Source organism: Merops nubicus, unplaced genomic scaffold (assembly GCF_000691845.1).
Source record: "Merops nubicus isolate BGI_N331 unplaced genomic scaffold, ASM69184v1 scaffold9532, whole genome shotgun sequence".
Lineage (NCBI taxonomy): Eukaryota > Metazoa > Chordata > Aves > Coraciiformes > Meropidae > Merops > Merops nubicus.
Genome location: NW_008595603.1, coordinates 1 through 53,842, shown reverse-complemented (window position 1 = coordinate 53,842; position 53,842 = coordinate 1). Strand labels below are relative to the sequence as shown.

General features: G+C 44.4%; 1 protein-coding gene across 1 annotated transcript; it reads left to right on the top strand.

Annotated features, from left to right (window-relative positions):
• Positions 1-3,673: 3,673 nt before the first annotated feature.
• On the top strand, positions 3,674-49,596 carry LOC103768941 (tolloid-like protein 2; the record flags this gene model as incomplete). The annotated part of the gene is made up of 13 exons (XM_008936107.1): positions 3,674-3,725; positions 4,144-4,254; positions 21,809-21,883; positions 25,784-25,954; positions 27,983-28,100; positions 28,526-28,704; positions 29,001-29,106; positions 34,223-34,347; positions 39,384-39,499; positions 41,394-41,496; positions 44,574-44,690; positions 48,326-48,471; positions 49,401-49,596. Coding segments are annotated over exons 1-13 (1,615 nt in total), but the record flags the coding sequence as incomplete, so codon positions are not given.
• Positions 49,597-53,842: the final 4,246 nt, after the last annotated feature.

Below are 53,842 nucleotides of genomic sequence, written 5' to 3'. Positions count from 1 at the left end.
TGTTGTGGATGCTTTTGTATTGGGTTGTCATAAGAAACAGCAAAATTATTTTTCTCCCTTGAAATCAGATTGTGCTACTCAGATCTAGGGAAAGGAGAAAATGCAAGCAGGGAATGGGAGAAGGGAATCACTTAGAGGTATTGGGAGGAAAAAAAAAACAGAGGTCAGACATGATTTGCAGGGAAAAGCAGTGAAGATTTTAGAAATAAGACACTTCTGGCTGTCACACTGCTTTGGAGTGGGAGCCTGCCAGAAGCCCCCCCAAAAGTTAGTGTGGAAAATGAGGACTACGAAGGCATTGGTGGATTTGGACTCTATAGTTGTGTGAAGCAACCTGCAGAAACTGTTCAGCCTGTCCTTTGCCTAGAAGGAGGTGTTGTCCTTCCCAGTGCCATCTGCCATACTTTCCAGGTGTCACACCACCTCTGTGCTCAGCACAAAATGCAGACAACAGCATGTGGCTCTTTGCCTTGGGGAGAAGTGTGCTGAAAATGAAAACAGCTTGCCAGGTACTGAATTCATTTGGGTGCTGAATTTGTTAAACACAGTTGTCTTCCCCTTTGTCCCAACAGACAAATGCTGTCCAGTTGCATATGCCTGGGGGTGTTGAGGTTGAACGTTTGTTTGGGGTGGTTGGTGGAAGTTACTAGCCCAGTGTAGGAGCAAACTCTCCCAAGCTGGCTTCATCAAGCTCAGTAAGAGGCACTCCGTTGACAGGGCGATTAATGCATCTTCTTAAAGAAAAGCTGGCATGCTGTTGCACCAAGTGCTAAGAGTTTGCACCTGGGCTGTGCACTGCAAAGCTCTGCCAAGAGAAATACTGGTTTCCAAGTTTGTTAGCCTGCTGTTTGAAGGTTTTAATGTATTTGGTTTTGTTTTTTTTTTTTTTTTTTTTTGGAAATCCTCCCACGTTAAATTAAAAAGGAGAACTCGGTAAAGGAAATCAGAATGGATGCTTTGAGATGCTTCATTTGCCAGCAATCTCTGAACTTGTGACCCTTTAAAATAAAGTACTTGAGCTTTCCTGTGGGACAGCTCCCTTGGGGTGGAAGCAAGCATCTTTCAGGCTTTCGTGCCCTTAGGAAGGAGCCTTTGACAGCACAGGAGAAGTTGCAGTGCAGCATTCTTAGCCAGGACTTCCAGTGAGGAAAGTTGTTCAGCTGGTTCAGGGCTGTGATAAATCATGGTTCCCCTGGAGCATGCTGGGACTGCGGAGAGCTGGAATTAAATGCTAGGGAAATGCAGCTTTTGTAGTGGGCTATCTTTCAGGATGATGTATGGCTTTGTAACAAAGAGATTCCTTTGCTAGGGCTGAGAGAAAACCGCTGCATTCCATTGGGGAGGAACATGTAACAATTCTGTTGATGTAAATCCATGTGTCAGGCTTGTCCTGAAAGCTGCGCTTTGGCAGGGACTACCTTAGCCTGAGAAACAAAGTGTGGTTCTAATGGAAAAGAGCCACTGAGAACCCAAGGTGGTGACAATTAGTTTGAGGCTGAAATGGGGTGATAGGTTTGGCAGGAGTGTAGGCAATGGATATCTAGCTGGCCAGCATAATAGTGACTTACCAGTAGTGGCTGGGGAGGGAATCAGATGGCAAAGGAAGCTGTTTGCATCTCTGCCCCTTGACTGCTACGTTGTCTGGAGCAAATAAGTTATCTGGAGGGATAAAATGTCTTCTCTTCAAACTGGAGTCACAGGAGCCTGTGTGTCTGCTTTCTTCCACTGGCCATTCCAAATGAGCTTGGGATGTTTGGCCATTCTGGTAGACATGTTAGCTGGTGGGGATCTGACCGTATTTTAGGTTCTTCTCTGTTCACCATGAGGGCTTGGCTTGCCAAGAAGTTGAGAAGAGCCAAGTTCTGTGTTTGTGTAGCAAACGGAGGCCCTGTCCTAGTTAAAATTTATGTCAGTCTGCATATAGGTTTGTCTGCACTGACTGTGGTTTGTTCCTGAGCTGTTGCTATATTTCTGTACTCTGGGGCTTGGTAGCTCTATTAAGAGACCCAACCAAAAAGCCCGAGCCAGCCTCCCTTGAGGCTGTATCCTATTCCTCTGCTGTAGCCAGGTAACCAGAGGGAGACAGCTTTGTTCCAGGGAGAAGGAGAAGCATCAGAGACCCCCTCCACTTATGCCAGGGCTTTGCTGCTCATAGCAGCTCTTGGCTGGGGTGGTTTGCAGCAGCTGGGGTATGCCCAGTAGCAGGCAAAGGCTTCTTGCTGTTCCTGTGTGCCAGAGCAGGGCCACTGGCAAATGCTGTGGTACTGACTGAGGTGCTGAGATGCAGAACAGAGGAGAAAAGAGCTGCCTCAGAAGCAGTGCCATGTTGTTTCAGGAAACACTCTCCAAATTAATCTTTCATAATTCTCTTGCCACAGATCTGATTGCGGGTTTCTGATATTCAGGCAGAGGGCTGTATTTTGTTTGGTCTTGGCAGTAAAAGTGAGATGATCAGTAAAGCCCATTGGCTTCTCATGCCTAGCATACTTTGATCAGTGATGATGCTAGTGTACCAATGGGATGCAAGCAGCAGCTCAACCTTTGCTTCTTGTCTGACTTAACAGCTTCTGAACTGAACCAGGAATTAATTGGCTCTGGTTTTTGTGTGTTTGGTTTTGGTTTTTAAATTTTTCATCAACCTACACAAGCTTCTTATATAAGTTTTAACAACTCTGTTTGCAACCTGTTTGTTGTCTCTGGAAGACCTGTTCTGCTTGGTCAACTGCTTCATTGTCTGGGTTTATTTTGTTCAAATATCCAAAATGTTAGCTATATGCTGTGAAGCATCAACTTGGTTGGAATACTCCTGGGGTATTTTTTCACTCAAATAAATTCCAGTCTGTTTCTCTGAGCTGTGAATGTCAAGGTATCAGTTTGTTTACCTTAGAAACTCAAAGATTTTTTATGAAATTAAAAACTCTGCAAACTTACATCTGGATAACTGATCCACAAGGGGAAAAATAAACTGGTATTTCTCCACAGAAGTGGCAATGGTAGGCTGGCTCTCAGCTTGAGTTTAGAGCAATGCTTTGTGTATGAGTGCTAACCATGTGTGTGAGGTCCTGCAGGCTGACAACTGTAGCCTTTAAGTTTATACTTTTGAGCTTCAGTCCTTCAGCACTGTCCATCTTATGCAAATTATTGGCTTGGGGACAGTGTAGATGCAGCATCTCAGGATCTGAGCTGCAACTTAGCAAATTCTGTTATGCTAACTAAGGCAGTGCCAGTGATTGTCCTCCTTGTGGGTTTTAATGAAGAGTGAACCCTACTACCTCATAGCCTGGTGAAGTGCTGGGGTTAAACCCCCAGCCCTGAATGAGGGTTGGCATATGGATGATGGCCACAACCAGGCAAGAAAGACCCTTCTGATTGGTTTTCACCCAGGGTCTGGCCAGCCTTGGGTGGGAACTGATTAGGAGATCACCACCATGTGCCCCCACCTTCCACATTGACTTGTGGAAGTAAGCCATCTCTATAAGAGCTGACACTGCTTGCAGTGCAGTTGGGAGCCTTGTCTATATGATGCACGTGCTGTGTGGGGATTCTGGTTGTTGGAAAGGCTCCCTGACTGCATGGCAAGTGGAGCTCCCAGGGTGGCGGGGAGAAAGATGAGTCTCTGTCTTTGGGAAAATTCTACATAATTGGGCTCCTTGTCTGGCTGGTTCCATCTCCCATGGCGTGGTTCCTTGGCGAGCTCATTCCCTTCTTCACCTCCTTCACATTGGGTGAGTGCATCTCCCTCCAGTTGTCTGGCACTTTGGATCTCTAGTGTGTGACACGGTAGCAGAGGGAGGACTTTGGCTGCTGGTTTGCCCATTAATGATAATATCCTTCCTAATATCCTTCCTAGTTGGGCAAGTGGTCAGCAGAAGACCCCGTCAGGAGCCGGATCAGTAACAATGAGCAGTGTGAGGAATCCCAGCTAATCAGCTCATTTTGGGGGATCTTCACAGTGGCTTAATTTAAGTGCTGTCATCTAGCCTCCACTGATATCTATTTGTCTGTACTTTTGAAACTACTGCTGAGTATTACCTTTTTCTGGTCCATGCAGTAATCACCTTTTAGGTGTGATGCAGACCATATTGGAACTGTGTTTTCCTTCCAAAATAAAAACTGAACTAATTGCAGTTTGTTTCTCTCCAGCTGCCTTTTGGGGAGATATCGCTTTAGATGAAGATGATCTGAAGCTGTTTCAAATAGACAGAACTGTTGACTTAACAAAGCACTCAGATGGAAATGCAAGACACACTTCAGGTAAGGGCAGCTCTGGGGTCATGATGCCTTCTTTTCTCTGCTTTTATCCTTAGGGAGGAAGGAGTTGCCTCTGACTTGTGATGCTTTTTTCCCACAGGGAGGGAGGTGCATGCAGAGCTTAGTTGTATGACTGAGGTTGGAATCCAGCTCTGAATTTTGTTAAACAAACACTAAATGGCATTTTGATGTAGCCAGTCCTATCTTGTCCAAGGGCAGAGATTCTCAAATTTACATCACTGGTCTCTTTCTACAAGGAACTGCTTTTCTGCATTTGTGGAAGAGAATACGTTTGAAATGGGGACATTCAGTTTGGTGTTAGTTTTGACTCTTATTATCCTCCCCTCTTTTTCATGTAATGTATGATCTTCTTAGAATAATGCATTTTTTTCAGTTGTCTACCTAGGTAAAATCCACTGCACCCTTGCATACAGACTACCCTTGAAGTGATGTTATAATTGAAATTAAGTTAACAATTGTGTTGATTTTGTGTGAAGCAAATGGATGGGGTGACATCTGCTTATGCTGCCCTGCTACACAGCTCTTGTGTGTGCTCAGTCTTGTGCCAGACCAGAGTTGTTTCTTGGCTCAGGAGCTCTGACTGGACTCCAGCTCTAACAGTTTCTGAAACACTCTGCAACTGGGCTGTGGGGTTTGGAAGGCTCCCTGCAGTGTGTTGTCTCTGCTTTCTGCTGGAAGAGAAAAACTGTTGGAAGTCTGAGCTCTGAGAGATACCAGAGGGACTGGAAGTGGATCAGGTCAGGACAAACTCCTTTTCTTTCTCTGATGTTACACTCTTAGCAAGTACAGCAAGAAGTTAGGTAGAGACAGAAATCACTGGAAGCATATGCTCACCTGACTCTTGTGTGTCTCAGCTCGTATTGTATTATTTGTAAGGACTAGTGGCTGGTTCTGTATCCTTGTGACTGCTTAGTTTTGATTTCAGAGCATCAAAGCACTGTGTAGATCCTGTTCTGGGCATCAGTGCTCCAGCTTCCTCTTGTGATGAGTATGAAAGATGACACATCTGACTTGGAGGCATGCTTTTGATGCCAATGGAACTGATGAAATTCATGCAGATGCTGATTTTCTTATTATTAATTGCTCCCTGGAAATACAGTTGTCCTGCATTGTGTCACTTTGCCCATTCATACAATGTTTTGGGTTGTGGCTCGTTTTCAGGTGAGAGGTGATGAGGAGTAGGTTGCCTTCAGAGCAGAAGGTAAATCAGAAAAGGAGGACTAAGTGGGACAGGCAGCATTCATCTCTTCCAAATACCTTTGTCAGTTCTTGAAGTTAGATGAGGAGACTACTGGGGAAGCAACGCCAGATGATATTTTACTGCATTAGTTTCCTCTGATGTTTTTTTTCAGTTGTATCTACCACATTTCTTTAACTTGGCACTGGTGCCAGACCTGTGCCACCTGCAAATGAACTGAATTTTATAACTCACATTGCTGTAGGCAGTGGTCTTCTATAACCATGGCTCATGTTGTGTGGTTGGACTGGTCTCTTCCTGGTGCCTTTTATTGCCTGAGGCAAAGCTGCTGCATCCTACTATGCTTTGCATTAGGAGAATGGTGATGTCATGTCCCTCATTTGGCCTTGTCCTCATCTCTGGCAAGCTTCATTCATCCCCTTGGCCTTCATCACCTTAGGAGGTGCAAGCTGAGAAATGGCAGCTCCTGTGACTGTTGTGCTTTCTGTGGAGCATGTGTCTGTGCTGTTAGGGGCTCTCTGCAGGGGCAGGAAGGGTCAATTCTTCTCTTGCAGGGCGTGCTTGACACTCATGTGAACTGTAAGAGGGTGGTCTACTTCAGCATGGTGGGGATTGGGACCCATTCTTCTGTGGGAGAAAGTCCTGCTTTCTGTGGTTTTATTTCCAGTGGGAAGAATGCAACCTCTGTACAGAAGCAGCCTAAGACCTTTTATGAATAGGACCCCTTGAATTATAACATTTCAGGGTTTCCTAAAGCTGTTAATCGGATTAGTTGTATAGTGGAGGAAGTACTTAATACATATATACAGGCACACAGGCTCTTCGTATCTGGGAGCTGCAGTTCAGATCATGCTATTAGGCCAGGCATTCTTCTTTCCCTGTGTTGTTCCCTTGTCCCCAGAAAATGAGATTTGGCTGGGAGGAGGGGTGAAAATTGTGCTATTGGGTGCTCTTTGCCTACTTATAGGCATACAGACTATTTGCTTGTGTGGAGCATCTGCAGCTGTCAGGCTCAGGAGGAGGGATGAAGTTACCATGTACTTATGGGTGATGGGGGGACATGGTTCTTCACTGGCTCCAACTGAAGATGATCCTCTTTAGAAAGAGGTCTGCCTTGGCTGGTGAGGGCTGAGACTGTCAGACATTTCAAGCTTTCCCATTCTTCACCTTCTTCCAGTCTCTGTCTAAGAAATATAGCTATGCCCTTCTCTAGGCCTGAGAGAGAAGCAAGTAGTCTCGTCTGAGGACTGTCTGGATTCTGCCACAGATCTCTGTGCTGAGCTTAATTGCACAGCATGAATGTGCTCCAGGATTGTTTTGTGTATTCATTTCCTGCTTGCAGAAATGCCATAATTGCTATTCAGACCCTCAGAATTTGTGAGCTTACTTGAAAGTGGGATCATTTGAAGTTTCCAAGCATTTTATAAGAAAATGTCACAGCTAGTGTTTTATTCCTGGTATCTGGGACTTGAGGCAATGTACCCAATACCATTGTTTTTCTGGTGAAGTCACAGAGCAGGCTCATGGTTCTTTCCCTCTGAGGGATGTTGGCTCATAGCTCTCTGGCAATCTCCTTGAAGACTGCTCATGTGGGGTTTATAGGAGTAGCTGTCTCCTTCGTACCCACCTTGGTACCTTGCTTCAGAGCTCCAGCAGTGATGTCCCTCTTCAGCTTTGCCTGGATGTCTGTGTCCAGTATGCCTGGATTCCTTTGTGTGAGTAGGGAACTGGCATTACCTAGGAAATCGAATCACTTGCATTATATGTTTAAAGTCTTTTGGAGTGCAGCACATGACCTGATAGTCCTTATTCATGTAAGCAGTGTTCTTTGCTACAAAAGAGCTTAGTTTCCAAGAATTTGTCAGGAAGAGCACAGGTTGAGCAGCTGAAAACTGCAGAAGGCTGTACCACAGCATCTTGTGTGCAAACACGTTTCTCTGGTGCATTTACAAAAGCATGATTTTCTTCAGACCCTGAGAGGCAAGCATGGTGGTGGTCTCCAGCTAAGTGTAGTCCTTTTAATCCAAGTGGTTTTTAGGTGTCTGTGTGTTGATCTCAGTTGAGTTGGTTAAAACTCTGAGCTGTGAGTTTGTGGAGAGCATTTGTACACAGTGCAGGGTAACTCTGAGCGAATGCCAGGAGACATGCTCTTCTAAGAGAGCCAAGAACTACCAACTAGTTAGTTTTCTTGTTTGGACACTTCCAGCATTTCCCTGAAAGTTGATTCTGAAGTGCTTTTCTCTTAGCAATTTGACATTATTCCAGTTATATGACTTCTGTGTTCCTTTCCACAGGTCGCTCAACCTCCCCTCGGCTTTACCTGAAGCTTAGTTTTACTCTAATTGGTGATCTGGTAGAAGAACTGTTTAAAGTGGCGTGTTTGACCTTTCTTTTAGTTGAGAAGATTTTTTTTCCTGGCTTACAAAATTGACAAAAAGCTTAGTTCTCCCTCCCCCATTGGCTGTTTGAACTTAGGACTTAGGTCCTAAGTTCAGCGAATTGTTTGTGATCTTTGTTTGCCAGTTTTTATATTATGAGAAACTCTGCAGGCCAAACTATGCCCTCCACCTCATCTATTCATCAGGCTATTACTGTCTGTACTGACATGTGAAAAATTGCCAAACAGGAAATTTCCTCGTCCCCCTTTTTAAAATGTTTTGCAGCTAGAAGAGTGGGCAAAAAGTAAAGGATGTTGTTAAAATGGACGCGTTACTTTGCATTTTAAATGTTTAAGGTGTTTCAGTTAGCTACCTCTCTGTTTCTGTGGACTCAAGTGTAGATGCCATGTCCACTATGGAAGTCAGTTGTTCTCATACAGTGGTGTTGAAATGGATACCCTTAGGATTTGGCCTTATACAGGTAGAGTAATGGTTCAGAACATAATGAAATGAAGCTGGTTCCTGGAGACCTGCCAGTGAGCACTATCCTCAGCAAGCCCGTGCTTCACCAGCTTCTAATCACTTTGATGAAAGATTTTTCAAAGAGCTTACAGTTCTGAAAAGTTTCTCACAGATTGATTTTTTTCTTGTCTTCTCACTTTAGTGAAAATATTTGCTTTTACAATATAGTTTTAGTTTAGAAGAAACTTGAGTCAAAGCTTTGAAAATTCCTCTGCTCCTGAGAACTCCCAGGTGGCTTTGAAATAGGAAACAAGAAGATCCACGTGCAGGCCATGGAAGTACAGTGTCACCTCTTCTTTGGACCCAGATGAGTTCACTGGTGCAAGGTGATTGTCTTTGCTTTATTGCTTTATCTGCTGAAGCATTAGCCACAGAGGAAGACGACCTTTTCTTTTCTTGCCATGCCTGTGGAAGGATGTGCCTATTTAATCCTAACGGGTTTCATTTAAATCTTTACAGGCAGTTTAGGGATTAAGAGGACTTTTTTGATATATTACCTCTTTTCCTGACTTTTGTATCACAGAGGCAGTTTCTAGTCCTGAAAGGCTCCTCTGAGAGTGAGAAAAGCAAGTTTGTCTCTCCTAGGTTTGGCACCAGCAGATCAGAAGACAGTGGGAGTCTGGCTGCCCTCGCTGACGCCGTGCTGTGCTGGACTTGCTGCTGAGGCACTGAATCTGCATCCTGCTGCTGCTGAGAATGCTTTTCAAGAACAGGCAATACAGGTTTTCTTTGCCTCTCATCCCAAGAGGTTTTTAGGCTCATGGCATGATGACCTCGATGAGGCTTTCACGCTGCCACAAATGAGTGGCAGGAAGGGTTTACAGAACATCTTTGCTAGCTAGAGTGAGTAATACTTCAAATAACAGTGCAGCTGGGATAGGGATATGTTTGATCCCAGGATTTCTACTGAAATCAGAGGGGGAACAGAAGCTGCAATGAATAGCTGGAGACTCTGACAGCAAATTCATGCAAGTTATTCTCTGGCAAATGAGGCAGGCAGGAGTTCTGCGTTAAACTTTCTCTTAATAAGAGCAGGGAATTAGCTTGTTGACACATTAGCTCTGCTGTTCTTGAGCATGCTGTGAAAATGCAGGCAACTACTCTACCACTTCACCAGGTCTGCACAAGGCCCACATTTGCAGCAAGCTGCTTGCTTTTTCTTGCTTTGGGATGCCCATGGTCACCTTGTTTCAGGGGACTTACAGTCTAAGGACTGGCTTTTTTTTTTTTGGTAGCATGACAACTCAGAAATCACAGGTTTCAATGCGATGTACATAAACTACTTGGGGTATAGAGGCAAACCTTGAAGAAATCTGGAAGGGAGCAGAGGAATGTGCAATCCTGTGTGAGTGCAAACCTGTAGGTCTGTATCGTGATGACTGCAGTGCTTTTCAAGTTCCATAGCAGCTTTTCATTCACCTGTGGTGGGCCCTCAGCCCCTGAAACATGTTTCACTGCACTTGGGTTACGTTTTTGAGGCAAGATGTTGATTCCCACATGAGCTGTGATTGCTTACAGGACAGGTTGCTCAGCTCAGACAGACTGCAGATCTCCTGCTAAGAGCTGTGCTGTTCAGTTTCAGGGTGGAAAATGACTTCTTCCATGGTTAAGGTGCTGGAAGCAGTCCCAAGCAGGGCTTCTGGTGCTTTGCTTTGGGAGAGGTTGGTCAGCCTAGGGGCTGTGGCCTGTTGCAGTGCTGCATGTTACTTCCAAGCTCTCTTTGATGCCACTGATGTGTTTCTAGTGAAATTTAAGTTAGTGCAAAATGCCCTTCTAGAAAAATGCAAAATCCAGGGACCATGACTGACTGAGATTCCGGGGAAGACCTAATTTATGGATTCCAAGGAGAGACTGTTAAATTCAGCTGATTTGGCACATGTATGTCAAGCTCAGAGGTTCCGTTGTAATGCACGTTTGGTTCTCTGCTATAGTGAAATTTGGTTCAGGGAAGAAGGGGTGGACTCCAGCAGTGGTGGATTCAAGGCTACCTGGGGTCCAACCTTTAGTTCATTTAGGCTTAGAACAAATCTGTGGGTTGCGCTAACTTGATCTGAGCTGTATTAGTTCTAACTGGCCAGAAGCAATGCAAATAAACTATGTGCATACTGTAACATAACCCACATCTGTGAACTCTCTACAAGGGTCTGCTCTTCCACTGGGAAATCTGTAGTGAAGGTTGTTTCCTCTTATGTGGATGAGGGACGGCTCTATCCCCAGAGACCCGTCTGAGGGCTCTCTCCATCTGTTTGCATACCTCCTTTCAGTTTTCCACAACACGTGTCATGCACTCTAGGGATGTCTCTTTGCAGTCCATGCAGCCTCTTAAGGGGAAGAGGAGCCTCAGCCTGCTCTGCAGAAAGGTAGGTGCCAAATGCCTTATGTTTGGCCTGATTCTGAGGTTTGTTTAGCTGTGCCAAATGATTTTCTATGTCTAGCCCCAGTGTTTACCTTTCTGAGTCCATTCAGTCAAGGGTTTTACCAAAGCAGACAACCATGAAATGAATTTCCCCTAGTTCTGTAGTTTGCTACAGCAAAGCAGGAGCTCCCCTTTGGAAAAATTGGGTAAGTCCTCTCGGGCTGAGAGTGCACTTGTTCACACTGCTTTGCTGAGTTACTCTCTTCCTCAATTCCACATTTGTGCAATAAGCCAGTGACGATCTCTGCAGGAAAGCAGATCCTGTGTTTTTTTCCTTCCAGCCTGGAGTATTGCAGTCCTGTTGCAACCCTTCCCCCTGCCCAGAGGCCTGTGTTCTCCTCCCTCAGGAGGCAGTTTCACCTTGCCACTTGCCTGGAGAGGATTCGGTGTGTTCAGCTGTTCTTCCCTTCCTATATTCACTGAAAGGAGTTAGTTCTTTTCCTTACTTGCCTCCTCAGACCTCTCCCGTAGGTGATACCTGTGGAGAGCTGTCTCACATGCTGACTAATGCTGCCTTGCTGTTATCCTTGCTTCCCAATGTGTTTTTTGTTCCTGCTTTTGCTGTGCTTTATGCAGTCCCTATGCGACCATGAAGTATGATAGAGGACAGAGAGTGGCCCTTGAGTGCTAGATAATGTTTAAGTCAACATTGGATGTTAATGGAGGGCTGCCTGCTGCCTCTCTAGGCAGTGGCGTGCTGCCTGTGATGTGCCTGAGTAGCAACAGGAGATTCCAGAGTCTTTACTCCACCTGTACCACCAAAAGGTGTGCAGACTTCGATTTTCTTTGGACTAGGGTCTTTCTAGTAAGACAAGTTGCTTCATACCCAACTGGGACCAGTGGAGTTTGCAGTCTTCCATCAAACAGTGGGTTGTGGTGTTCCAAAGTTGGCCTGTGACAAGCAGAGAAGTGTCTCAGTCACTGTGAGAAGTAAAGTCTATCTTTCCTATTTGCTTGTGATAAAGGTCCTGTAGGGCAGGGTAAAGAGAGTCACAAGCAACTGGTGAAGATACCATCTAACCCTTGCCAGAGCACAACCTGGATGGCACAGCCCAACTACTTACTCTGAGTTCCCCATGGACCAAGATGTACCTTTTCCTCTCCTCTAGGTTCTCAGCTGGTCACATGCGCCACAAAGCTTGTTTTGTAAATGCACTGTTCCCTGAAATCAAGTTTTCTGGATAGTGGCCTCTTGCCTGTCAAAATAAGTGGTTTTATTTCTGCTGTGCAGTCAACATTCAGCCTTCCATAGTTTGGTTTTTTTTTTTCCTAGTGATTTTATGAGCTTTGCAGTATTGCTCAAATTAATCCACACAAGCAATAAAACTTTCTCCATTGTACTGAAAATCCCCAGCTACTTCAAATTCTGCCACTTACTCTTAGGGGATGGAAATTTTTTGGCTGTGTTTATCTTGGGAGTCAAATCCATATGCTTCTTTCAGAAATCAGACAGCAGGGCAGTAACTCACTATCACTTTTGTCAAATGCTGCACATCAGAAATGAATCAGCTTGGATTTTGTTAATGAGCAATTCACTTTTTTTTAGGCACCCAAAGACATCTGCAGAAGCTATAGACGTTGGTGTCAAGGTTGCAGTGGCTTCCAAAATGCCTGTTTCTATAGCTCCTTCCTATTCAGCATGGTGCCACCATATCAGCTTTGGGCATAGCTGCAGCAGAGTCGCTGTGGGGATGATGCTGAGTCCCTGCTACTCTCCGCTTGGCTTTGTTGGCTCCCAGCCTCACCCTATTCAGCATGGTGCCACCATATCAGCGTTGGGCATGGCTGCAGCAGAGTCGCTGTGTGGATGATGCTGAGTCCCTGCTACTCTCTGCTTGGCTTTGCTGGCTCCCAGCCTCATTGCTTTCCTCACCCCCAAAGTTCTCTTTTGCCACATCTCAAGCACCTGGAAGCTGGTGCTAGAGAGTGTTATTAACCCTTTAAGGACCTCTAGTCCCCATGTAGAACATTTATAATATCTGATTTCTGTTTGCAACTGCCTTGCTCTCGATTGCTCTTAATTAAATCTTCTGTCGCTCTTGTCTACAGCTGGTGCAAAATGCTGGGAGGCTGTTCCTTTTACTGATGCCAGAAGAGCCTGAATAGTCTTTTGTGTGAAGTGGAGGTTATTACATAGCTTTATATTAATTAACTGTGATGCAGGGAACACATGGACAAATGTACTTGAGGACATCAGTTTATCCATATGGAAATGACACTGGAAGTTAAATCCATTACCCTAATTGTAAAATTTGACAGTGCTTGGCCAATAACTGCAGAATTGCCTAGACCATGCATTTCTTTCAGAGCTGGGCAACTGCCTAATTTCCTTGAATACCTGCTCAAATGAAAAATGGAATGTGCCTCAACTGTGTAGGCTGCCTTATCATTTGGAAGAGTGCTTAAGCACATGAATTTGGAGGCAGAAATAGTCAGTGAAAGAGCAGGGTTCAGTAAGCTCTGAGAGCAGTCATTGCAGGATGGTCACTCCATAAGGCTGGCTTGGATGCCTTGACCCTCAGGCTTTCTCCTTTCAAGCAGGGATGTTGCTGTACCCACGGAATAAAAGTTGCTTACACTGTACAGTGAAATAGTTGGCAGGTCCAAGAAACAATTGGTAGCCAAAATGGCTTGACGGATAATAGCAAACAACAAATAAATTGTAGTTGTAAACTGCTCGTGGTTGATTGTGAACAGAAAGGGGTTACATTTGTGGAATAAATGTGTTCTCTTTGAGCTGCTTGTTCAGGACTAATTTGGAAAGAGGACTGGTGCTTGTAGCTGCAGTGGACAAAAAAACCCCTTCGCTGCGACTCCCCTTTTCAAATGGCAAGGACAAAGTATTTATTCAGCTGTCGAGTGGGGAAAGAAAGCAAATTAGTTTTAGGCTGAAACACTGGACTGTGTTTGCTGCTGTATTTCTGAGACCAGATGGTGACTTGTACAGCCCTAGGGAATGGGTAACAAGTTTCTCTGGGGCAAAGATCAGAGGCAAAAGGAAATATTCAGATTATCTTGCTGTTCCACTTCCTAGAGCAGAGGCACTAGGGTGAGATACATCAGGCTATGTTAGGGAGGGAATTAGCCACTCTTCTTTTTGCAGTTGGTGGTGTTGCTGAATCCTGGAGTCAGTCTGTGGCAGGGGGTGGGTTTGATGCCTGAGTCCCCCACTGCTTGACAGCTGTCCCTGGGACAGACAGGGCAGCTCTGCCAGCAGCTTGATGCAGTGAGGAAAGCTCCTCTGCCACTTACCCCCTCGCTTCCCCAGTGGCTTCTGTAATGACTGCAAATGGTTTAATGGTTTCACCTTGAGGCTGGAGTTGGCCTTAAGGCTGCCCAGCAGTGGCCACGTTTGACTTGTACTCTCCCAAAGCTTTTCAAGCCCCACCTGTCCTTCTGCCTCAGTGCTGGCTCGTGCCTTGGTTTCCCTGCTGTTGGCAGTCAGTTTGGGGTGACCTTTAAATGAGCTGTGGTGGAGCTGGCAGGTAACCAAGCAGGTGGGGTGTCTCAGCTGTATCTACTTAGGGTGCTCAACTGCCTGTTAAACATGGTGCAGGCTCCTGGAGGGTAAGAAGGCACCAAAAAACTCTCCAAGATGCTGCAGGAAGTGTGTGTCTGAATATCCAAGTAGAAAGCAAGCTGGAAGAAACGTCTCTGTGCTGGCACCATGCACTCCCCATGGAAGGAGTTTTAATTGCATTCAAACATAATTTAGTTTCCAGTGTAGCATTTTCATTTTGAGTTAATTTTTATCCAGTATAAACAAGGTAAGGGGAAAACAAAAGGATTAGGAAGGCTGAGTGGGAGGCTGCAGAGAGTGCTGGGCTCTGACAGGGAGCCCACAGCTGGAACAGGGCAGGGGGATGCTGCAGAGCTCTGCATGGCTCTGACCAAAGGGGCCCAGGGTAGGCTGAGGCTGAAGCAATTAGACCCTGCAGGTCAGAGGGAAAGAAAGGGATGTTAGCAAAGGGGGTCTGGGAGGGTTTTTGCTGCCTGTTACAACAGGAATGGGGGAACGTGAGCCAGCTCTTTAAAATTTCGTTATCACCTGCAAGTTCACTTCTGATTTTCTTTCCCTTCAAAGGAGAGGCAGGGAAGGAGGAAAATTATTGTGAAGCAAGAGGAATGTGGCAGCAGGGTACATGCCTCTTAGAAGCAGATTTCAATCCATGGGATTGATGAGAAATCAAGTGCAAACTGGCAGGGGGAGTATTAGTTGGTGCTACACTTTACTGCTTTGGTGTGCTGGGACTGGAGAGGTTGTGCACAGTGTATGAGGAGCTGGCTGTACAGCAGAGGCACATGGACAAAGTACTCCTACTTGCTTTGGCTTTTAATTTTGACTTGTCTCAGGAAAAGCACTGTAAGCTAGGGACTTGCAGGACTCTCGCTGGAAGAAACTGGTGACATGACATAGACTGTAGGTAACTTTTCTGTCTGTCTTTCTGTCTGTGTCTTTCTCGTCTGTCTTTCTGTCTGTGTCTCTCTCATTTGTCTGTGTTTTTACCCTAAGGAGCAGAGGTGGTTGTTACAGCCTGCAGGAAAAGGCCTCTTCCAGTCTTCTCAGTCCTTCCTTGTCTCCAGAGAGCGTTGCTCATCTTAAGCATTGACTCTCAATTGAAAGGTTAGTGTAGGGGTTGGGTCAGGCTGTCCTGCCTCTTGCAATGTCTTCTTTAAAAAGAAGATGCACCACAGTATAAAAGTGATGCTGCCACTTTTAGAACAGCAAGGAGTGCTGAGGGGGAAAAAACAGGCTGTTGGGCAATTGTGCTGTGCCACTCCAAACATGGGTGGCCACCAGAAGGGCTTGGTGCATTAAGAGCTTTGCAGCTCATGTTTGCTGCAGCCCTGTGTTTACTGAGCTGTGTTCACCTTCTTCTTGGCATGAGCTTCTCTGGGAGGCCGTTGTCCTTGCCCTGCACAAGCATTCACAGAGCTGATCTGGAGATGACACATCTGCTTGTCAAGCCTCTGGACCCTGGGACTCTTCCTGAGTTATTGCAGCTAGTCAGCTTACTCTGAATATGAGAAACAGATTCCTGCAGGGAATTTGGGGTTCAGAATTCTTCTCCTGTTTAATTTATTTTTCTTTCAGTAAATTGAGGGAACTTCAGCTATTCCACTGACAGGAAATGCTGAAGAAACTGTCTCAAATCATTTGCTCAAATCTCCAGGGCCTGGGAGTTTATGAAAAGTTTTTTTCTATAGACTGTCCACCAGCTCTGGGAAACATCTGTTCCACGTTCTGAATACGTTTTCCCAGCAGAGCTTGTTTTAATAAAATCATCACTTTCTCTGTGGTTAGAAAATCCAGTGCAATAAAGTGATTTTTTCTCCACCAAAAAAGTTCTTGACCACTGGCTAATGAGGAAGTTAAAAAGCAGCGTGTAACATCATTTGATTTATCCTGTTTTTCCAGAAGCTTCTCTGATGGTCATAATATGACAGAGTTCACCAGAACTGAAGCTCTGAACAGTGATGAGTGTTTCATGTTGCATGCACTTCTTGGTTTTGTTGATGCTTCATTGTAGCCTGTGTTTGAAAGCTGTGACATGCATGTGTGTGTATATTGAATGAGAGTATGAAAGTAAGATGTTTTAAGGTATTGGAAATTGTTAATTTTTTTAAAAATGTATTTGATGATGCTTTTTTCTTTTTAAGGTATTGGAAATTGTTAATTTTATGATGCTTTTTTCCCTTGGTTGTGTCCCAGCTCTGAAATGAACTTTCTTTCACAGTAAGGTGTATTAGGAAAGGTCTTGCTACAGTTTGATCCACCTGAGAGCAGGCAACTAAGTGTACAGTCAAGTTATTTTCTGCTATATCAGAAAAATACGAGAACTTAGCAAAGTCTTTGGCACTCACTGGAAACTCTTTTGTCCTCAAGGGAGGTGATGAACATGTAGTGGTGGTAGCTACCTTCCAAGTTCAGCTGCAGAGCCTTCTTCCTGTATGGACAGCAACCAGGGAAGAAAGAGCAGATTCAGTGAACATAGATATAGCCTTCATTGGTCTGGAAAGGAAAAATTATCCTCCTTGGAACTTCTCTGAAAGTGAGAAGCTTTGATTTTAATGGGAACTTTTCCACTTTGGAAAAAAAGAGAGATGTTGCAAGCTTCATCCCATCCAAATTCCTGTGCAGGAACATTTTGTGTTCTCAAACTGTAATTTTTTTTTTGGATGCCTACAATTCCTACTGGCAGTAGTTGGGTTTAAGACTAAAATTCTAGGTGGATATTGTCTGAAAATGAAGCTTGACATATCTCAGGATAGACTGATGTTTCACTTTCTTTCATTTGGGTAAATCGTCTTGCCCCGGAGTATTGTTTTCAGATAAAAGCTAGGAGACAGGTGGTGGTAAAACATTTTAGAAGTCACCTGCTTTCAAGCAGCTTGGAGGTCTTGGAGGGACTCATTAACAGCCTGGTGGGTATTTCTAGGCCCACTACATGAATCCTGATTCACCAGATAGCTGCTTAACTGCTCTCCCCAGCTTTCCTCTCAGGCAAGAAATCCCTCATGGTTTGTAGTCAAGTGGAAGAAAACACAGGAGCTTTATTTAGTAAGGGGTCTGATTGCCCCCTATTTGGTAGTTTAGGCTACTTGGGCTTAAAAAAAGAGGTGGAACATGCACAGCAATAAATACGTTCAAACCTAAGTTGCATCTTGTAGAAGACAAATTTTTTGATCCAATATATTACTACTATGCCTATCTCCACTCTCTCTTGTGGGAAGTATAGATAGTGAATGGAGTTTGTTTCATGCTCTTTCCTCAGGTTACACATCTTTTATTCTGTGCTAGTGATACAAGGGAACTGCAAACTACTGTTTTAATGGGATGGTTCATGTGCGCTCTCTCGGGGTCTCTCTCAATACGTTGTCTTTTATTTTGGTTCCAGCTGAACAACTTGGGCATCTTTTAACAAAACTGGATTTTCATTTTCCTCTTCTGGAAGAGTGGGAGAAACTGCTTTCTTCCCAACAGCATGCTGCTTTCTTCTTCATGGGATCCTTACCTACCACCTCAGGCTGCCTCTCTAGTACCTGCACACTATTTAGGCACATGTACTTCAGCCAGTGTTGCAAGATTTATCTCATATTTATGGTGCATTTAAGCTACTGGACATTTCTTTCGTTCAGCCAAGCTGCCTTGGCAGTGCTAGTCTGTGGGAAACAGAAAAACGACTTGTACAGTAAGTGTGCTGTGGGTAGAAGATGAAATATTTCCAGCCTTGGGACAGAATCTCTTGTGTATTCTCTGCCAGGCTGTGCACAGAAACTAAGTTATTGAGTTGGAATCCAGTAGTGTCCTATTGGTGTTGTAGCTGTTAAGCAGGATAAATTGTCAGGAAGGACTGAATCACAAAAATGTGGAAGGTAAAAGAGCTTAGGATATCTAGTATAGCTCCCTGCATGGAGGCAAGATCTAACAAATTTTGCATCATACTTGGTTGTGGGAGAAACAAAGCCTAAACCAGGATGGACAGAGGTGATGGCTGGTCTGGCACAGCAGCAGGTGGAAAGTACTGAGGATGAAAGTGATCTTTGGAGGGCTTAACTGATGGATATGAATTAAAAATTTTTAAAATAAATAAACCCCAAACACAGAAAAGTCATTCCTTTTTTTTTGCTCTTCTCATTATAGGTTACAGTAAGTAGTAGGCCAAGCCTGCCTTTTTATTCCTGTATGGACTTTCCATGGAACGTTGTGTTAAACTGAAAATCTCCATTCTTCAGTGTTTCTAATGGTAGTAGACTTCACTACATGCAGAGGCATTTCATGCTCTGGAGCAGTAATCCTGGAATCTGCTCTGCTCTTGGGGGTGACTGAATAGTCCAGCAGAGGTACAACTTCAGGAGCGTTTTGAGGGGGCAACAGGACCTGCACGTTGCCTGCAGCTTATGTGCAGCTGCTTCCAGATGCAAAGTGCATTTCTTGGCTTCTTTATTGATTGACACATCAGGTATTTATCTTTGTTTTGCTTGGTTCTTGCCTTAACCTTCCCTTGGGAAGAACAGAACAGAGGACTAAATGTCTGTCAGGTGACTTTAACCTTTGGTATATGTTTAGGTATCATAAGCATAGCAAAGGTGTAAAAGCTCAAGTGAATTGAAACAGGATCTTCCAGAGTACTCACATGATTCAAAAATAACCCTGCAGGAGAGAAGGCTATGGGTGCTCACTATCTGTACTAGTGAGATTAGCAGTGTTTGAAAATATCTGGTATATCTGGCCTCTGTGTACTGCTCTCCTTTTCATTAGCTACAATGAGACAAAATATGCAAAGATGTTGTAGATTTCATTGGTCACAATAGTTTATTCAAACATCTCCTTTGCATAAGAAACCAAGGCTTGCACTGATCTCTGGGAAAGAATGTGTCACAGCTTGGAAAAGCAGCCTGCCTGAATGACACTGCAGCACGGCAGAGGTCAGCAGCTCGGGTGCAGGAGAGGGGCCCGGCTCTAGGGTTTGGTGCCATCATTTGCAATTCAATCCCATTCCAGCTCCCTCTTAGGGGGACAATTCACTAAATACAGAGTTGTTCTTTTTTGCTAATTCACCATATAATTCACCTCCCAAGTTCAATTAAGAAGCAATCTGTTGGTGACTGGAAGGGAGCTGCATTTATTTAGAAATACAAAATTATCCTTTGCCTCGGCAAAGACCACATGCCTTAATAATTCTGGGGGTGAATGGCTGGTTGGGATTTCCTTTAAATGCAGTAGGATATTGTGTGAAGAATAGCATATGGGGGGAGTTGGGGAGGGCAGTCCTGGGGATGTAAAATTTAACTGAGAAGAGGAACTTTTGTTGAGCTTGGGCTTAAGGAAGTGACGAGGACTGGGCATGAAAGAAAACAAAGGGAAATCTTAGGATAGGACATTGAGGCTGGAAAAGAGTGATAGAGTTCAGAGCAATCCATCTTGTTGAATCAGGCTTGTTCCTGTTCACACATCTAGTGGCCTTTGTCCAGTCAAGCTCTGTTAAACCATGGCACTTCCTTTGGAAGACAATCCTCTGATTTAGTGTGTCTCTTGGACCAGGAAAATTTAACCTATAGTCAGCTGAGAGTCTGGGTATTTTATTTTCCTCTGGTTCAATTTGTTGGTGTCTTTCATAATCCCTTTCCTGATATTCTAATTAGTTATGGTTGTATAACGTCAGAGAGGTAGAGTTTGATACCATCCTCTAAGCCCTTCTCCAGGGTGTCAGAGATGCACCTTTTCCCCAGTCTTTATCCCTTGGAGTAGCTAGAGAAGGATTTGCAAGAAGCCAGCAGCAGAGCAAAATGAAGAATTTTCCAACTGGCAAAGCAGGACTGGTTCAGGGGCTGGAAGATGTCCAGCTGTCTTGAAAGTGGAACATTCCTCTTGGAAGTATCCACACAGCTGCCAGCAGTGCTGTGTGACTAACAGTATCTCTCCCTTTCTGCATACGGTGGTTGGCTGTGCTCTTTGTGCTTTCCTATGGCACCAAAACTGTAGAAACTAGGCACCATTTTTGAGTTCTCCCTCCTACTGCAGTCACCATGGAGAGCTACCCTGATGAAGAGACTCTGGTTGGTTTTCCATGTTGGGTCTGTGACTGCTCAGTGTCATGCTGCCCAGGCTTCTATACTGTCTATAGTTGCTTTCTGGCTTCTGTGGTGTTCTCAAGTTGTACCTTGGAAAATGGAAAGCCTGGGAAACCTGCAGCTATGTAAAGAGCATCCTTCATCTCTCTTCCCCCTCTCCCATTTTCCAACCATTTTTCTATTCCTTTTATTGCATTTTCTTCAACTGTCCCTGTCCTGAATGTCCTCTTGCTGCTGGATGATCTTAATTCTCCCTCCCACCTCACAGTCAACAGCTGTTGACACTACATAGAATTCAAATCTTAAGACTGTATGACTGTTGGTCCTCCCATGGTGGGACAATCTGCAGATCCCTGTGTAGGTGTTATGGTAAAGTGCAAAATCATTAAGCACTCTGAACTTTTTATTCTTTTGGACGTTTTTTTAAAACTGAAAAATGTCCTCACCTTACAGTGGAGGGTTGGGGATGCACTGAGCCCCCTCAGCCCTCTTGGTGTGCCAAACAGCCTAATTTGTGGAGTTGCCTCTGCAGGCTCTGCACCCTGCTGCCAGCAATCCTCTGCTGTCACATGCTGGTAGGGAGAGGAGGCAGTGGTGCTGCCTGTGGGAAAGGGGAGGGTTAAGCACAGTGCTGGTACAAAGATGCCATGGAACTGCTGTGGGTTCTGTGTCCGACAGCTCTGACATCAAGCAGTCAAATTTCTCCCCCAACACATTGTTGTCTTGTCAGTTTTCCATGAGGAAATTAGGAAAGGCAGGCAGGCACTCGGAATGGGACCAACCAGACTTGTTTTGGTGGCTGAGCTGGAAGGAGCCACCTATGTGGACACACTGGGGACCTCTCTGTGCCTGGCAGTGGTGTTCCAAAGGAGAGGGGGTAGCTGGTGCAGGATGAAGCACAGGAAGTAGCCAGGAGCTACTTTATTTATCTTTATTTATCATCATCTTTATTCATCATGCTTTGGTACCCAGCAGGTGTTAGAGTCACAGAGAGAAGGACTTTTATTTTCAAATTAAGGTGAATTCAGGCCAGATATATGAGTTGATAGGACCATGTCTTTCTGAATGTAAATTGTTCTTGGCCTTGAAAGGGTATCTTTTAATTTGAGATTTAATGGTGATACTGTTGCTACTATCCTCCTTGTATAGCCCCTATTCTCAGTAAAACTCCCTGGAATTAGCCTTCCCTGGAAGAGACTTTGTAACTATTCAGTATATGGGTAAACTAAGGCACAGGATGGTAATGAGTCTCAAGGTGTAACTGTAGGCCAGGAATAAATCCATGAAAAGAGCCCAGCTTAGTCCCTGCATCCTGTGTGGGGAAAGCATATGCTTTCTGTGGCCAGCAGAGCCCTGTGGCATCACTGATAGCTGCTGTCCTTCCCATGTCAGAGCTCTGCAGCCAACTCACCAGCAGGTGTGTCTCTGCTCTTTTTCCCTTTGCAGGAGGCCTGGGAGAACAGTCTCTTCTGTCAAGTGAGAATGCCACTTCAACCACCATCTTCAAAGCAGTTAAAAAGGGTAATGTGGTACCCCTCCCAGACCTCTGGGTATCTTTTATTTATATTTTTTTTTCCATCATCTCCTGTAAAACCCTGTTTTGTCTTGTGTCCATGTGTGTGCCTCCATGCACAGGAGACCAGCCCTGCCCAGGCATCTGCATTTGTTGCTGTTGGTGTATTCTCTGCAAGGGGGGGGTTGCCTTGTATAGTGTGGTGGGTTGACCCCAGCCAGCAGTCAAGCACCCCTACAACTGCTCAGTCACTATTCCTCCTACAGGGTAGGTGAGAGAGCAGGAAAAGCAAAAGTGAGAGAACTCACTGGGTGTGGTAAAGACAGTTTTATAAGTGAAGGAAAAAGGGGAGGAAAAAAAACCAACACACCACCACAGAAAACTTCATAAACTAGTGATATAAAGGTAATTGCTCACCCTCATCCACAAGCAGACTGATACCCAGCCAGTTTCTGAGAAATGGCTACCTTGGGGGACAAAACCCTGTAGATTGTATTGCTAAACATGGTAACATATGGTATGGGATATCCATTTGGCTGATTTGGGTCAACTATCCAAGATGCATCTTCTCCCAGCTTCTTGCCTATTCCTTGTCTACTCACTTGGGGAGTGGACAGGGCTCAGCAGAGTAAGAAAGCCCTGATGCTATGCAAGCACTTTTCAGCAGTAGCTTGAACATTGGTGTGTTATCAACACTGTTTTAGCCACAAATCCAAAACAGTACCTTAGGGGTTGCTGTGAGGAAAGTTAACTCCATCCCAGCCAGACCCAATACATACAGATAGCCATGACTGTCACCAGGGCAGCAAAAACATTTTACTCCAAGGCAGAGAGTGTAACATTAGCTGGCTGCTTCTTGCTGTAGGGCTGTGTCAGCTAAACCAGTCAAGCTTCTCTTCTCCTGAAGCAGGGCTATTACCCAGAACAAGTTTTGCAGTTGTCTCCTTCCACTCATACAGGTAAGGCATTGCCTTACAGGATCAGTCCAGAGCTGTGATGACCTTACAGGCATTCCCACAGGGTTGCCCTGTTCTGTACAAGAAGTTTGCAACTTGCTGTGTGCAGGAGGGACTGTTGTTTCCCATGTACAGGCAGAGGCACTGAGGCAAACAAACCATGCAGCAGGTCTGTCTGGGTTGGGAGACTCACAGCTGCTGTGTTCATAGCCCAGTGCTGTATTCCCTCATTGGAGCTGCTTGTGTCTCCTGAGCTGGTGACAGGCATAGGGCAGTGAAGGAGTGGGCAAGAGCACTTGAGGAAGGTGCTTCTGCTTGCAGAGCTGTCTTGGTGCTTTTGGAAGCCTGTTTCCACTTAGAGATGGGCTGGTGCTGCTGTTGGCATAAAGCTGGGTGCTCTGCTGTCCAGATGAAGCTAGGAGACTCCTGAGTGGGTTATGTAGAGCAGCAAGGACTGTTTCATGGCATGTTGCAGATGCAGAGTGCTGCCTGGGCTGTGGGGATGTGTAAGGAGTCTCCCACTCATAGCTGGTTTGGAGAAACCTCTGAGTGTTGTTCATCATGGAGGGAGGTGGGATTTTAGAAAGGATTGTGGTTGTCCCAGGCTTAGCAATAGTATGGGTTGGTAGGAAAGCTTATGTCAAGGTAGACTAAGCATTAGAAAAACTCTGTGGCTTTATCTTTCATGGAAGAAACTCTCTCTGTAAATGCAACCTGGCAGTGGCTATAAGCAGTGCTTCTGCAAGCATGCTATCCATGTTTCTTCTGTCCCTTAATGACGTGGCTTCTGCTGCCCACTTCTCCCAGGTCTCTGCTAGGAGGGTCTGTCAGGCCTTTCCAAGGACTCACTGCAAATTTGTTCAAGGCATAGAATTTTAGTAAGAATTGGGAGCAGTGAAGAGCTGGTGTGGGACTGGTGTGGGAATTCACGCAAGCACGGGTGTTGCTGTCAAGGAATGGAAGCATTAGTGGCACAGAAATGTGGACCCAGGGTCCTCTGTGCAGAGCTCCTACCACACTGGGTGCTGGATAGTGCAGATCAGATGACTCCTCACTTTGCTTTGCTAGCAAGCACTGTCTATGTGGAAACCCACAGAGATTTTGGGCAGCTCTAAGAGCAGTTTGTGACTGGGAGACAAGTAGCCACAAGACTCCTTCTATCTCTAGATCCTCTCCCTTCTTTCAGCTGTGGCCCATGTGATGCTGCAGCAGTCCTTCCTTTGTGTATGCAAAGAAGGAGAGGGTGGTTCTTAATTCCCTGGGACAACCCCTAGCCTCAGAGCTTCTGACTTCCAGTGTCCATCAGCTGGCTTGGGGATGGGGCAGCTCTGAAATGCCAGGTGCAGCTGGCATGCCAGGGAGGTGCTCAGGAGGAAGAGGAACAAAAGGCAAATTCCTGGCTTTGTCCTGCAGCTCGGAGCAAGGCCTTCAGCAGGAAGGGCTGGAAGTGATGAAGCAGGAGGGAGGGTTTGAAGTTCCTTCCTCCCATACCCCTGCACTGCCTTAATTTCCTTCCCATTGTTTTCATCCCCTCAGCCTTGACAGTAGTGTTTTGCTTACTGGTGCTTCTGCTGGAGGGATGAATGGGAGAAGAGGCTCTCAGCAGCCCCTCTACTCACTGGAGGAAGGTCTCAGTGAGGCTTGAGCTTTTTCATAATCCATCAGCCCTTGACCCTGACTTAGGAAGCAAAGTTGTAGCTGGTCCTGCTGATTTCCATGTGAATCACAAGACCACAACTGGAGCTTAGATCCCTCTTCTTGGAGCTTCAGAAAGGTCCAACAGCACTGCTGCTGCTCAAGGTGAGGAGGGAGTTCCCTTCAGTGTGAGCCTTCAGACCAGCACTCTCTGCAGGTGTAGTAATCCAGATGTTCTATTATTCCTTTGCCCAAGTCCAGCAGATGCACTGGCTGCATGATACAGGCAGCTTATCTGAGAACTGTTGTCTCTGCAGCCCTTACATATGCTAGTAAAGCCCAGCTGGACTGTGGCTGCTCTGAGAATTTAGGTCACCCATGAGCACAGCAAATGGGGTGAGCAGCCAGAAAGGTCTGAATGGGAGATTTTTTCTGCTGGGTCAGACCTATATCATGTTAGAAGTGCAACTTGTGTAGGGATAAGCAGTATCTGTGCAGAGCTGCAGCAGCACAGATCCAGGAAAAGGTTCTGGGTCTGCCTGTACCTTGTGGACCCTCGGGCAGGTTTTATGACCAGCACAGAGCACCATACAGCCAGGGCTTCTCTGCATTTTTAGCAGGAAATGAGACATGTTTTGTTTTCCCTTTTGTATTTTTGTTCCTTTTCATTAAAATGAAGAGATTCAGCATGGATGGAGCTATGTATAGAATGCCTCAGCTTTTCCACCCTAAGCATCCCTCCTCCAGCAGAGACTGTCTGACCTGTATATATTTCCAAACCACAGAGGAACCTAGTATGTGAAAACAAACACTTTTATGTAATACTTTTTAGCCTTGAGTATAGATTTCAGTTTAAGGGGCCTGTCCTCTTCTTCTGAGGCCAACTGGAGTGAGCAGTTGTTGCTAGGCCTGGTGGAACAAACTTTTCTCTACAGATCAGGATGGGTCAGGCAGGTTGAAAATACACAATGATTTCTAGGCTTGTTTGACCCTCCTCCTCCTGTTCCCACTGAGTACTGTGTCCCTATCTATGAATTTGCTGTTGGAAACAGTGGGTTGCTAGAGAGAGAGGGGGTGTCCCTTCACACCTTTCTGGGAGGAAAGGTTTGGCATAATGCAGATGGATTTTCTGAGACAAGAAAGGTCAGCTTGTTACAGAAGTCACAAACAAATCACTGGTAACTCTGAAAATGGCTTCTGGTTTGGATTAACATCTTGCTTTTTCTGTTTTTCTTTTTCTGAAGCTCCAGGGTGTTACCTGAGGGCTGCACATGGAACTAAAGAGGATTTAAACAGTGTTGCCACTCTGTCTTGCAGACGGCAGGCAGAACACAACGCTTGGGAGGAGACTGAAGAAGGAGGAATATAAAGATGAGGCTGGGATGGATACACCCTCCTCTCCCAGAGTGCGCAGGGCAACCACATCCAGGGCTGAGAGGATCTGGCCAGGGGGGGTCATCCCCTATGTGATCGGAGGAAATTTCACTGGTCAGTAGTGAAAACATTGCTCCCTGTTTGCTCAGGACTGAGTGTCTCAAAATGTGGGGGAGATCTTGGGAGCAGCATTTTCCTGTGAATGACTCGAGTGCTTGGGAGCCTCTCTCCTGAGGCAGGGTGGGCATGTGTTTGCATAAGGAATTGTGCACTGTGGAAGCCTGAGACTGAAGTGTGCCATGAGATGGTTCTCTTGGAGTCCAAGAAAAAAATTGGGTGACTTGGTCACTTCTCAGTTGCCTCAGAGGCCAGCACCTGAGAGCTGTGCTCACCCCCTGTGAGCCCAAAAAGGGGTAGTCTCTGTTGGAAGAGCAGGAGTGGAAGTATCCTGAGTTGCTTTCTGAACTCCCACTGGGAGAATTTCTCTGTACACTCTGCTTTCTGACCTGCTGTTTTTTGTGCAGCAAACTTCAGAGTCTCCTTTAGGTGTGTGAGGGACAGGAACAGTGAGCTGTGTTCCATGGTGGATGTGGAGCTCTCCAGAGTATCCTTTTTGGGATCTTCATAGCATCTCTTGGGCACTGCCCAAACTAATATGTCTCTTGGAGTGCAGCAGATCTCTTGCAAGTGTGTCATGTGAAGCAGACAGACAACTTGCTGTACTACTACCTCTCCATAGTTCAGTGGTTCCCCATGGGATTACTGTCCTTGATTCATGGAGGACAAATACTCTGTGCTTCACTGGACCCAGCTCCTTCCTGTCTCCCCCAAGTTGCCTCCACCATCTCCCACAGAGATCCAGCAGACCTTATTCACTTGGCCTTCAGTGAGGTACTTTTGTCCCAGCACCCACACCACTGCCAGGAGATGGTGAAGCTCCAGTGGAAGAGCCTGTTCACTTCCTACAAGAGGAGGAGCTCATGCAACCTGGCAAGATACTGAGTAGTCTGCTAGCCACTGCTGCCCCCTCACATCTGACAGTCAACAGCCTTCCCCATCCCTCAGGTTCTGATGAGAGAGGTTTCGGTGTGTTACATGTGTCCCACTGTTCTAACCAGTCCAGAGCAGGTAACACCAACCTTCCATTTGGGTGACCGTGTAAGAAGCAGCTCTTGCCAGAGCATCATTCTGTCTTGCATTCAGCTTTGTATGTTACCCCAGCTTAATCCCACCCTGGAGCTCCTCTTTGTATTGGTTTGCCTTTCTGATGTTCTTCTGGCCTTTCTCCACTCTCTAGTCCTTCTTGAAGGTGCCAGCTTGCTCTGCATCCTTGTGTGTGCCAGCAGCTCTGATGGGAAGGCCATACTGTAGGGAAGCCTCCTGAGGCTGGGTACCACTCTGGGGCATTGCTTCCTGGCTGGCTGTTTGGCTCTTGCAGATGCTGCTGAGTAACTGCTGGAGGTACCCCCACTCCCTGGGAAAGGAGTGTTCTGTGACCTGTCTTGCTAGTGTGAAGCAGACATCATACCCTACTTCTCAGGTGTCTCTGTTCAAGGTCTGAGCTGTCTCTCAGTTTGAGCACAGAGTGACAGCGTGTCCCTACACCTTCTTACACTGCCTCGAGACTGCCTGTAGCTCCTACGTAGTTTTTGCTTCTAATTTGAAATATAAACTGCCTGACAACAGCTTTGCCTTAGTTTTGAGGAGCATCTGTAGCCCTCGTGAGACTCCCGAATTTTCATGAGATTGAAAAATGTGTGTGGTCATGTCACATTGCATCCTGAGAGCAAATTTGGCACACCGCTGAGTAGCTGGTGTGCAAATTAGAACATCCTGTAGGTCTGTCAGAATGACCAGTATCTGATGAGGTGACATTTCCCATATGCAGAAATATTAATGTGCTTAACCAAGCTTACTGCCTATTTAATTAAAGCCATTAATTCTTCAAGCACAAAGAGAGCAAAGGATGGTACAGTGAGTCGATGCTATAGTTGGAAGTGGGTCTCAGATTCTTAGAGTTGTCTACAGATATAAGATTGACTGTTGGAAAGATTAACTGTTCCCCTATCCAGATGAAGTCCATTAAAGATTTTTGTGAAAATCAGGCCTTCACCCTTTGCTATTCTTGGATTTCTTTTTCAGGAACCCAAAGAGCTATCTTTAAGCAAGCAATGAGGCACTGGGAGAAGCACACTTGTGTGACGTTTGTGGAGAGAACTGATGAAGAGAGTTTCATTGTGTTCACGTACAGAACATGTGGGTAGGTGACACACGTTCTCTGTAGCTGTCTGTGTTGCAAACATCCTTTTCATTGCTATGTGGCTTTGTAAGTCTAGCTCTGGTCAGAATAGGCCAATGGCTACGTGGGAGAACCTGTCACAGAGATGGATCTGGTCACTTGCAGTGAGGACTGCCAGGATAATTTTGTATTTGCTCAGAAGAAGTTGCTAAACCTGTCTGGATTCTTTCTCCTGGAATAACACTTAAGTTTATATACTCATTTTTATAAATATGCACTTATGTATTTTTTTTATATGCACACAGAGACACACACATGCAAGTACATGTAGTGTATGCAACTGCTGGCCTGCCCTGGACTCTGCTGGGTGCCATCCTCTGTTTCTGTGTCTCAGACCTTCTCAATTCACTGATGTGCTGCATGGGTTTGTGGGTTTTCTTTTCCAGATGTTGCTCATACGTGGGTCGCCGAGGAGGGGGCCCTCAGGCTATATCCATTGGAAAGAACTGTGACAAGTTTGGTATTGTGGCTCATGAGCTGGGTCATGTGGTGGGTTTCTGGCATGAGCACACGCGACCTGACAGGGACCAGCACGTCACGATCATCAGGGAGAACATACAGCAAGGTAAAACAGCACTTTGGGTTGTTCCACCTGGCTTTTGGGTGGGTGGAAACCTTTCTTGCTGGACTTGTGGAAAACCCAAGTGGTCTGTGAGCTGAGATGGAAAAGAAGAAATATTGCTGCTAGTCCTTGCCTAGAGTAAAGGTCAAAATAGTTGGGTGAATAGAGATTTTGGATGTCCAGCTGGAATTGTTGGAATGTTGGACTATATCCTTTTCATTTTAGGCTCCCAGAGGTGGAAAGCTTTTTTTTTTTTTTTAAGTTATTGGGGTTTTTTCTCTTTGTGTTTGGCATCACAGGTCAGGAGTACAACTTTTTAAAGATGGAAGCTGGGGAAGTGAACTCACTGGGAGAGACCTATGACTTCGACAGCATCATGCACTATGCTAGGAACACATTCTCCAGGTGATAATCCAAGGTTGCACGTCCTTAGGACTATTTTCAGCAGTTATGATTGGCTCTGTGGGATACGTGGAGGCTAGGAGGAGTCCTGTGATCTCTTGCAGAGATACGTGGCAGTTGCAGTGAGCTCTGCTGCATTGCAAAGCTTGGAAAACATTTCAAAAAAGCAAGGTGCATAAAGAGAAGTATGTTGGACTCTTGTTTTCCCCTTCCCAGTCTTCTCTCACAGCACTGATAATCTGAGACCTTCCAAAGCCATGTTAGCATGTTTTGCAACCTTCCCAGGCAGCACATACGTGTATGTGTGTATTTCTGCCCAGGTGCAAGGACCATAATGCTAAAACCAGTTTTCAATCCCTTGGTTGTCCAGATCACGCTTTGGAGTCACAGTATTGCCTTCAGAATCCCTAGCAACTTTGTCAAGGGAGAATTTAAACTCTAGATCATGATCTTTAATTACTTGGATATTTTTTTTAACCATTTATGCATGTGCTTTAGGTCATGGCCTCTGCAGATCTGTGATTGTGTGACTGAGTTCTTCCTGGAGAAGTTTTCAGTCCCATTCCTGTCCCAACTAACTGTCTAATTTTTATGTGTTTGCTCTTGACTCCCCATCTCCTCCCTCTAGATTGAGCCCATTTTCTGATCAGACAGCTTTACAGGATGGAGAAATGAGATGACCGTAGTTATTTACATCCTGGGTTTGGAATGAGCGTTGCTGGATGACCAGTTTCATTTTGCTGCATTATTTGAAGTTTTTTTTTCCATAAATCCCACTATTGCTTCTTCCCAAGAGCTTTCTGTCATTACATACAATGAGCTAAGGAGATGGGAGGCGGAGTGCAAATATTCACACTCTTGAGAACCTTTTGTTGGAAAAACTAAAGGTGTCTTTGGTGCTTTTTAAATTTTCTTACTCCCAAGTTGTGTGGAAATACCAAGCCTACTGTTTTGTGCTTTTGTTTCTGAGGCTTCACATCAACCAAGGGAAAATTATCAAACTTGGTGAAATGCTGTTGCTTCTGTCAGGAGGAGAGGGTGTCTGGGCAAGGGTGCTTTGAAGCCTTCAGAGATTTCTTTGGATCAGATATCCAAAGCAAACAATTTTTCTTCCCTTGAGGCATCTGCTGTACCCTTCCAGCATTTGCTAGACTCTAAATGGTTAGAATTGTCTTGCACAAAAGCAGGATTAAGTTATTACTGCCATTTATATTGTGGATGCCTTTGAGTCTGTGTCTCTTGAAAACCAGGGTCCTTCAGAACACTGCTGGGCCAAAGGGGATAAAAATGGCAAGAGTCCTTCTAAATTTAAATTGATGCTTAATAGGATTTTTAAGTCTGTTTTCTTTAAGGTCTTTGTCTCTGTGACCCACCCTCACCCTGGTAGCAGTCTTTGTGCAGTAATTGAACTGAGCACTGAGTGACTCTGTGTGCTGATTGTGCTCTCACTGTAAATAGGCAGTGCTGGGAACAGGCTTTTACTTTACCAAGACCTGTCTTGACATCTCCTCCATTAAGGGAACGATGCTTACTTTAACAGAGCAGGAGAGAGTTGTGAGGGTATGCATGTCTCCTTCCCACCTTACTGAGTTTTGCAGGTGCTGGCCAGTTGCAACCCAGGCTAGCAAAGGCATAGAGCCCATGAAGATATTAAGTTCCAGTGAGTTTCATTGAGATCAGTGGCTAGGAATGGAATAGAGACCCCGTGTGACCCTGCAAGGGAAGGGCTGTAGTGTGTGGGTTAATACATTAGCAGACACCAGAAAGTCCACCCAGGAAAATGATGGTATGAGCACCCCAACAGCAGAGATATGGGGCATGTGAATGAGGAAAAGGTGAAGGGGACAGTGTCTGTGACTTGATGTCTTGTAGCAAGTCTTGGCACAACCTTGTTGTTTAGAACTCCTGTGGATATTGATATCATCTAGCGTTTGCCGTGGTCAAGTGCTGCTGCAAATCCTGGGCCCTTTTAGACTAAAACTTTGTACCTAGAACAGAACGGGACAGTTTTTCTGAGACACGAGTCCTAGCAGTGGAAATTGTTTCCAGTGGTGCTTTTGAAAATTACTGTAGGAGTCACTTCTCATTTTCAGTTCACAATGAAACACATTTCTCACTTGTATATTTGTAGCTAATAGGAATTAGGAGTACAGCACAAGAGACTGTAATGACAGTAACAAGTTTTCACCATGGAAACTTCTGTTCTTGTCTATGTCAGAAAGTTGCCTGTTTTGCAGAGTGTGGCTCTGCAGGCTTTTATTTCCTGGTGCATTCCTTACAGACATGGCAGCAAATTAAACTGAAAATTGCTGTCTCATTAAACAATTTCTTTTACAGCTGTCAAGACCCATAAATGGCAGCTTAGCCATTTAAGTTTAAAACTCCATAGAGCCCTGAGCAAATAGTGGGTTACTTTAATTCATTAAGCTTCTTGCTAGTAGGCATGGCAGCACAGGCTGGAGTTACAAAACATGACCTCTGCAAAGCTCATGTTTGAATCAGGGTGCAGGTAGCACTGCCTGCATGTCAAGGGGCATCTTCTTGGTGTTTTTGCAACACACCATCTTAATCCTGCACAAGGCATTTAGACATCCTCTACAGGCTTTACTGTGCAGAGTTATGCTGACTCTCTTCTGCACGTGGGGCTATAAATACAGAGTTGGGACAAAATATAGTTGCCTGCAGCTGAGTGCTTAACCTGCTTTGAAAATCCACTTTCTTGAGCAGTGTTTAAGCACCTCAGATTGGACAGTGAATGGTCAGGATTTCTCAAGGTCAGTTGATAATTTCAAAATACTTGGACAATGGTTTACACCTTCAGGGTACTATGTAGATACTAATGACTCTTGAAGAGTATCTTTTCTCAAACTTGGTTCTTATCTGGTAGCAACAGTGGGTTGTGCTTGATGTAGGCAGCTTCTGCCCATATGTGGACAGCAGGAGAATGGAGCATCCAGGGTTCCTGGGTTCTTTTCCTGCCCCTGAGAGGAGAGACTGGATCTCTAATTCTAATGGTTCTGGTGTTAGTTCCCGAGCTGCTCCGTTTAATGACATCTGCTTGGTGTTTATGAATTTGTGAGCCAAGGTATTGGTGCTCGTGGAGACGCTCACCAAATGTGCAACCTAACATCTTAAGTGTTGTTAAGCAGGTGGGGTTTTGATGGACAGCATGGGACTGCTGGGACCTATGTGGTTTAGGCCAGAAAGAGACTCTTCTTTGTTCTCAGTTCCTTTGTAAAATGAAAGGAACTGTACTTCCCACCTCTGAATTTGGAGTTGTGTACAGCAATGGCATGTGAAGAGGGTACAGAATTCAGCTGGTGGAAAAAGCAAAACAACAAATCTTACTGCCCCAACAGAGGGTATTGCTTTCTGGAAGAAAACATTGGACAGGTAACAAGGATAATTTGAAGCTGTAGTTGTTTGTATTGTGTGAGCAGTGCTCTAGGTGTATTCTATGTGCAGAAGGCTTGGGACTGTGAGTACACAGTTGCAAGGACTGGAATGGGTGACAGAATCAAATGTTTGGACATGCAAGTGGTTCTCTATTAAAGAGGTTTGTCATTCTTCCCTGTTGAGCCTGGAGATCTGCAGAAGGCATTTCACTGGCCACAGAAGTATGTCCCTGCCAAAGCCGAGTTCTTCTGTGAATTCCTGGGGGGCTTGGAAACTTACTGTGAACAAACAGACCTGTTTCTCTGTTCATTATGTTTGTGGAATTGGAGAATTTATTTTTTGATGTATAAACTTGAATAAGTTCAGCCTGAGGCATGCAGCTGGCATGTAGAATGCCATCCTGAATTTGTCCATCGTAATTTGATGGGCTAACCTCAGAGCTTGTAAGCACTGATTTCAATGCTGATCAGTTTTCCTACCACTGAAAAAGAAAAAAAAAAATCCAGTGTGCAAGAAATGATTCTAGTTTTTAAAACAGATTAAATTCCTTCCACTCTATTTCTTCCTTCAGTGCGAATATTTACAAAAGAATTTTTGCTCACCAAATATGTTTAATAGAATGATATTTTCTGCTCAAGAATACTGACTGCATCTCTGGACAGCTGTGATCAAAATACTCTGCTTGCAGTATTTATTTAAAATTAAACCAATGCAAAAAAATCCTCTCAAACTCCTTCCCAAAGCTCTCATGCAGCTGAGCAGCCCAATGAACAGAATTACTTGTGTACTTAGAGCTTAGCTCATACTTGAAAACTCATGTATCAGGACTAGGCAGCTCTAAAATTACTGCTGCTGTCCTCATTTCCCATTGGACTCTACTGACAGTTGTATCCTCTCCTTCAGAAAGAGAAATGAGCCTCACTGAGCTGACGTGGAAGTTTCAAGCCCACTGTTTGCCTTAGCACCTCCAAGCCTGTTAGGCATTTAGGGGTGCAGTGAAATGGTTCCTGTGGACTGGACAGCCTGGCTGTGAGAGCTTGGACTTTATCAACCTCACTTTAGCCCTGCAGTCCTAACAGTGCCTTGGAGTCTCTCTTGTGTGCAAGCCTTTTCTTGGACTTTGCATCTTGACGGAAGTGAGGCCCAAGCTTAAATCCTTTACTGAGATCAGAAGTGTAGCAGAGAGCCCTGAGGATGAAATGCCACATGGAAGAAATAGTAATGAGGAAAAGGAGGCAGAGACAAGTGGCGTTATTAGCTTAAATACTCATGCAGAACAAAGGCAGACCACTTGATCTTTTTCCCATCTGTGGCAACCACAGTCACTGCTAGCCCAGCACCATCTGCTACTGAACAAACTTCCCTTCTCTCTTCTCCTTTGCCTTAAGTGTCCAATCTCTGCTCCTGCTGAGCCAGATGTGCAATGAACCTTCTAGAAGAATATTTCATTGCCTTTTCTGATTAAGGGCAAGGAATGTGTCTACGCTTAGAGGCAACAGCAATCTTTATCTATCAAAAGAGGAATTAACTGGCTTCACAGACTTGCCTGTACATTGGAAGCTATCTAGTACAGCCAGAAGGCAACCTCAAGACATGCAGTTGTCACAATCTGCATTACTTCTGTTTCTTAGCATGGGATACGTGGTCATGGGGATGGTGTGGGAGGCCTGCATTGTGCGTTGTGTCCCTTCACTATTTTTTGTCTGTCTGCTCTTCCCTTTAGAGGGGTTTTCCTCGACACCATCCTTCCCCGCCGCGATGATAACGGGGTCCGGCCAACTATTGGTCAGCGTATTCGCCTGAGTCAGGGAGACATCGCTCAGGCAAGGAAGTTGTACAAATGCCCAGGTAAATATGGCTTGTGGAGATGGCTCTAGCTTTATTGTAGACACATGGCTTGTCTGGAAGGCATTGGAGTTCAAGAGCACCTCAACAATCCCTTTGATGAAAGCAACTCAGGAAAGGTAGACCGTCAAATGTTTCAGGCTGGAGGTGTGGGAGAATTTAACTTGCCAAATATGTGTCTCCTGTTGGTACTTTGCCAGTATTACTGTTCGTTTTGAGGCTTCAGGTTGGTCCAGTGTAGGCTGTGCTCATAGAAAATGAGGTTGATGTACACGACCATGTACAGAGTGGAGACTATGAGTTTCCAAAGTGGCAGAGATAGCTGGTAGACTGGAATCTCTAGGGATCTCTATCTGATTGACTTGATCATTAACCATCAAACTTCTGTTATTTATATAGTTGTTGGCCCAGAGATGAGCCTTAAAAAAACCCCTGCATCTCTGCAATTATGGTGTGTTGCACTGAAGCTTGGGAAATACTGTGGAAGAAAGCTTGAAGATGGTGATTTGTGAAACAAGTGGGTGCTGGAAGCTGGTGCTTTGGGCTGTTTTTTTGGGAGGTTGTATCCCTCTTCTTGCTGCCAAAGGGTTGATAGACTGGGCACAGCTTTGATACAGAACCCATCCACATACTAAGGACCAGTAGTCTGGGTCCCACTTTATATGGGGTCTGAAAAGATTGGTGTAAAGAGCGTTGGGGTCACAAATATGATCAAGAGGCTAAATTTACCCATCAGACCAAAAGAATCCTTTTTATGCAACAGTTTAGCTGAACAGGTTAATAGAGAAAATCAGATTTCAGAGGAGCAATCTACCAGGCTGAAGGACAGGTTGAATGTGAGGATGTGAAGAGAGGCTTCAAGTAAAGATGCCATCCAGTCTAGTGCCTGTGGCATGGACTGCAGCAACTGAGAAGGGAGACAACAGGAGAGGTGTGATGCTAGGAGATAGAAAACTTAATAAGCTCTGTTGAATTTCGGCAGGTCATGAAACATCCATGAGAAAATACTGGGAGGATGAGAGGGTTGCCCTAATTTTGTAGAATTACTCTGTGGCATTTGTAGTAATGCAGGGACAAAATAAAGGTCTTTTGCAAGCGTGACCCAGAAGTTTAAGTGGTTTGGTCTGGACTGGTTTTGGATTGGTCTGGTTGTTCTGTTTTTGTTGAACAAGTTGTAGTTCTTGAAAAATTATCTCATTAATTAGTTTAGGGATTGATTCATTTGACTACTCAACAACAACAAAAAATGAGGAATGTCTTGCACCATGTTTTTTTCATTGAGTTGGACTTAATCCAAGCAGGCTTTTCATTCCCATACCTGGAAGCATTGACTAAAAATTCAGATTTCTTGAGGCAAGCTGAAAAGCGACTTTGGCCTGAGGTTTAAGTTGAACTAAAAGCTACAAAGCAACTTTCTTTAAAATTAAGACCTTTCTCAGTCTCAGGTTTTCTATTTGCAAAATAGAACTTTTTTTACTGTTTAGTGTTTTGGGTTTTTTTTCCTACAGAGCTTTAGCAGAGGCTCAGAACATATTTGGCAGCTGCACGATTAGAGTTTTAAGCCTATTAAGCAAATTTCCTCAAATATATATTGTTTTAGTTTTGTTTCCTCTTTTTTTCCCACATCAAAATTTATACACAGGTTGCATCTGAAGAGAAGGGGTGTGGTATATTTAATGGCATTAACCTCTTAAGATGCTGTTTGTATTGGTAGCTTGAAAACTCTTCCTCTGCAAAATGCAAAGCACAGGAGTTCAAAGCCAAAGGACTTCATTTGTATATTTAAGAAGAGTTTGAATGAGACTTTAGGTTGAGGATGACTTGTTCAGTAATTAAGCTGAGGCTTTTTAGGTAAAATGCAACAACATAATCCAGAAAGTGAATGGTAGGTGGTTTCCCTTTTAGAAAGAGAGTCCCCACCTGAAAATGCCAGAGAAAATTCCCCCAAAACAGCACTAACATGGTGGAAGATGTGTTACAAGCATGCACTAGTAGGAGCCAGAGTGATTGCTGCTTTTATTGTAAGAAACAGGTCTCTCCAACTCATTAGATTTGAGTCCTTGTGGCTGCTACAGTTGGGGTTGGCTTAGCTTTTCCATTCTAGAACCCTGCTGTTTTAAATTGCTCTTAATTCCCCAAAGCTTATACCTGCTGGGTTAAAGTTAGTGTTAAGTCAGATGAAACCAAATGAAATCTGCTGAAAGAATTTCTGGAAGGCAAGATGCATTCTGCTACATAGTTGTAAATGCTAGATTTGATATGTTGCATGGTTGAGGATTTGATGAGTATAGTTAATACAAAAGACTTCAAAACCAGAACATCCTGCTGTCTTATGCTGTGATGAAGGAAACAGGCCTGTGTGGCTGTGCTAACTATGCAGGAATAGTTAAACTATAAATTGAGAATGTTCCTTCATTACATCATCCTATACAATTCTCTCTGCATTCTCAGAAAGATGTAGTGTACTAATAACCAGCTGATGAAAAGTAAGTGCCTATCACTCAACTACTTCGGATAAAAATGTCTTCTGAAGCATTTACCTTCTACTTTGCTTTTCACCTCTGTTCTGTTCTGGCTGCTTATGTATGCCACAGCCTTTTCATGGGCAAAAACCACCTCAGCTCAGTTTCTTGGATCCCAGAAGTACCAAACACTAGTCTTATTGGACCTGTTGGCTCTTTGCTACTGAGTGGTAGATATGGTAGTACTTTTTCCATAATTACATAGTCTTGCCAGGAACTGTGTAATTACACTTAGGAGAATTAAGTCTGGGCTGTTGGAAACCTTCGCTGTGGTTCATCTGAGGGCAGTAATCCTCTTTGTCCTGTGTCATTATGGTCATGCAGTATGTATTCCCAGTGATTTAGAGCTCTTTTTAACATTTCATGTAGGTTTAAAAAGATTTTTGAGCAGAGAAAAAGAACATCTATTTATCTTGGTGAGTTGTGAATTGGAATCCCCTTTTTACTGGGACACCTTGTCAGGCGTTGGCATTCGTAGAGCCATCCTAAGGTCATGACCACTCCAGACCATGTATTGATCTGTGATGATGCCAGAGGATCAGCTGAAGAATGGTTTGCTGACCTCAGAATAAGTATGGCTGGAAGTCAGCTTCTTTGAGATGTTTATCTATTGGGGCAGCATGCATTTCCTGGTTGAGGGCACGGGGAGCGTACTGAGAGCTGGAATTATCCTAACAGATTCTGATGCAAGGCAAAGCATCTTGGCGAGAGGTAGAAAGGAAGAAAGTGTAATTATTCTGCAAATAGAAGTCCAGATTTCTGCTCCAGTTCATGCAGGTCATCGCTTTTTACAGCATCTCTTTCTGCCCCTCTAAAGAATACAGACAACATCCCCCGCCAATTGTTGCAGGAGAGGTGGAACCTGTTAGCTATTTCTGAAGATTTTAAACTAAAACTTGTTGTGCAATGTTCCTTTGTAACTGCATAATGGTAGAGGGGGAGTTCTCAGGGCTATTAACTGCTTGAGAAGGAAGAAGCAATGCAAAGGTTTTGACCTTTCATTATTTTCTTCATTCCTCTGGGGCAGATGTGTGCATTTACCTGCCTGTTGTGCTCAGTGTTTGTTTGTTTGTTTGTTCTAGCAGTTTAAAATATCTTTGGCTTTCCTGATAGGAATGACTTTGGCAGATCCCATATTGACCTGTGCCTTGAAATATGTGCAGCTTGTTCCTAGGAGTGACTCCACCTTCCAGAGAACTCCTATGAGCAATTTGGTTGGGCAAAAACCTGTTGTGTGTCCCTGCCTGTTGTTCAGCTAGTCTGGTCTGCCAAGCTGTGGATCACACTACTGCAGGTTAATCAAGAAATTCTGGCCTAGGTGACCCTCTTTTCCCTTTTTGAAGATTAAACGTCTTGAATGGGACCAGTCTCTTTTCACCTCCAGCTTCCGACCTGCCCATCTAAATGTAATCATGGCTGAAAAATTAGTGAGTATGTGATAGCTCAGGCAGGGGAATATCCCCTGGCATTTCCATGAGAAAGGGAGACAGATGTTCAGCCTTGTTGGATCTTTCAAAGCACTGCTTCTTAATTAGGGATTTTTGGAAGCTGCCTTACCGTCACTGAGGAAACCAAGCTGCAAGTCAAGGGCAGCTTTATAACATCAGCAGGTTATGAAACTGGAAAAACAACTGGAAAGCAGGCAAGCCAAGGTCCCTGCTCTTTGCAATAAAATGTGTCTACTCTGTGAACACTCTGAAGGAAACTGGAGCTTCAATACTTGTGATCCTCCCACCTATCCACTCAGCTACTCTGCAGATGTAGATGGTCACTCCGTGTTCCAGCTCAGTCCTCCTGGCTCAGAGAGCAGGAACTACAGTAGTCATGGCTTTCCCAGATGCTGGAAGCTGTGGTTCCCTAAAGGAGCATACATGTGTGTAGATCACTTGCTTCCCAAAAGTCGCTCTGGGATCTACATTTCATCAACTGCAGCAGGCCACAAAAATTGGATGTTGGAGAGCAGAGCAGAGGGAGCTGCAGTGCTTGCGTTTTGTCCTGCGCAGTGTCGCAGCAGGGTAGGTGCTGCACAGCTGAAGCATGAGGGCAGTGGGGCTTGCCCTGCTTTTGTTAGGATGTTTTAACCCCCTAAAAAAGACACTTAACAATGGTAACTAAGGAGAACTTCACCGAGCAGCTTGTAATGAAGGGAAAACGGATTTGCTGACAGCAGTCTTGGAGTTGCAAGGTGGGGTCAGGTTATTTTGCATTTGATTAGTGGATGAGGTATTCCTCAGTAGGGTTGAGAGATGAAGGAAGAAGGGTGCCTCTTTAAAAGCTGTTTCCCCTGTGTCCTTGTGCTAATCATCTTCTATCCTGGGAGTTCTGACAAATTTTACATTACCCCTTTGGCAAGGTCTCTAGTAGTCAATGACTTTTGGCCAGTACCGTGAATGAATCTGCTTAGAGTACCAGCCACCAACCTGCACACAGCAGCTGTGTGTAAACATTTTGGCAGACCCTGATGTCTTTCAGAGAATCACTCCTTGTTGCTGTTTCCCCCACCCCGCCTCCCTGCAGCTTGTGGAGAGACCTTGCAGGACTCAACAGGGAATTTCTCAGCCCCTGGCTTTCCAAATGGCTACCCCTCCTATTCCCACTGTGTCTGGAGGATCTCGGTGACCCCAGGGGAAAAGGTAGGTGCCACACCAGCACAGAGTGTACTTTGTGCTTCCTTGCATGTAGTTTTGCCTGTGACAACAGCTCCCAGAAGATCACTGCATGCCTGGAGTGCTGGGATGGAGCTTGGAAAAGTTTCTGAGCACCGTTGCTGCCCTCCTAAAGATGGGGTCAGGATTACGTGGTCTTGAGGGGAGAAGAGATAATGGTGGAGTGGGTCTGGGCTGTGTTCATCTCTGACTGATTCAAGGCTGAATTCTGCATGGAGATTTCCTGCCACCCACTAGCTCCAGCAGAGCTCACCTTTCAGACCCAGCTGCCAGTCAGATGAGTTAGATAAAACATGCCAGCAAGCAAAGGTCCCAAAGGGAGCTGAGGACCTGTGAGTGACATCAGTGGCCTGCCCCTGTCATGTAGGGATAATTGTTCCTGTCAGGGGACTTTTCCCCCCTGCCTTGAAACACTGAGACCCACTGCCTATTAGTCATACACCTTTCTCTGGAAAGTCACTCCACTTTCTTTCCAGCTCTTTTGGTTCTGTTTATCTTCCTGTAGAAATGAAATCTTTTTGTAATCCACTGACATCAGCTCTTCAGGCTTTTCGTGCTGTACCAGGTTGCAAGAATGCGCAGCCTGGCTTGAGAGCTCCTCAGCAGAGTGGCTTTGCTGAGGAGCCACCCTCGAGACACAATTAGACTCAAAAAAATATCAGAGCTTGCTAATTTTGCAGCAGCTGTCTTGCCCTAGGGCTTAATTCTGTCACTTGCAAGCTCAGTCCTACACACTGCTGAACTCCTGCCATTAAGTGCAAGAAGAGTTTTGCCAGGGGCAGAGGTGCCAAGAGCTGTCCAGATTTCAAAACTATGGCAGTGGGAGTTTTGTGGTTTGAATCTTACTGTAAATTCTCCATTTGTTTCTCAGCCTCTTTTGAAGAGTTGTGTTGGATAGGAACCAGCATCTAAATGCTGAACCACTCATGTTAAAAGAAAAAAAAACAAAACAAAACAGACACACAGCTCCAGATTAATTGCTTTAATTTACCTGTTTTATCAAATGCAGCAATTGGTACAAAGTAGTATCTTAACACTGAAACGTTAGAACAGGTATGAGGCTTGTATTCATCTGCAGAGAAACAGATGAATCTCCTTTTGCTGTCAAAACTCAGAAAACTCCAAAAGTGTGAACAAAGTAAGCACCATTGTTACAGACTGCACTCTGCACATCCAGTCAGGGCTTTTGGGGGAGAGTGTTTTAATCTAATGATGTTTCTGTGGCAGACTATAGATGTAAATTAATACATGGGTCAAGTCTTGCAAGGATAAGAACTGCCACAAGTACACCCTGCCAGTGACTTCCATAGGCCCAGAGCCAAACCTGTAGCCCATGTTACAGAGGAAAGAGACCAAAGGAATAAAATTTTAATGCTCTGCTCAGTAAAGCCTCTGAACCTAACTGGACCACAGTGATGGTGTAATTGTCAGACTATGGAAATGTGTTAGCAAATTAATTTCTTACAAGCATGTGGCATATAAGGGCATATAAACATCTGTGTTTTGGGACAATGTGTTTCTTTATGATGTTCACCCTAAACCAAAAGATTCCATTTCTAATTTAAAACAAAACAAATCAGGCTTTTTTTTAAAGTACCACATCAGTAACTGAAGAACAGTGACTGTAAGTTACCGAATGGATAGTAAAGTGTTATCTGCTGTCGTGTACTTTCATGGTTTCATTAAAATATCTTGAGAAGCCTTTATTTTTTGAGACAAGCAGATTGAAAATATTCAGCCAACTGCCTTTTCCTGCTTACTCACTTAGGCAGCTGTAGCAGGCATGAAGCACATGATCTGTAAGGTCTTTGCTTTAAAGCAGCTCTTTTCTCAAAGGGAAACATGTACTCTTGCCTTTCAGATTATGTTAAACTTCACATCAATGGACCTGTTTAAAAGTCGCCTTTGCTGGTATGATTACGTGGAGGTGCGTGATGGCTACTGGAGGAAGGCTCCACTACTGGGTGAGTAGCTGTTTCGTTTTATTTGTATTTTGTGTGTTCCTCTTGATGCTTAGTGGGGATGGGGAAACAGAAAGAAAATCATCCTGTACCTGGAAGGAGCCTACATCTCGCCAGTGCACTGGCCATCCGTGAATGTCTCCATCCAGAGATGCCCATGTGCTGTATTCACACCAGATGATCCATGCTCCCAGACCTTTGGTAGCAAAAACTTTATTCCTTCTTTTTTCCAGCTTGAGAAGTGAGGCAGAGAGGGAAGGGAGCCAGGGGCATGGCTGGAACTGAAAATGTGGTCTCTGGACTTATATTATTGCTTTTCCATAAGACCAGGTTGGAACTGTCTGGCAGTAAGAATTAAGCTCCTGGTCAAAGCTCCTGCCATTATTTCTTAGATATTTGCATTTACACAGGGGTCTGTACTTAGAGCCTGCATAATTCTAGCAGGGAACTTTCTAGACCATGCCTAGGATATCAGACTTTGCAAATATTCTGCTCTGCTCCTGCTCCCAAAAATCTAAAGGAAGTGAAGCTCTGTGTCTTCCCTGTCCCCTCTGCCTCCTGCTATCATAGCTGCAAGTCTTCTGTCACCCTGAGTGGGCAGGCAGGAGTCCCACTAGTTTTGCCAGTGGTTCTGATCCATCCAGCATTGGCACCCCAACATACAAGATGCTGCACTGCCTGAAAGGAAAGAAACAACCAGGTTGTGTAGCATCACTGTCTGTGTTAGAGATGCTGTGCCCCGTGTTGCAGCACAGAACTGGGCTGGCCAGTGTGGGGTCAGTGGGCTTAGGGACAGCTGAATGCTTTTGTTGGCTCCACTGGACGTCCCAGCCTGGTACCAGGTGAGGTGCTGAGGCTGCAGTTGTGCTGCTTTCCAGAGGTTTCTGTGGGCCTGCCTTTCAGTGCAGAGTTGGCAGCTGGTTTTACTGCTTCCTGCCTGTTTTGGGGTTGGCAGCATTTATTTTTCTTTTCTCCTTCACATGCATTAGGAAACATTCCTCCAGTAGCTGCAGTTTAGGTCCTCTTTTTTTTTGTTTTCTGCTGGGTAACTTAAAGATATTTCAGAAGCCAAGCACTTCCCTGTCCCCCTAGTGCAGGTGGACTCCTGAGTGCTCCATCTGGAAGGAGACACTGCATGAGTGGCCACAGCTCCCGCAAGGGGCTGAGCCCATGAAATTATCTCAGAAGAGGCAGACAGACGGCAATTCAGCAGGGGGCGGGGAGGGGGATTAGTGTGAATTGTGAAAGCACAGGCTTCTTGGGGAGAGAAAAAGATACATGTGCGCTGCATATTTTCCCAGGCAAGTGTGTGAAAACGCAGCCTTTAAATGGTGTATAACTTTTTATGAATGGGCCTTTTTATCACACTCTGAGGAGTTTGCTCATTCTCGTTCCTCATCTGCGTTTCCTCTCCTTGACATCCTTGTTAAACTCCAAGTCTAAATCCAGCAGACAGTTGCTCAGTGACCCTAGAGGAAGGAGCTTTACAGTGCTGATGCTGTTTGTTAGCATCCGCTTTGGAAGTGGAGATGGGAGATGCTATTGGTAGGCTACAGGGCTGTCACGCTGCCCCAACAGTGCTGGGAAGCTTGGAGGCACAGGGGGTCAGAATTGAGTAGCCAAGTAAAGCTAGGGTCTGAGATAGTATTTGGATGGGTGACTCTGCAAAAGAAAAAGGTTGGCAATGAAACTGACGTTGAAGAGAAACAAAATCACCTTCTGATTTTCCCTCACTAGCCTGTCACAGAGGCACAGCTCTTGCGTCCCTGAAGGTCATAGCCTTCCCAAGGCTGCCAAGTGGGGCAGGTGGGGCAGGCAGAGCCAAAAGTGGCAGTAGCTGACTTGTGGGCAGCTGACTAAGCAGGGGGTCCCTAGGCTTTTAATGCCCCAGATTCATGCCAACTACTTTATCCCCCATACATATGAAAAGCAACAACCTTTTCCGCCAGTCAGCCAACAAGCCTTAGACAAACTGTCTCCTTATTCATTGCAGGGAACCAATAATGCAGCCTGCTAATGAGACCTAAGGTGCTGTCTTCCAGGTAGCAACCAGGTTGCTACCAAATAGAGGGTTGTTCAAAGAAGCTTTTGCCTGGTGTTGCAAGGCCAAGATCCCTCTCACCACCGTCCTGACTGAAATCCAACACAAAGAGCTGCACTCTGCCTCTGTCAAGTTTCCACTGGGGATTGGGTTGGACAGGATGCTGTGGTCACGTTGAATTCAGTATATAATCCTGCTGGTGTCAGCTGGATTAAAAAAAAAAACAGTTTGCACAGAGTACTCTCAGTGCATAGTTGGTGCCTGCTCTGTTTCCATGAGGAGTTTCTGTCTGGAACAGGTAAAAGAGCACCAGATGAGGGCTGCTGAGGTGGTTTGGGCTGCAGATGCCATCTGCAGCTGTTCTGTTTCAGGATTCATCCTTTCTGGCTGGGTTTGGGTATTTACCCGTGCTGGTGCATGCCAGAGAGCTCCGAGATGGGTATACCATGGTGTTAGAACTCTCTTGGTCTCTTTTTCTTGAAAGAGGTTGAATGATTGTAGAGGATTAACTGGGAAGTGGTGAAAGTGGGGGTTGAGATAAGAGGTATTTTCTCCTCAGCGTGGTCACCTCTTACCCTTGGTTTAACTTGGACAATTTCTTTTTGGGTGTAAAATGGTGAAGGAATTTCCAAGGCCTAGCAGGTGGAAGCAATTCTCCCTAATCTCATATCTCTAGAAGGACAGGGGATGGTTCCCCACTCTTGCAGCTCATTCGCCCAATTATGTGATCAAAACAAGAGCCATCTTGAATTTACCAGGGCAATGCAAGCTGCATCTGTGACTACTGGGTTCCACTCCCAGCTGAAGAAAACCTTTATTGATTTAATAACTGAAAAGAATATTAATTAATGAGGGAGTGGGGCAGGACAGAAACTCATTCAGAAGCACAAGTGGTGAGAACGAAAGGGTGTTTAAGACAAGCACAGCTCCTTGAACCAATTTAAAGAATCTGTTCTTTGCCTCCTGGAGCCACACGTGCCTGCTACACTGTGCTGCCCATCAGCCAGGAGATCTTGATCATCTTTTTTCTGCCTTCTAGGTAGATTTTGTGGTGACAAGATCCCTGAACCTGTAATCTCCACGGACAGCAGGCTGTGGATCGAGTTCCGGAGCAGCAGTAACATCCTGGGCAAAGGCTTCTTTGTGGTCTATGAAGGTACAGCCCTTAGCTAGAAGTTTGTCACCTTGCACGGAGCAGCCAGAACATTATGCAGGTTTTTATGGGATCAGCAGAAGTTCTGCTTCACTGCGTGGTTAGATACAGCCCCTGCTCTTGTTTTTATAGGAATTGGCAGATTTTGCAGGCTGGGTCAGCAGACAAGGCATGGATCTTCCAACAGAATCATCACATTTTGGGAACAACAAGAAGTCTGATAGCACAGAGCAATATCTTCCATTCCTAGGTTAGGTTCTGTTTGCCTTAACCAGCCCCTGTAAGCAGCAGTGCTAGGTGTAGCAGAAGTTCCTTCTGGTAGTTTTGCAGGCAAAGATCTGTTTCAGATCATTAAGTTACAGAAAATATATGTGGGTCTTTTTTTTTTTTCCTTTTTTTTTCTTTTTTTTTTCCTTCTTTCAAATGCAAAGTTTGGGTTTTGTTTTCTGCCTTGTAAGTTTTACTTTCATAAGATTGGAAATTAGCGTGTCAGATCTTCTGCAGGTCAGGTATTTTGGAAACTTGCATGGCACTGGGATACTGAAACTACTTCAGAGGATGGAGACTATGAAATAGAATACCACAAAAGTCGCTAACAAATCAGTAACATCCCTTCTCCATATATGCTTATTTTTTTACAGTAATGATTCTAATATGTGTTAAAACCCTTTCTTGTTTTCTGGGCAACAGGCATTTTCTTAGAAATACCAGTGTTGTCAACAGTATTGAGGTTGACTGTATCAGTGCTGACATTGCATCATCATCTTTCTGCAGCCACAGGAACACGCATAACACTGGAAACCCAATGCCCAAGTGTCCTATCTACTCGTGAATAATGATACTAACAGAGGGAAATGGAGACTGTTGGGGAAGTGCAAATAAAGCATAGGAGGATTTCACAACAGTGTGGGGCTAACAAATCTGTTTCACAGGAGAAATATCTGGTTTCTGCAGGAATTGTTGCCCCAGAGACAGAGGTAGCTTGCCTGATTTGGTGCTTTGTTTTTTTTTAATGTCTCCTGAGCAGCAGCTGTTGCCTGGACTGTGTAGTTTGTAACACCCCTTTTAAGGTAGTTTGTTGGAATCAGAAGTGATGAAACTAGTATGTCTCTAATAGACTTTTATTTTGGCTTATTGCTTTGGAGGGCTAGTTAGGTTAATTCTTACAGTGGGTTATTCCCTGGTGATATGCGCTCCAACTTAAAAAGGAAAAAAAAAAAAGCAAAGTGAAGAATGTCTTTGGGAAGCAACTTTTCTGTTCCTTATCATGTGTATTAATATGGCATCATGCTTCATATTACTGAATGGTACTGAAATAAACCAAATTTTTATATTGCCTACTGTCCAAAGTCACTTTGCAAAACTTTTTTCTCTTGATAATTTTCCATATTTCCTGTTGATTAATAAAAGGCCCCAAAAGATCCAGTCAGCATGAGCAAAACTTGGTTGACATGACTTTTGAGGAGACCAAATGAAAGTAGAACATGCATCTAGTGGTCAAACTTTGCATCCCTCCAACTGTCCATATTTTCTTGCCTCTTCAAAACTGGCTTTTTATGTAACCTTTTCCTGCAAGAAACTTTCCATTTTAAAGGTATGAAATCTATGGCTAAGCCTGGGAGCAAGCACAGAGCATAACTGGTGGAAGCCAGCTTGTACCAGAGAAACAGTGATGGCCCACTGCATAGTTCTTTTCTTAGCTCAGCCTCCTCTTGTCAGAGCAGCAGGTGGTGATATTATATTCATTTCTCTATATATTTGCTGAAATGGGAGTTTTCTCAAAAATCTTCCTTAATCTCTATTTCCCACAGATACAAGCTCAAGTAATGGCTTGTTTCTTTCCTCTGTTGTCAGGTAGCTTGCTCACCTGTTTTGTGAATTCTATATCTAATAAGGGTAATTTTTAATTTTGAATTTCCAGGAGACATTTGCCTTAAATGTTTATTTTTCTATCGATTTTTGTCCAAACCCTCTCTGCATTACTGTTAGTTCCTCTTTTACTTTTGAACTCTTCTCCCTCAAATACTGAAAAGCCAAAGTGGGTTTTAACACTGCTTTTCTGTCCTCTGCTTTAGTGAGAATGCATATAAACACTCATGCATATGAACTTCACTGGAGGCTCTGGGAGAGGACTGGTATTTGGATTCAGATTCCTCCAGGCCTCGGCCCTAAAATTTTCAGTAGATGGGAGGAAAAAGGCAGAAGCGTGTTGCCACATGATGGGAGAATTACTTGATACTAAATGATAGTTAATGTAGTGGTGTCCTCGTAGTTTGGTCATATTGTTCCTTTTCTTTCATGAAATTCAAGATGGGAAGATGCTGCTGGCTTTGCCAGCACTGCTGGAAGCCCCACATTTGCCATCAGAATGGGCTTCTCAAGCTCTATCAGCAGATGTTGTTTCCATTTTGCAGTAAGGCTCTTCCTGTAATGGACGCTCAGCTGAATTTCAGTGTGAACTACTGCAGTGCACAGAGAAAATACTGTTTGCTGGCTGACAGCTTTATGCTGTTAAAAAAAATTGTCAGTTATCTGCTCTTGGAGTCCTCCTTCAGTTAGGTGGGGACAGTTCTTTAAAGGGTCCCTCCAATATTCACTCTGGCACCACCTCTAGTGGCTCTGAATATATGAACTCAAACTACAATCTAAACTGTGCCCTGCAGCTGAATTTGGAGTGTGACTATTTGCTGGTGCTTTAGCACTGATTCTCTGCACAAGAAGATAGCACTGCACTAGTGAAACAGTGCTTTTAACTTGGTCACAGTTAAACATTGGCAGCTTATAAAGTAGAATCGAGACAGCGCTACCCAATGCAAGCAATTTTCAGGGCACTATAGGGAGACCCACATCTAAAATGTTAATGCAATGCACTGTGGGGAGACCCCAAGGGTAATGATAATTGATGTCTGGCAGGTGTCATTGCAGTGCCATCTCTCATGTTCTTACTCTCCGTGCTTTTTGTTTGCCTGACTTTAAACACAGCCAAAACATTCATAGGCCTTTTGTAGACATGTGTTGTTGTGCATCATGGGGTAGCACACGTTTTAGCTGGTGATCTTGCTCACATTTGTTGCAGTCTTGAGGCAGTTATGCTGAACTGCTGTTGTCTTTGAGGTCTCTGATAGTTTTTTATTAAACTAGATTTTCATTAAATTTTCTGTTCTTGGTCTTCAAACTTACTCATTCTTGCATTAAACACAAAACAATTTTTCACACACAGCAATCAGCCTGATGGTCTTCTGGTGAACAGCTCAACTCATGCGTGTTAATATTGCCATCGTGTGGCTGCATTAGATCTGCAACTCTTTTTTATTTGGTTGGTTGGTTGGAGTGGTTTTTTTCTGGGTTTTGTGGTCCTTAGTAGGCTTTCTTGGTCCTACTGGTATCAGGTTTTAAGCAGTTAAGAAGGTGACCAGGAGTGTGAAACACACAAATCCATAAAAATCCTCTGCCCCAGTGAATTAAAGAGACACTGTCACAAAGACAAAATGTTAATTTGTAGAAATTTCTGTAACTTGTGTGTTGCCTTTGTGTAACAAGAGGTACAGATTTGAATGAGGAAGAAGGCTGTGTATGGAGCAGGCTTTACCTAAGGAAAAACCTGCAATCTTGTGGTTTTGCTGTTTGTTTTTATGAAGCTATTTGTGGTGGAGAAATTCACAAAGATGCTGGCCAGATCCAATCTCCCAATTACCCAGATGACTACAGACCTTCCAAAGAGTGCATCTGGAAGATCACAGTTTCTGAGGGCTTTCACATAGGAATCACATTCCAAGCCTTTGAGGTGAGAAATGTCATTCTGTATTATATTATGGATATTATTTTGCCTCTGTAGATTCTTGAAAATTAAGAAGTGATGTACATAATAATTTGTTTCTGTTTTTTATTTAATACTTCAGAACATCATTTCTCTTCACCAGAAGTTTGCTTGGAGACCCTGAAGCCAAGTTTTAAATATGATTTCAAAAACTGTTACTCTAGACAGCAAGAAGGGGCACAAAATTGTTGATGATGTTAAGTAAGGATTCACGAGCCCTTAAATTTTCACTCTGCTCAAATGAAATTGGTCACAGTCCAGGCAAAAATCTCTTGTTGGTGTCACATGGGTTTGGCAGGTTGCAGGATGTTTGTGACTCTGAAGAAACATCACATTCACAGATGGCAAATAGGCTTTGAAGAGTTCAGAAAAGGTTTCCTCCTACTGGTTATAGGACATCTTACAGTCTTAGCTGGGTGACCAGTGATCTGTTTCTGACTAGTGATGTATAAGTGACAGACAGGAGTGGGCAGGACCTGGGTTGGTGTATAAATCACATCTATTGCCTGGGCTGATGTTGTTTGTGCACACTTTACTGTGTTTGTCGTGGAAAGGGATGACACCAGTACCTCCTGTTCCTTTCACAGTTTTGTTTGTAGTCATTCTGGGCTGTTCCTTACAGCTTCTCGTGGAACAGCAGCTGGTCGATAGTCAGGGACCAGGTTCCACCAGAGGATGGCCTAAAATGGCAGGAGAACTGAGATGTCCCTGGCCTTGAATGCCATTTCAGCTGCAGGAGAGCTCGGTGGCAGCCACGAGGCAAGCACCTCGTTGTGACCAGGTGCTTGGGATGCTCCTCTGGAGGCTGGTAGCTGTCCAAAGCCTACCTGGGTAGCTACTGTGACTCACAGCACTCAATACTAGGGAGCTACAGGCACAACCTTTTCCCATTACAGATTGAATGGCACAACACTTGTTCTTATGACTACCTGGAGATTCGAGATGGCCCTACTGAATACAGCCCACTGATTGGTCACTTCTGTGGCTACGAGAAGCCAGAAGATCTCAAATCCAGTTCAAATAAAGTATGGATGAAGTTTGCGTCTGATGCAACCATCAATAAAGCAGGTTTTGCAGCAAATTTCTTTAAAGGTATGTGATCTGGTACGTCTCAAGGTCAAAACTGGACACCATTCATCCCTCAACTTCCTGCCATTCCAAAGCTATCAGTTACCATTACATCTACTTGTAGTTAAAACTTGTCTGTACAACTGCCAATATCAAGTTAGGTACAAGAGGGGTTTGATGCTGAGGCATGAACACTACCTCCCTGATTAAAACAGAAAGCAAGCCTGCTGGGTCAATATCAGCACAGGCACTAATGCCTTGTGTTGCACAGCAGGACAGAATGTGTCCCCTCCATTTGTGCCAGGGGACATTGATATTTTCAAAGAAGGTACTAATACTGCACAAAGAGTGTTAAAAAGAACTCTCTGCTTAAGTTCTATTCCAAAAAAACCTCTGGAGAGAGGGTAAATTTCAATGCAAGTAAAAGCCCAGGGAAGATTTCTCAGTGATTTAGGAGACAAACACGTTCTTAAACTGAGATCCTCTTCAGGAAGATGTGAATAAGACTAAGATTTTTCTTAAGAGTTGGACCCAAGACATGGTCCATTACCAGCACTCTGGTGACTTGATAAAGGCAAGAACCTAACCACTAAGGAAAATGCCTGTGGAGCTGCTGTGAGGTAAATAGTCATGTTTCTCTTTGGTTCAGTGACAGTTGTACAGAAACAATATCTGCAATGCCAATATTTGGATTGCATAAGTCCTTTATTTCTACTTTAACTTTTCATCTCGCATTAAGAGCGTCACGGTACATTTGAATCTCTCAAAACTACAGGACAATGTACTCTGTGAATTAAACTTTATTTCATGAGCTAATAAAGAAATATAACAAACACACACAGCAGGGCTTCATCCCCTTTGCTCAGGCTAGTCGATCACATGAATTCATTTATTCACCCTTCAAGTCATAAGGTTGCATAACTTATAACCCATCGTTCTTAATCCATGTGATTGTATGGGGAAAAAAATACAGTTTAATTCACAGAGTATATTGTCCTGTAAATTTGAGAGATCCTAATGGACCATGACAAAGGATGATTACAAGATTACTGGCAAACACTGTGATGTTTGATTCCAGTCCCTGAACAACTCTCACAGTGCCTAGACTTCCTTGTTTAAGTTTCTCAGATTCCATAAAGGCACAGAGAATACTTCTTCCTAAAGACATTTTGGCTTCTTTCAGGAGCTGATAGTGCAAGCTGACTATGGCAGAGATGTTCTTCCAGGGATTAGTACTACCTGGAAACTTCTTGGCCTGCAACGAGTTGGTCTGTAGAATCTGAAGTTCTCCTGCAAGTTTGTAGGGGGAAAAATACTTAAACACCTGAACATGGGATGATTTCCTTGTGACACAGATAGCCAAGAGATAAATTTATTTCTTGTGTGAGTGTGCAAAAAATGCATAAACGAACATGCACAACTAGTACAGTTGTAGACATAGGTATTGTGGAATTTTTTCTGGCAGACTAGATCTTGCAGTGTCTGCTCAGACATAATGTTTGAACCAGAAACTGTATAGCTCACGGATGGATGATTAGGGTGTTGCTAAGTCCATGCCAGTAAGTCCAGCTGAGGAACAAAGGGTATGACTAAACATCTCAGTAGCCACAGCTACACAACTGCTAGCCAGCTTGCAGTGGGGGCAGAGCTGGTGCCAGCTTGCCCAAGCTGGATAGACACACCTGCAGGCTACATGTGGAGTTTCAAGCTGGATTCTGGAGTCTGCAACCTGTACCTCCATATCCAGATACATGTTGACTACCAGCCATTCCATGAACAAAGTCAATGAATGAGTAAATGAAATCAGATGGCTCTGCAGGCACTCTTCAGACTGCTACCTGTAGCTGATTGAGCAATGGATCAGCTTTGCCTTAATGAATTGTGACAGGTATAGAGCTTCAATAACATATCCTACAACACTGAAAGACAGTAACTCAGTAACTCAGTTTAAGAAAAAGAAAGAAGGAGAAAAAAACACAACCAAAAAAACCCACAGAATTAAAGATTAGATTGAATGTTAGACTTTGTGGGAACTTGCAGAGGTAAATTCTAACTTTTCTGAGAAAATAAACCCACAAACAGCTCACAGTGGCCAATTCATTGGTCACATCAAAGAGACAATGTCCAGAAGATATGAAGAGCAATTACATCATGTCCATCCCATTACATATACCTCAAGGCAAAGCTCTAGGATTATTCTTTATAGCTTATCTTCGTTTTGGTTACAAATTGTTTGTTTCACTAAGGCACATTTTATAGGTTAAATTGCTAGCACTGATGTGCTTATCTTACACTCCCATTGTTGCACCTTTCTTCTTCAAGGCAAATGTTAGAGGAAAGACAACACTTTGCAAAATGCAACTGCCCATAGCCAGGACACGTTCCCATGGTAAAGATTGATCACAGGGTTTTTTGATGATCATAGGAGTTAAAGCCTCTCTTTTCTCTCAAGCAAGTGATTTAACAGCCACATTAGAAGCTACCAAACGTGCACACAAACAGAAAGCAGCAAGGAAATACTCTGCTTTTGCCATAGTGAATCCATAAACAAAAATGACAAAAAAATCTGTTTATTTTTATATATCTTTCTATGTATAAATAGAACTGATGCAGTGGGAGGTTCCTGACTGGGGGAAGACTGAGGACAGTATTATCAGTAGAAGAAAATAGGATATTTCAACTGGAAGAGATCTACAATAATCATCTAGTCAAGACTGTTCCTATTTGGTCTATGTTGCAGTAACTGTTACTGGACTATTATAGTGGCTGTAGGTGTCAAGGTGTTGGCAGTGTGAGGCTGCAGGGGATGCCCCAGGCCAGATGATGGTTCAAGCTGGTTCCACAGTGGATCCATCACAGGACACAGCTAAACCCATCAGCTGAGCTGGTGGTGCCTCTGTGAATACATGTTTAAGAAAGGTAAAAAATAATAGCAGAAGAGAGAAGGAGGGAAGAGAAAGTGCAAAACAGCAGAGAGAACACCAGGGTCAGAGGAGGAGAAGGTAGGAGTGCTTCATGGCAGAACAAATACTCCCTGCAGCCCATGGAGGACCCATGCTGAGGTAGGGGGCAAGTATTGAGAAGGAGGGAGCATCATAGTCATGTATTGACTGTAGCTCCCCATCCCCTCCTGTCTTTGTGTGCTCATGGCTTTGCTGAAGGATCAAGTGTAAGCTGCAGTAATACAAGGCAAAGGCAGAGTCGACTGGAGTGAAACTGAGCCTGGGAAAAGAGGGTGGAAAGGTTTTTTCCCTGGTTTTTTTAATGTTTTGTTTTTTTTTTTTTTTCCTTCAGTTTTTGTTTCCCAATACCCAAATCAGTACTTAAATACTTGTATTAATTGGCAATTAAATGAAATTCCCCAAAGTTGAGTCTGGTTTTCCCACAACAGTAACTGGTGGATAACTTTCCTATCTCAACCCAGGAGCTTCCTTGCTCCTAGTCTTCCTATTTTCTCCCTGATACCACTGGAGCGGGGGATCGAGGAGTGAGCAAGCAGCTGGGTGGAATTTGGCTGCTGCCCGAAGCCAACCCACCACAGTCGTGTTAATAAAACTATCTGTTAAGGGGTGCCCATGGAATTTGGGGTCAGGGTGAGATGCCAATATATCTGTGGGGATCGAGGAGTGAGCAAGCAGCTGGATGGAATTTGGCTGCTGCCTGAAGCCAACCCACCACAGTCGTGTTAGTAAAACTATCTGTTAAGGGGTGCACATGGAATTTGGGTCAGGGTGAGATGCCAATACATCTGGCTCTCTGTATATTAAAGTGTCAGTTGAGATCTGATTGGAAGAACCTGACTTCAGAGTTTAAGGTAGCAAGACTTCATGTATCCATGAAGAGCAAGAACTACTTGCATGTTCTGCCAGCTCCTTTGCTACACCCTGTTCAGTGGGGTGTGGCCTCCCACAGCTCCAGTACTGTGGGTGTAATAATGGGCTGGTGCTTGGTGGCACAATTCACTCAAGAGCATGAAAAATTTAAAAAACAAAACAAAAAAAACAGGGGCAAATGAGAAGAAAATACTGTGAAGTCTTCCCAGGAGACTGTAGTTTTCTGCCTCTGTCTAGAAAAAGCACTGTTGACTAATAACAGTAATGGTAGTCCTTTTTTAGGGTTTGGTGGTAGGGGTGGTTTGGCACTTTTTGAAGTTTGATGCCTGCCCCGTGGGCTCAGCTTGGGAGGCAATGCTCTTTGGCACTTTTTGAAGTTTGATGCCTGCTCCCCCGTGGGCTCAGCTTGTGAGGCAATGCTCTGGTCCTTCTGTCCA